The sequence below is a fragment of the Leiobunum rupestre genome, chromosome 4, assembly GCF_980474605.1.
Source record: "Leiobunum rupestre chromosome 4, qqLeiRupe1.1.hap1, whole genome shotgun sequence".
Classification (NCBI taxonomy): Eukaryota; Metazoa; Arthropoda; class Arachnida; order Opiliones; family Sclerosomatidae; genus Leiobunum; species Leiobunum rupestre.
In genome coordinates this window covers 55835547-55906878 of record NC_143387.1, presented here as the reverse complement: position 1 = coordinate 55906878, position 71332 = coordinate 55835547, and the positions used below count along the sequence as shown (strand labels likewise).

At 36.7% G+C, this 71332-nt stretch overlaps 6 protein-coding genes across 6 annotated transcripts; 3 read left to right on the top strand and 3 right to left on the bottom strand.

Annotated features, from left to right (window-relative positions):
* Nucleotides 1–13669: 13669 nt before the first annotated feature.
* On the top strand, nt 13670–34825 carry LOC149948377 (uncharacterized). Its single transcript, XM_090173341.1, has 7 exons — nt 13670–13925; nt 27032–27269; nt 31649–31837; nt 32679–32948; nt 33282–33624; nt 33691–34049; nt 34108–34825. The coding sequence occupies exons 1-7, from the start codon at nt 13865–13867 to the stop codon at nt 34499–34501; spliced, it is 1854 nt and encodes a 617-aa protein (XP_090029467.1). The 5' UTR covers nt 13670–13864; the 3' UTR covers nt 34502–34825.
* Nucleotides 34826–35476: 651 nt separating this feature from the next.
* LOC149948376 (leukotriene A-4 hydrolase-like) lies at nt 35477–41012 on the top strand (the record flags this gene model as incomplete). Its single annotated transcript, XM_090171067.1, is given in 11 exon segments — nt 35477–35703; nt 35770–35842; nt 38602–38742; nt 38803–39012; nt 39702–39849; nt 39914–40017; nt 40119–40189; nt 40247–40402; nt 40477–40536; nt 40636–40740; nt 40816–41012. Coding segments are annotated over 11 exon segments (1413 nt in total), but the record flags the coding sequence as incomplete, so codon positions are not given.
* Nucleotides 41013–41154: 142 nt separating this feature from the next.
* LOC149948375 (astacin-like metalloprotease toxin 5) lies at nt 41155–42251 on the bottom strand. The gene is made up of 5 exons (XM_090173340.1): nt 42169–42251; nt 42045–42106; nt 41909–41984; nt 41586–41848; nt 41155–41467 (listed from the first exon to the last, which is right to left on the bottom strand). The coding sequence occupies exons 1-5, from the start codon at nt 42218–42220 to the stop codon at nt 41219–41221; spliced, it is 702 nt and encodes a 233-aa protein (XP_090029466.1). The 5' UTR covers nt 42221–42251; the 3' UTR covers nt 41155–41218.
* Nucleotides 42252–45935: 3684 nt separating this feature from the next.
* Pdzd8 (PDZ domain containing 8) lies at nt 45936–51493 on the bottom strand. The gene is made up of 17 exons (XM_090173339.1): nt 50957–51493; nt 50683–50880; nt 50525–50617; nt 50282–50458; nt 50115–50195; nt 49660–50043; nt 49516–49602; nt 49266–49348; nt 49030–49204; nt 48791–48964; nt 48336–48442; nt 47899–48237; nt 47771–47834; nt 47477–47695; nt 47173–47412; nt 46862–47116; nt 45936–46798 (listed from the first exon to the last, which is right to left on the bottom strand). The coding sequence occupies exons 1-17, from the start codon at nt 51140–51142 to the stop codon at nt 46229–46231; spliced, it is 3432 nt and encodes a 1143-aa protein (XP_090029465.1). The 5' UTR covers nt 51143–51493; the 3' UTR covers nt 45936–46228.
* Nucleotides 51494–53728: 2235 nt separating this feature from the next.
* Nucleotides 53729–60968, bottom strand: LOC149948373 (uncharacterized). Its single transcript, XM_090171862.1, has 7 exons — nt 60727–60968; nt 57876–58311; nt 57350–57690; nt 56965–57126; nt 56459–56885; nt 56098–56384; nt 53729–54044 (listed from the first exon to the last, which is right to left on the bottom strand). Exons 1-7 carry the CDS (start codon nt 60920–60922, stop codon nt 53827–53829), a joined length of 2067 nt encoding a protein of 688 aa, XP_090027988.1. The 5' UTR covers nt 60923–60968; the 3' UTR covers nt 53729–53826.
* A 3839-nt stretch (nt 60969–64807) lies between these two features.
* On the top strand, nt 64808–69626 carry TrpRS (Tryptophanyl-tRNA synthetase). Its single transcript, XM_090173337.1, has 7 exons — nt 64808–65232; nt 65289–65517; nt 65585–65767; nt 65831–66044; nt 66104–66277; nt 66342–66482; nt 69373–69626. Exons 1-7 carry the CDS (start codon nt 65106–65108, stop codon nt 69532–69534), a joined length of 1230 nt encoding a protein of 409 aa, XP_090029463.1. The 5' UTR covers nt 64808–65105; the 3' UTR covers nt 69535–69626.
* Nucleotides 69627–71332: the final 1706 nt, after the last annotated feature.

Below are 71332 nucleotides of genomic sequence, written 5' to 3'. Positions count from 1 at the left end.
GCACTGAACCCATTGGTTTCACGTACAGTGTAGCCGATGCCGCCGTGTCGAACGTAACTCTTTAGCAGTCAGGGTTATACATTTCAACGATTTCTAGTTCGACGATTCGTTTACCGGCCTCGGTATCCCAACATATTTTTTTTTAAATCTGAGCCCAAGAAGAAGAAGCGATTTTCGACTTTAAACCTACATACTTTTTAAATTAAAACCGGCTTGGTTGAAAATTAAAATTTTAGTTAGTACTGATCATTTCTGAACTACGATTTCGGTTCATTAAAATTTTAATTTTAAGTTAGATTTCTGGACCTCATAACCCGCGTACGCACTATGGTGATACTTGAATTTCGTACCAATTGATACAAGCGCCATCTAACTCCAAAAAACATGGCTACCTTATTTCCAAAACCAAGTAACTCGAAAAATTTGGTTTATCTAAAAATTAATTTAAAAGAACATTTTTGCGTTTCGTTACCTTATTTCTAAAACCAGGTAACTCGAAAATTAATTTGCGATAAAATTCCTCTCAAGTGGGTTTATTAAGTTGATGTACATGTACAAGATGATTGACTTTTATTCAAATTTAAATTTAAATAATGTAATATAGTTATTACATCGGGGGCATCTTGTTTCCTTCCTTTGACTTCCACAAATTTTCCCTCTGGAAAGTCAGAACGGTCTCGTTCGTCGTCCGCCAGGTGGGACATGATCCGCTCTTCCGTCGCCCCTGGAAACTCTGGACTTTCCGGGGGGGGGGAGGCACCAATAGAGATGAGGGAGAAACTAACAGTGGCCAAAAAGAACAAAAAACTTGCTCCCATAACCAGGATTTTCACCGATTTTGTTTAAATTCGGGGGAATATTAGACCTCTATGTAGCTTGAAATTTCCCAAAAGGAAAAGTTTCGACGGACTTTAGTTTTGACATGGCAACCAAAAATGTTTTTGATTACTTAAAATCTACTTTTCCCTATGGAAATTAACATGTCGGCCATCAACAAACTCTGCTTCCCAGACGCTAAATTGGGATTACAGGAGTACGCCACTACTCCAGGCCGCAACTGTTAGTTCCTAGATTTTCTTTAACAATTTAAACTTCCGTCAAAGCAAGGTCAAAGGCTAATTTCGTATAAAGGTTAACCAAAAAATAATATTAACAAAAAAATAGACCTAAGTTCTACTAAAAATTTATAAATTTTGTTATCATTATTCTTTTTACATTAATCGAACGAAAAGTGGCGACAGTAGTTGTTAAAAACAAGATTGCCAATCTGCATCTTAAGAAGATTGTGAACCCTGACTCTATAATTGGACAATGAGCTAACGAGTTTTCTTGGTAATTAACATACTAATTTTTATATCACAAGCTTGAGTGAACAGTGTATAAATTTTAAACAAAATAAAATTTTACCAAAAATGAGTACGAACTAAAAAAATTAAGTTTCTTAACAATAAGATGAAGTTCAATAGGCGAAACTATAGAGTCCAGGGGGCTGAAAAGATGGTAGTCACGTGACTTTGTGGAGAACTGCAGCGCCATCTATCCTAAGAAATACGAACTATTATTAATTTTATTTTTCTTATGGTGGTTTAAATTTTGATCGATTAACTATTATTAAAACACTTTGTAAAAGAAAAGTCGAAGTTAATTAGCTGTCTGCAGTATTTGAAAGGAATAATTTTTCATTAACGTTGCACGGCCAACTATGAACACAAGTTCCCGAATCCAAGTTGGCTGTGAAAAGGTAGTCACGTGATTTTGTTTTCCCATTTTAACAAATTGATTAAGACCAAATTTACTTTATAGTTTCGCCTATTCTAGCGACTCCAATTGCGGTGAATAGTTTATGGTTGGATAATCGCCGGGCACGTTGAACGCCTTTCCCCCGTCTCGCGCTGGGGAAAGACAAAACGTCACCGGCGTTTGATTTCCATCGCGTTAGGTGACGTAAATTTTAAGCAGCCAATGAAATACCGGGACTATTCGTTTTATTTTAAGCGGAGGAGCGTACTGGGGGGACCAACGGGTGGATTGAGAGAAAGGCTAAGAACCGTCTCGACATAGACATTCTCCCTAGGTATAAATAAATACATTCTTGGTTAGACCATAAGTAACATAATACACTTTAAAACCGCATTAAGGTCTCATATCCGAAAACGAAGCGAGTGTTAACATAAGTAACATAATAACAATAAAGGTGTCAATTAGGAAATATGTTAAGAGAGGAAATAAAACACTATGTTTTTTATTTACAAAATATCTTTGAATATGGTCTTTATCAATGACTAATACATTTGACCTATTGTTTATCATGATTGTTATCTTATCAGAAATGACCTTTAGTCACATATCCATGACCACCTTTATAATCACTATATAAACAGAGTATCAGCCATGGTATAATCAGTCTTCCCTTAAGTCTGGACGCAGGGTCGGCGTTAGGGCAAGGCGACCGCCTAAGGCCCCGCACATCACAGTGCTTTCCGGGGGCCCCGCTTTCAGTGTCAACATTTTTTGGGCTCCTATCTCATCTCTTGCTGCCTAGGGCCCCGCACACCGTAACACCGGGACTGTATATAACCTAGTTTTAACGAGTTTTGATAAATAGTTATTTTCATTCGAAATGTTTATGGTAATTGATCCTCAGCCCTAACAAAATATTATCACCGAACTGATTTTCAGAGCTATTGCTCAATCGAGGTTTATTTCTAAACACAGAGCCCAGTGGTGTTGAAATATGCCTAAAGCAAAGTACCAAGTACACGCTACTCAGGTCGATTGCAAATCCCAGTCGAAAATGTTTCGGCCACGAAATCAGCATTAAAAAATAAGTGTCACACTTATAATTTTTATTGTTTTACTTGTGGTGTTAATTTAACCAATTTTATGTTCCGTTTCCATAATTTATCAATTTTGTCAAATTAAACATTAATTTTACTTTTAAAAAGAGTTTTCACTAAGCCTTGGTTAAAAAGGCTGTCGCCAGTGACTTATAATAATAATAATTATCAGCTAGGCTAATACCCATGGCACCACCTAAGGCCCAAGTTATCTAGCAACTCCACCTTATAGTTCCAAAGTCTACAGGGTATTTCAAAAGGCAAAAATTTTAAGGAGTTGTAGGGGTGAGTTGAGAAGTATGTCTGTTTTTCCCCATTTTCCTGCGATGAGTTTAAAGAGCGCCAGAGAGCTTCAAAGTGTGGCCTACTAGCCCCTCGAAGTACAAGCGCCAAACCAAGCAGCAGGGACTTTAAATACTGTTTTAGTTTACTTTTTACGCTGGTTACCTCAATTCTTTACAAACTCCTTTTTTACCTATCACACGAACCCAAACCTTAATGTTCGCGTTTCCCTGCTGCTGGGTTTTGCGCTCGTTGCAGCCTACTTCCAGGGGCTAGTAGGCCACACTTTGAAGCTCTCTGGCGCTCTTTTCACTCATCGTAGGAAAATGGAGAAAAAAACAGGCATATTTCTCAACTCACCCCTACAACTGCTTAAACCTTTTACATAACCTTTTGAAACACCCTGTATTTGTAGAAACGACTAGCTGAGAGTTGTCAGGGGCGTATTAACCATTAGGCAGAGTAGGCACGTGCCTATGGCGCCATTTTTCAAGGGGCGCCGAAACTCTGATAAAGCCCCACGGTCCAAGTACTTGGCTTGCCCGTACTTAACTGACCAGCCCGTTAGACAATGCCAATAGGCATCGTTTTGCACTGGTTAAATTTTGGTCATAAGTATCACCAAATACTTTTATGCCTAGAGGCGCCGAAAGGGTTAATCCGCCCCTGCCTGAATCACGTTATCATTTAAGCGAAATAGACCTAATTATTTGTAACCGCCTCGAAGGCATGTTCTGCCGAAGTACTGAGTTTCTTTCTTATTAAATTTAACGGTCCTATTACCATTGTTTTGCTTTCAACACGCGTGAAAAAAATAGCATTTTATGACGATGGCTAGTGGAGTAATGGCATCCGTCACAGCGCGAGTCATTTCTCATCACTAATTACTTTTTGCTTTCAATAATTTGAGAGCCTAATTTGCATTTTTCGTCCGCCAAACTTTTATTTATTTTCCACTTTTTAATGTCCTAGATCCGGCTGGAAAAATTCAATAAAAAAGAAATGACCTAATTTAGGCCTTCGCCGTAAAGCGTCGCCATCTAGTAGAGGTTAACAAAAAGTATCCGCAAACATTATGTAAGCTATTTTTTAATCTTTAGTTTTGTAAAAAAAATGTAATTAAACGCAAAAGAACATTTTCTTAAAGCCATAATGTTTTGTTTAATTTATGAAAAATTAAAAAGTATGGTTTTTAAATCCCTGAATTATTTGTATTAGTTATTTAGTGTACAGTGCTGCCACCTAAAGCGTACCAAAAGCAAATCAATTTTTAAAGGTGCCTCTTGTAAATATTTAATTTATTTCAAGGCTGTCTGTAAGTAATCGAAATTTGCTTGGGTATTAGCCTAGCTGATTATTATTTATGTATTTTATTTATTTAATATTAAACAACCTTTAATATGCTCAGACTTTCACATTCCGTTTAAGGCTCTTTCCGAATTTTATTTGCGTAGACGTTTTATTTTAATTATTCTAGTCGACTCTTTTAAAAGCTTTGCTTAAGTGATGATCCTCGCTTTGTAGATTTAGTTTCTTTAAATTCGACACGGGCAAATTTTTGGTTTTAAGTGTTATTTTAAATAAAAAAATATTCCTTCCATTTTCCCCCTCGAAGGATCCGTGAGGCGTGGATGAAGATAAGAAATCGAAAGCTTTTCGAAATTACGCCTCAGGGATTCCAGCCTTTTTTATGTATTCCAGCTTGATTTGAATTTGTATTATCCGTCCTTTTTGTCGCAATTTTTATCTTTTGCAGTCTTGGAACATTAAAAACGACTTTATGGAAGGAAATATCATTTGAATAGTGTGAAACTTTAGTTGGAAGTTTTAAATTTAACCTATTTAACCAAGAACTTATTTATCTCTACTTAGGAAGAATGGCTATGTTGAGAGGATTTTCAGCGTTGCTCCTAATGCTATAAAAAATAAATTCAGCCCAGAATATTATTGGTTCCATAAAGTGACGTCTTATGACGCGATTGAAGCACGTACCGGTGACGTTTTTCCTTCCCCTTTTTGGGCCGAGGGTAACTTCGACCAAAGATAATTTAAACTCGTACCCTAGATTCGAAATCACTCTATCTTGCGTTGCCGATAGCGTTTACCCACTTCCCGCCGGAACTCAGAAAAAATTCGCTACATGGTTTGCGCCTTACCGCAACCACGGCCAACTTCGATCACGCGCTATATAGCGCGGCAGCGCGTGATCGAAGTTGGCCGTGCCACAACCGATGGAGCCCGATTTTTCTGAGGTCACGTGCCGGAAAAGGGTAAACGCTTCGTAACAAAACCGTCAATGTGAAAGCTCTCAGTATTCGAATCTAGGGTACGAGTTTAAATTATCTTTGCTTCGACTATGACTCCCGCCGAAACAACATTACCGGAAGTCGATATGCCCAGTATCAGGGCTAGATTAAGACCATTACACTCCTTAAGCGCTAATAATATGCTTAAATCCGCTAAATGGTATAATCCTGCTCTGTCTTTAGGTCTATTAACACTTAACAGCCGGTAATGTTATGTCTTAGCCTACGTCTATTGTAATATATTTATCAGGGCCGGATTAAGGGGGGGGGCAAAGGGGAAAATTTCCCACGGGCCACGGGTGCCATCCAAATAGGGGCGCTGTTGTAATCTGCTATATTACCGCTTAAGAATTCTAAGAAGAGCTCGAAAAGCGCTCGTTTTAGAATTCTTAAGCGGTATATTCAAGAGATTTCAGGAAGTCACGTTTTGAACCCCTCCCCCCCCGACCCCCTTGTGTTCTGAGCTCACTTGGGGGCGCTCAGCTAGATCTTGGCGCGGCCGAAACTTTACTTAATCCGGCCCTAATATATATATATATATATATATATATATGTGTGTGTGTGTGTGTGTGTGTGTGTGTGTGTATACAGGGTGTTAACTAAAAAATGGACCAGGGCGAATATCTCAAAATGTGTTTTAGCTACGATTTTTAAATTTTAGGTTGTTATAGAGCGCTCAGGGGGTCAACTAACTATGAAAATTTCAATGACCTTGAACCATGTCTTCAAGGTCGTTCGAAAATTAACTTGAGAACCGTAAGAGTTACGAAATTGGTTCCAATTAGAAAAGTGTTCCCCGTCTCATTTTATGGCTAAATAGCTTTGAAATAGGAAGTCGATAAATGTTAGGCCAAAAACAAGAAGGTCGTTAAGTTGATAACGTGTGGAAGACCAGTTTTGGGAGCTGAAATTTTCAAACTAAAGTCCCTCAACCACGATGAGGTTGTCTAACAAATTTCAGTACTCTAACAAGAGTACTTTTAAAGTTATCAGTTGAACATCGTCTTTAACACGTTATCAACTTAACGACCGTGACACCATCCTCCTACGCATTGTAACCTGGCCACCATTAACAATACCTTATAAGTCACTAGATGACTTAGGCCTGTGTGGTAGCTTAGCTTGTTATTACTAAGCACTTTAAACCCGGTGGTCGGTGGAGGGTGGCAGCTAGGAGCAACAAACACAGCACTGCCCACACAAGGAGAACGCAACCCGTCAAAAGTCGTGGATTTTCTTGCATACAGTTTTCATTGGTTAGACGCTTTAGCGCCTGCTGCCGTCGGAAGGGGAAAATTCGGAAATTGTCTTCCCCCTTTCCGTAAAACGTGCAGCGTAAAGGCTCGTCCAATGAAATGTGTACACAACACTGCGTTAGCGTGTTTAAGGGCTAGCTGCGTTCTTCTAGCGTTTGTTGCTCCTAGGTGGCAGGCCCCAGGAGATAAAAAAAAGAAAATTGAAACCAAAAATCTAAACATTTGCATTTGTAAATTTTGTAGATGAATTTAAATTGATAATTAATATTAATTGATATTAAGATTTTAATAAGTTTCAAGTGTATTTTTATACAAAACCAATATTTCTTAAGAAAATTAAGGGCCGTAGTTTAATATTGACTCGATGAAGCCGTTTCTACCTTTCAGAAATGTTAATTTTCAACGGACCATAAAGTTGGGGGGGGGGATACATTAGTTGCCTCCCACACCCAAAAATTGTTTGGAAAGAGCATTGTTTCAATTTTGTTTGTTTTTAATGACCAATTATTTCAGTGACTAAATGTCCGATTTCCACCATACCAATTCCATTATAGGTTTTCGAGTATGCTCTACAACTTGCTTCTTGAAACTTTCGTCTACCACGCGTTCCAAAACGAACACTTCTAAAACCGTGAAAAATTTCACGATTTTTCTTAAATTTACAAATAACAACGATCTCCCCCGAGAGAGTACATACTGAAAATTTCACATTTGTGTATTGAACGGACTTAGTACGCGACGAAGCTAGGTTGAGAAATACTGGGGATGAAAAAATTATGATTTTTACTACAAAATCGGTACCTTAAATTTCTAGTATCAGAAGTATATAGTACAATATATCCCTTACGAGCAGCCTCCCGTCGATTTTTCAAAAAAAGTTTCGAAAGAAAAATTAGTACATCATCATAACTATTAAATCGAGAAAATTAATTTATAAAAAAAAGTTAATATCGCTACGCAATGCTATGATTTATATTGTCTTGGGCAAAACAGACTATCATTAATAAAATTATAATTTGTAGAATAGTGCCATACCTATTTGTATAATGTTACTTATGATAATTGTTCAATTCTCAAACCCTACTCTTAAATGAAATCGGGAAGTCTTGAGAATGGTATTGAGAGTATTCTTAATATAAATTTCATATATTAAACCTGAAAAAATTTGCATATCACCTAGATTTCCATGTTATATATACAAACTTAGATAGATGTAGATGGTTATGAAAACTGTAAACACTTGGAAATTTTTTATTCAATACATAAAATTAAAAAAAATATTTGTAAAATACACATGCTGTTCAATACACACTGTTATACAATGTAAAATGTACAAATACGTATACTGCTACCAAATATGTTACGTATACTGCTACCAAATATGTTACGTATTTTGCTACCAAATATGTTACGTATATTGCTAACAAATATGTTACGTATACTGCTAACATATGTTACGTATACTGCTACCAAAAATGTTACGTATTTTGCTACCAAATATGTTACGTATATTGCTAACAAATATGTTACGTATACTGCTAACATATGTTACGTATACTGCTACCAAATATGTTACGTATTTTGCTACCAAATATGTTACGTATATTGCTAACAAATATGTTACGTATACTGCTAACATATGTTACGTATACTGCTACCAAATATGTTACGTACACTGCTAACAAATATGTTACGTATACTGCTAACAAATATGTTACGTACACTGCTGCAAAATATTTTACATATACTTCTGCAAAATGTATTACGTATACTGAAAAATTTAGTTACCTTCGTATGGTGTTGTATTATATTATATATCTAAATTTACTACATTTTCATTAGATACTGTAAAAACGTACAGTTACATTTTACAACAGCGTACGTATGTATCTCAATACTAAATTTCAGATTTCCATTAGATACTGTAGAAACATACAGTTACATACGTACGGTGTTGTACAATGTATTTCAATACTAAATTTCAGATTTCAATTCGATACTTAGAAACGTACAGTTACATCGGTAAGCTGTTGTACAATTTATCTCAATAGTAAATTTCAGATTTCCATTAGATACTGTACAAACGTGCAGTTACATAAATATGCTGTTGTACAATGTATGACAAAACTAAGTTTTAGATTTAAATTAGATGCATTTCATCTACATACGCTCCAGTTCATTTAATACAAAGCCATTATTAAGCACCACCATAAGCCTATGATTAGGTAGGCTTATGGCACCACCTACTACAATTAGATATTTTAATATTTAAAAATTAGTTTTGAGGGTTTGCAGATCTAGTAAAAAACCTGTAAAAAAATTATTAATTTATTATTTATTATTATTATTGAAATATACATACATGTACCACAGAGCAAGGACGAAACCGGAACGCGGTTTTCGAGACGAAAGGAATGTGCTTACTTCTCTTCATAACCTCGTAGACACTCACAGATAGCTAACGGCCGCGTAGTAGCTCTGGCAATGGTTTCAGGTAACACACTTTGTCCCCGAGGAATGTGCTGGCTTCTCTTAATAACCCTGGAGATATTCACGGATAGTTAAGGGCCACTTAGTAGCTTTGACAATGGTTTCAGGTAATACTTTTTTCTCCCGTTTTTACTATCAAAACGTAAGTCCGGCATCGCCCATAGACGCCGCGCCGTACTAAAAAGAGGTTTTATCGAAGCTGTATCATATTTAGTTTTTACAAATTAAATTATTAATAATTAATGTAATGTAATGTAATGTAATGTAATGTAATGTAATCTGCAATCTGAAATATATAATATGTAATGTAATATGTAATGTAATGTAATCTGCAATCTGCAATATATAATATGTAATGTAATATGTAATGTAATATATGTAATATGTAATGTAATATATGTAATGTAATATATGTAATATAATATATGTATGGTGATATATGTAATGTAATATATGTAATGTAATATATGTAATGTAATATATGTAATGTAATATATGTAATGTAATATATGTAATGTAATATATGTAATGTAATATGTAATTTCATGCAATATGTAATTTCATGTAATATGTAATTTCATGTAATATGTAATTTAATGTAATGCAATGTACGGCTCGTATAGGAGGTGCATAAAACTTTAAAATGTTTTTTCACCTGAGAAGATCTTCGGTGTCGTTGATTTGGCGCTTCACTGGCTGCCTCACGAGGCCCCCTCCATAAACTAGTTTCCGTCTGTGATGTCACCCCCTAATTGCCCAAATTAACAGAGGCCATCTGAGGCCCACCTTTTCCGCCTGGACAATGTACCCGCCTGTTCCAGACAACAAAAAACACTTTGAAGATTTAATTAAATACAGTCTAAACTACTATCATTATTTTCTTTGTAATTCAGCAGACGTGCTAATTATATAACTACCAGAAGTAAATAATATAACACTTACGAGAAAAGTGTCCATCTACCTATAATGTTAGTTGCTTTAAAACCTATAACTTCACAGCCTCAAGATGATTTTCCAAAATGCTATTTCGTAAGAAAAAAATTAAATTACTATTAAAAAAATTTAATAATTACTATTATAGACGGAAAATATGGTTGCGTTATCTGATATCTGATAACAGATTATCCGAAATTACGCTCATATTTTATCAGATACGTTAATCGCGGGTCAAAATGCAACCCAAATAGTATAAACCCGAAACTAATCGAAACTCATCGTAAATCGATTAAATTTCTTCGAAAAATTATAATTTGTTTATAAGCTAGGCTAATAGCCAAGGCACTTTCTAATACCCTTTACAGACTAGGCTCATACGACCGGGTTTAACCTCCGTTTATGGAACCAAAGTTAATTTTTTTGTGCTGAAATGTTTTATAAAAGTTATACTTCGGTTTACATAACCCAGGTTGTTAAGCCTGATCTGAAAAGCGTATTAGGCCTAATTCATCAAGCGACTTTTAAAGCCATCAATTCAGGTGGCCGGGTTACAACGCGTAGGAGGGTGGTGGCAAGCCCTTCATGCCACGTGAGCCAGCAACTCCCTACACTCACTACTACCGTTAACCTCGGCAAGTTAAATTAAGTGAAATTAAGTTTAAATTAAGATCACAGAGGTATATCACGTCCATAAAAGTATCTGTACGTTGTAAGTAGTACTGCTTATAGTATCACCAAGGAACCGTATTCATCTTCCTATACTAATTATGATATTTTCTTGGGTACTTCTCTCTCAAGAAAAAGATTTATTTCTGATATCATCAATATTTTGACATATTTTTACTTCTGATATCATAAATATTTTGACATATTTTTACTTCTGATATCATCAATATTTTTACATATTTTTACTTCTGATATCATCAATATTTTGACATATTTTTACTTCTGATATCATCAATATTTTGACATATTTTTACTTCTGATATCATCAATATATTGACATATTTTTACTTCTGATGTCATCAATATTTTGATATATTTTTACTTCTGATATCATCAATATATTGACATATTTTTACTTCTGATATCATCAATATTTTGACATATTTTTACTTCTGATATCATCAATATTTTGACATATTTTTACTTCTGATATCATCAATATTTTGACATATTTTTACTTCTGATATCATCAATATTTTGACATATTTTTACTTCTGATATCATCAATATTTTGACATATTTTTACTTCTGATATCATCAATATTTTGACATATTTTTACTTCTGATATCATCAATATTTTGACATTCGCTTAATTTTTTTATTTATATCGTACCCATTTTGACATGTTATATACACTCTAATAATAACTCGTAAAAATATAAATCAAATAATAGCGAAGATGAAATCGTACAACAAATTATATTATCCGACAATTGTATAAGATGATAAAGTATCTTACGAAACTGTATCCATGTTGCGAATAAATCGAAAATAAGACAATCAAACTCCCTTTCGTGTATTAGCGTAATCCAGATTTCTTAAAGTAATATTTTTCCCTTCGAACTAAAATAAGATTTCCAACACCGCCTCCGCCCTAATATCGGAGACAAAAGCCATTTCTCATTCGTCTCACCGCAAGAAGGTATTGGGGTGAACAGAGAATATGTGGACAGCTCCCTCGTTCGTCTCGTGATCCCCGTGATTAAAACCACGCCCTTCCACCTTTCTTCGCGTACTCTTTCACCCTTTCGGCCGGTAAGAGGGAAGGACCCTCCGCTAGGATCTCTTTCTCTTGGCGTGTAGGCGGATACTATATCTCGGGTATCAAGAAAACAGAGGCTACAGTTGGGGGCTACCTATTCTCCATTAACCCGTATATATTCTTGGAATGATTTCGGACACATCGAGAGCCAGTTTAAAAATAAACGTTCTTCTGGGTGAGGCTCTCCGAATAAGAGAATAATATCGCTCATTAAAAAGACGGATTAAAACCTTTAGTCCGAACTCTTCCACCGAGATATCTAATTTATTTTTTCCTTGGTTCTAATCTTGCCGCGTTGATTCGGAATGACGATTAATTTTTTGTCCCATTCGACGACGGTCGGACGGAGGATACTCCTTTTTCGGCTTTTACATTGACCCCATTTCGAAGGTGTATAAGCGCTCGTGTCCCATTGTTTTTCCTAATGAATTGAGTGAACTTGAAAGTCTAGTGAGAAATAATTAACTTAGGTTGTCTCTATAGCTTTATTATACGCCGACTGTAATTATAATTGGACTCGCGGCTCAATTGACATTAAAGACTACAATGTTGTCGAAATTATTTAAAAGTATTTATTTGGTTTTTGTATTATCTTTCGCGAGGATAAGGGTTTTTTATTAGTCCTAATTATCATTACCGTTGCTTTTATAGTCGGGTAATTTTTCATCATGATGTAGCTGATATAAATGGATTTTGTCGTACTATGACGATTAAAATCATATAATTTAAAGGGTTGAAACGTTTTGGAAATGGTTTGACCTTTATCGGTAATTGCGTTTAGTTCTTAGCAAACTGGTAGAACCAATGTTAAAATATTATATTTGAAAACCAGAAAGTGTCATCTTATACAATGACGGACTAGAAATTTCACGAAATGACTTAATAACATTGAATAGAATCACGAAGACATTAGAAAACGATTTTGGAAAAAGTATAATGTATATATTTAAAAATACTACTTGAAAATGGTTTTGGAACTCCGACTCTGAATAATTTTGGTCAGTTGGAAAAATGAATATTTTGCGCATCTTTTTTTTTAGCAACCAATATTTTTTTTAAATATTTGAAAAACAATTGTAAGTGACTCGGAAACTTTATACGGTTTTCTTAACAATGATCGATTGAATGTGTGTTATAACCAAAAAACTAAAGTTTGTATTAGTATTTTGATTTGTTGGGATTAAATTTATAACGAAACAAATTAATTTTGTATTAAAATTTTTATTCAACAACCCAATAAAATTTTAATAAAATCAAGAAATTTCTAAATACGCCTGCTGTTATCAGATGTGGTTCCAACTCGAACCACGCTGTCTTTCACCTTATCCTCTCCAAGTTCAATCAACGGTAACCTTTTATAGAATCCACCATACAATTTATAACTTATAACTAGTCCATTGGCGCAGTATCAAGATGGGTGTACTTAGAAAAATGATAAATCGTAAATATGAAGTACGCTTAAGAAAGAGTAGAAAATGAGGGTCAATTTTTTGGCATTCCAAAAATTCTCAACTAACGCCTATCATTTACCAAAAGCAGATTCGTGTCACTCGAGAGAAATGTAGGCCTAGGTGGTTACCGCGAAATAAAACTATATTCGGTGACGTAACGGTGAGCTCTAAAGGGTACACCAGGGTTAAAAATGTTGGGAGTCAACTCGTATTAGGTCCTATATTTCCAGACTTCGTTGCAAAGGGGAGGGGGAGGGGAGCTAGAGAGAGCTGTACCCGGCATAGACAAGATAAAGTTGTGACCTCCTTATAGACGGTTCCAAGCCAGGGCCGGTTTCGGCTAAAGGTATCTTTCTACCGAATCTGTTTATTCTCTCTCGCAGGCAGCTTGTAGACGGGTTGTACGCGGATTTGCGTTTTCTTTTGGTTCGCGAGCGAGTTCAATATTTCACGTTTTCTCAAATCGAGGAAGCCAACTCGCGTTTGCTTCAATTAGACTCTCTCTCTCTCTCTCTCTCTCTCTCGCACACAATAACAATGGATAAAGCTACTTGGTTAGCTTTGCTCGTTCTTTGCAACACGGCCACCCTTTTCGCAAGTAAGATTTCATTTTATTGCTTTTTATTTGGAATATAATTATTAGCTTCTATCTCGGAGAAACGGAAAAATTAAACGCCCAAATTTCAATTAAATCATAAAAAATTCGATTAACTGTTTATTTATGGATATTATAAACGACTATTATACGATTTAATACGCAACAAATAAGTTTTGTTTCGGGTAATTTTTGGATATGGATATAAAATAAATTAATCACGACACTGCTGCGGTATCTAATTGTCCACGTTGGTAATTAGTGGGTGATTTATATTGAACTGCAAGTAGAAAGGTATTGATCAACGGATGTTATCACCACAGTGCTGTTTTTGATTAGTATTATCAGAAATATATAATAGAGAGAATTCATATTACTATACTACTATTTCACACAAAAATAGTACTGGAAATTCGTTATTACAGTTTTTTATTTAAATTATTTCTTCGACTTTTGACTTTGACTTAATTTATAAGGAAATATCCCTACTTAATTTAATTTGTACATTTCAAATAGTTAGGTGGAGTAATATACGCGATCGTGATGGGATTTATGTAAAATAGCTCCCATTGAAAACTGCCTCGAGGTGCATGCTCAATTTTTACATCCTAGATCGATACTTTTCACGTAAGGAAATATTATATACTTTTGAAATAACGGGTTTTTTATAATTTGAATTAATTAACCGCAACATTTTAATTACGTTCTCTTTATATTTAAATTCGGATAATATTTAATAAGTAAAATTATCGCGACGAATAAGGGTCTAATAGTTTTTATCAGTATGAACCTTTTTTCAACCCTGCCCTAAAAATTGCCTAATAGCTTTGAGGCGTTTTTTTGCAATTGTTGGAAGAATATTCTCATTTCAAACTTTAGTGCCACTAAACCGATGACGCGAGAATAAGTTTAAAGCTAAGTAAACTAAACTACACTCAAGTGCCAACTTAGAAAAGGAAAATTTGGTATCAGAGAAATAACTTTTAAATAACATTTAGTTAGCTTTATTTACCCGAATTGAGATACCACAAGCGGGTACACTGATAAATGTGGATTGTACTAGTATTTTACCCTTTCTAAAACTGCGACTAAACATACTCGTTTAACCACAAGAATATTTTATCTTCAAATTCGTGGTATACTTAGTTATCTCTTTGCAACTTAATTCGACACTATTGGCCCATTTATTGGTAAAACGTACGATACATAATTTTTTTAATTTTACTCTTTCAAATTATTTTGCAACCTCGAGAGTCGTTATATCACTGAAAAAAACAAACGTAACCGAAATTTTACCTTACTCGAATTTGCCCAAGTCTAACCTTGAAGAGAAAGTTAAAGAACATTTTTAAAAGAACAAACTGATAAAACAAATATATTAAGAACGGGTTTTATTCAAATTTAACGTATGAAGGGGTGTGGAAAAACAACATTAAATTCTACCCTGGCTAACTCTCAAATACGCGTGACATTTTTCGAAGGTTAAAAGGACCAATAAAATAAATTAACAAAAATTAATTTACTCTTCCAAAAAATCAGAAGGATACGAAAACGAGGTTATTCAAATATAGGTAAATAATTTTGGGAAATACGGTAAAGCGCGCGAATTTGTTTAAAGACGCGGATGTCATGGGGGTTGTCGTAAGCTAAATCACCGTTTCAATTGTAATTAAGTAATCTAATAACCCAATTCAACCCGCGTACGATCTTTCGCAAACCACGGGAGGAAGTCCAGGAGGCTTATTTTGGCGAAATTTTAAAGTCTTCGAATTAATTTACTTTCGATCTCGCTGTTTGGCGCTGGCGGGCCAGTCGCTTTCAAAATCTGGTTTCCGAACTAAAGTATTCTGAAGTTGTTTCGCCCGAAGCCGATCCCGACAGATTGACTCCTTTCAAAACTAAGTGGGGGAAAAACATACATACGTATATATAAAAATTCGGAGAAAGTCTCTATATGTCCCACAAAATGGAAAACCTTTTTCGGCGTGTGTGTGTATGAGATATATCGTGCCATTTACATTTTTTTCCCGCTTTGAAATCTTTGTATCGAAACAACAACGTTTATTCTAAAAAAGGGTCGTTATTTTAATATTTGAACTTGTTCAACTTTCAAATCTTGGATGCAGCCGTTGAATGGCTTTTGGGAATCCTGTTTTTCGCGTACGCAGAACTTTCTTTTTGAGAGTTTATTTTCGTACATTATTCTTATTTAGTTTTTGCTGATAAAACTAAATGCCGGTTTTTTTTATAGTTTCATTTTATTCCTCGTTTAATTGTGGTGGGTTTTTGTTTATAATAAATAAGAATAAATAATTATCTATTTACTATTTTTACCTCTCCGAGGGGACTTTGTACCCTAGGAGGGGTTATACAACCACCGTGTCTGTCTGTCTGTCTGTGGGTGGGTCTGTCTGTCAGGCCTGCGTTCGCATTTTCGGGGCAAAGGGTAATCACTGCGTACCCAGTTTCTTAGAATCAGGGAAAAAGTTTTTCCAAAAGCACCCTCTTTTTGTCATTGGGTGTAGTATAATTTTTTAATCCGCCGGGATTCGAACCCGAGCCCTCTTGCACGACAGGTGAGCGTTCTACCGCAGAACCACGGATACAGTTACACTTCACTGAAAATTAAAAACTCTTCCGAGGAGAGGTATATTTTGGCTTGCCAACTTGTTTTTATTCTATTATCGTAATTTAATAATTAATACAACTCGGCAGAAATAATATGAATTATGAGTAATTAACTTATTTTTAAATTACCTTTTTTTGTTGGGTTGATAATCGTTATTTTTACTATAATGCAATTAGGTACCGATTTCAATTGGCTTAATTGACGATCCTAATTAATAACTTAAATGGTTTAAAAGGCACGATAGTATAGAAAATGCATAATATATATTTTATTACAATTCTAAATGTGTTTTACTTTCATGATAATTACGTTATTAATGAAATTCTGAATTTATTCTTTGGTAATTAGTTATTTTCACATAATTATATATATTATATTAAAATATATTAATAGTTACATTCAATTTCATTTAAATAAAAATAGATTAATTAAACCCTCGCGATTCGTGATAATTATTAATATTAATAAATACTCGTTGTTATTATATTATTAACAACATTTTAAATTTATTCTTTAATAACTAGTTAAAATGGTATTAAATTTCATTCAGTTACAAATGCATTAATTAACGCTTAGAAAACATTTAACTTCATAATAATTACGTTATAAAGAAATATTCGTTTTATAATTATTAAATTAATGAAATTCTAAAATTTATTCTATAGTAACTAGTTTAATCATGGCTATTAAATTTCATTCAGTTACAAATATATTAATTAAGCCTCGAAATTTCCATTTTAAAAATCCTTTCAAATAATTGGCATTCTTTATAATTACAGCCCACGAGCTGACAATGTTCAAATACCTTTTCCGAATTAAGATTACCGCTTCTAAGGTCATAGCGTACCCTCTACCACTACCATCGAGTCGTTTTCCTTCAGATTCAATTTAAATTTTCTAGATTTAAAAATATGGAATAAATACAGGGTTAAATAACAGTCTGAAATGATAACTGGGTCAGGTATCATTTCGTCACTCTTCATTTCTCCGCAAAAATAAGACCAAATTCCAAAACTCTAATGAAGCTAAGTATACGAATTTTAAAGTAAAAGTTTGAAACCACGTTTAGAATATACGAGCATCTTTAAGTCATTCGGGGCTTCAAATCGTTTTTAAGGTCATTCACTAGGCGTTGGTGTTCGTTGACGTGCAAACAAAGTGACAAGAAGCATCTGATACATCCACGCGAACCATTATACACCTATCCGTTTCACCCTAGATCCAAATTCGATGTTCAAGTATTATTTAAATGAGTGTCGTAAAAAGTTTGTTCGTAAAAACCCCACGTTACCAATTTTTATTTTGGTGGGGGATTTATTTATTGGAAAAAGTTTATATATTTGAGGGCACTGCGGGGAATATGTAAATGACTTCAATTTATTTTCTGGGAAGTACGTATCTGAGAGGGTGTCGATTTGGTATTTTTACGGTCATTAAGGTAACTGGGGCTCGGTTGCCGATATATTAATGTGATATTTAAAATATTTTATGACAATTATTAATAATGGTGACTATTTTTGGCCGTGACGTTTGGTGGCAAATAAATAATTTTTATTTTTTATTTCGGATTATTTTAAGATTGTGTTATGGTACCACTTTTAAGTGTTTAATCGCAAGTTATCTCTAAAAGATATCTCTGTGATCTTAATTTAAACTTAATTTAACTTGCCGAGGTTAACGGTAATAGTAAGTGTAGGGAGCTGTTGGCTCGCGTGGCATGAAGGGCTTGCCACCACCCTCCTACGGATTGTAACCCAGCCACCGGTAATTGGCTTTACAAGTCGCTAGTATTATTACTTCTTAACACGTATTTTTCATTTTAAAAATATGGGAAAATATTTATTAAAAATTAAACTTAATTATATACTTAAAATATTATACGATTTAACCCAATTATATCTAATTAAAATTATGATTTTAATAATACTTTATACATTTATATATATAGTTAAGCTTAACATTTAAAATAATTAACTTTTTATCGAGTGTAAAATGTTAAAAAAATCGAATAAATCGATCGATCTTTGACAAGTCGTCGGGCAACACTTCCAAATTATGTTCCAACGTATTTACACTCTCATTGCGGTTTGCTAATAACTAAGAAGGTCACCCGTATAAATCGATTGCCGGTAATTAAAAAACTAATACACTTTCGTAAAAGCCCACGCGTTCGGAATTCCTAACGAAGGACAAAATTTTCAACAAAAATAAGTAAACATATTTATATATTTTTTTTGGGTTACCGAATATTTAAATCTTCAAAACTGGCAATTCTATAACACCTGTTCCAATGTATCAGGATCTATTATTAAATCTGACGTTGGCCAAAATTACCAGTTGTCAACGCGCCAGATTTGAGAGAACAGTTTTGTCCCATAAAATATATTAGCTTTATTTCGTAGCAGGGCGGTGCCCCAAATATTTAAAAAGAAAATTTGGTTTCAATCTGAATTTTTTTGGTCGCCTCCTCCCCTTTGCCGATATTATGTCCCGGTCTCGGAAGTGGAATATTAAATAAAAAAATCCAGTCGTTAAGACCTTGAAATCGATTCCAAACAAGATTTAATGGTTAGAAAAAAAATATCGCGTTTAAGAATCTTAAACCAGTGTCTTTTCTAGAAGTCATATCGCAGTTCGCTCACATTCAGGAAATGATTATGAGTTTAGAGGAAAACTTACTGACTGATGTTTTTGGGCGGTCGGGGCACGTGATGCGGTTAAGAGCCTCGCCGGTTTAATCATTCTGCTGTCTTTGAGAGAAAAATGCGGATTTTTACACCATGGGGTAAATTATATGGCGATTTGGAAGGATGCCTTTTTTATGGAAATTTGTTTTTCCGTTCGATTTACGTAGCCTATTTGCTAATTAAGTTAAAATATGTTTGGTTTTAATTACGTGTGGTTTGGTTTTTAAAAAGATTTATTTTAAAAGCCAATAGAAAAAGTTTCTAAAAACATTTTTCCTTAATTATCTTTTCAATTAAATTTTATTAGCGTTAAAATATAAAATTATAGAATATTTTGCTTTAATTCAAAAGAATCGAAATTCAACCTGTTTTAGAGAAAAATCATAATAATTGAGCATTTCCACCCGGATACTTTGAATATTTTGTTTACAATTATTTTTTACGTAGTATATTTGCCAATTAAGTGAAAAGATGTTTTTTTTTCCTTTAATTACGTATGGTTTAAAACCAATTTGTTTAAAAATAAAGCCGGTAATAGTTAGTGTAAGGAGCGGTTGGCTCGCAGGGCTTGCCACCACCCTCCTACGCAATTGTAACCCAGCCACCTGAATTAAAGGCTTTAAAAGTCACCCGATGATTTAGGCCTAAGGTGGTGCCTTGGGTATTAGCCTAGCTGATTATAATTATTATTATCTTTTGAATTATATTTTATTAGCCTGATAATATCAAATCATGATACATAACGGACAGCCCAGAAAATGTTTGATATTACTTAAGTTTTTAGGTTTAATTTTAAAAGCCAATAAGAAAAGGTTTTAAAAGAAATATAGATTATTGATTTATATATCTATTGAATTAAATTTGATAAGCGTAATTATATCAGATTTTGAGAAATTATTTAATTGCTTAAGAATGTAATTTCAACCTGTTGTGGGAAAATAATTTTGCATTGCTCATTTTTACCCAGATAATTATTTTTCATTTTCATCTCAATTTTAAATTGCGCAGTTATTTGTCTAGTATTTATTTCCTTCCAATAATAGTAATAAAAAATTAAGATAAACACCGTATTTATCGTGTCGTGAAATGGTATTTAAATTATACCGTTATAGCGTGAATTTTCTGTTTGCGAATTTTAACACGTGAAAAAATTGAAGTCGTTCTTCCAAGCGTGAATTTTCTATTGTACGATAAAGTATTTTAGCCCGGTATACATTCCAGTAACCACTACCGTGTGCGGTTTCAAAAAAAAAATGTAATTGCGATTCCATCTCGGGTTTCGGCGAAATCTTTAAACCCAAAAGAGTCTCGAAGATTTCCTGATTTCTTTTGGTATTTTCGTCGTGTAGTTGTCCGTTTCGTCTCTAATTTCTTTTCATTCTTTTATTGTACACACGAAAAAAGATCCTAAAAATCAATTATAGAAACGCCGTAACTGTGCGTTTGGAATTTAATTATACAGGGTGTTGCAAAAATTTTAAGGAGTTGTAGGGGTGAGTTGAGAAGTATGCCTGTTTTTTTTCCCATTTTCCTACGATGAGTTAAAAGAGAGCCAGAGAGATTTAAAGTGTTGCCTAGTAGCCCCTGGAAGGAAGTTGCAACAAGCGCAAAACCAAGCAGCAGGGAAACGCGAACATTAAGGTTTGGGTTCGTGTGATAGGTAAATAACGACTTTGTAAACAAATAGAGGTAACCAGCGTAAAAAAGTAAACTTAAACTGTATTTAAAGTCCCTGCTGCTTGGTTTTGCGTTTGTCGCAGCCTACTTCAGGGGTTAGTAGGCCACACTTTGAAGCTCTCTGGGCGCTCTTTTCACTCATCGTAGGAAAATGGGAAAAAACAGGCATACTTCTAAACTCACTCCCTACAACTCCTTAAAATTTTTGCATACACTTTTGAAACACCCTGTGTATCGGTGTAAGATTACCCTTACGACGATAAGATTTTTTCTGGAATTTGGGCATTTTTTCCCTGATGTTACGTTTGAGGAAACATACCTTGAACTTGAACAATAAAAATAAGTATAGTAATTAATTGGTAATTTTTAAAATGAGCAGGAAATATTAGAAAATGAACGTGCATTATCTCAAAACCACATTCCGGTATCCTTTTGACTCATTTTCCCCAAAATACATAAAGGTATATTTGGATGGCGTACCGTTATCAGTTTAATTTACTCATGATATATCATTATGATTAGGGTGGGTCCCTAAATGAAGAAAGATTCCATCCCCCTCCCCTTGTTATTCCAAACTATATTATAGTCACATGAGAAAATTGACCTTGAAATTTTTATCCGATTTTATTTTTCAACGATAATCGGTTCTTGGGTAGCATTTGCTTTTTTATTGCTGAACTTAGAAAACCATTAAGCACCCAAAAATTGTTTGGTTTGATTTTCCCCTTATTATACAGTACAGCGTATTCAATGTTCTAAGCTAATTACTTCACAAACAACCCAAACCCTATCAATTATATTACATTATATTATGATGATAAACCTAAAAATTATTAATTTTAATTCAAAATTAATATTAATTTTAAATATTTAATATTAATTTTAAATATTTAATATTAATGATATATTATTTTAAACTCCACAAAGTAATCATACTATTTTAAATGTGAAAAACAATTACAAAATTTCAATTGTAAATTAAAATAATTTATAATTTTGATTTCGGTAATAAACGATGATATATTACGCATCCTGTAAAATTTAGTAACGCTAGTACGAACTTTCTCAAAATTATTTCGTATTTTAATTGATGGCTATTGTAGAGCTGTTTATATTTCATAATACCGTCATTGTAGCCACCGTGGTGGCTTCATTTCGCGAGTCCATCTTTTCCCGAAAAATATCGCAATTGTTTAGTAAAAAGAAAGTTTTGAATTTGTCTTTTCAACGTGAACAATTTTGCAGATGGTAAAATAAGTTGTTTTTCCATCGCAACAATACCATCTTCTCCTTCTGTCCTTGAAAATCAGCACGATCATTTATCATATTCCGTATTCATAGCGAACAACCCTCGTTTAAACTTACGAATATGAATAGTTAACCTTGGTAAAGCTGAAGCTTAGACGTAAATTAGGATTCACAATATGGTCGTCTCGGAAAAAGCGCTCGAAATCAGCCGATGACTCAAAAAGAACCTTCGTAATTTCCCTTTTTGACTTTTTATCGGGAAGATGAAGTTGGAAAAAAATGACTATCACTAAAGACGTCTCTCTAACCGGATAAAGAACCAGTTCTTCGTTTGGATTTATATATATGGCTCATTATTGGCACGTCTGCCAAGAACCCTTTGACCTTTAAGGAAGAGGAACTAGGGTCATAAAGCGATAGCCCCCACTCTCTCTCAAAAGACGGATCTCGAAATTTATGTCTTTTAAATATTATCACTTTCGCTTTTTGGCCAAATGCGTCGGTCCTTCGATTCCTTTTAAGTCGGACTATAAAATTAAAGGGTGCCTCTTGGCGGGGGTTTTACGGCAGATAAAAAATGTTCCAACGAATTTTATAGTGGGAGTGTTCCTTTTCAAATTGGTAGTCTCTTATCAAGGTGAAGACCAGGTATTTTCGTCCTCCGCCCGTTGGAACATCGATTTGCTCAATTTTACGAGGGTTCTTATAAGGTGTGCCCGACCCTTTAAGACGAAATAAATTGGATTTCCTACCAAAAAGCGTTAAAAATGTATAAAGATAATAGCAAAATAAGACTTTTAGGGTTTTCCGTTAATTTTAGTAATATATTTTCGGAGGTACCTGAGCCACGTTTACATTTCTTACGGTTGGTCAATCATTAAACCTATTTTATTATTTTAAAAATACAAATAAAAACAAGTGTTTTGGAATAAGTACCCCTGATACTTCTCTGCTAAATCATTACCACCGAGTGAGAAGATTGAGTAATACTTGTTAGAACAGGGAGATGGTAATGTTCTTGACTACTCATCAAAGAAAACCCCCGAATTTCTTCATTAAAAAACATTGATGAGACCTCGCATTAGGTAGTACGTTTTTGCGTAAGACCGTGAGAGCCAAATGACCGGCGAAAATCGAGGGAAAGTCCGCAATGGCAAATTCTTAAAAACTGGACAATCGAGTTTATTGTTTTGCAAGAAGATCTCGGACACGGGCAGTTACGAAAACTCGATAGAGCACCCTCAATCTCCTGAGAAAGTAGAGAACGGTAATTATCAATTGTTTGACCTTGCTAGCTCGTAACAATAACGGTGAAAAGCGTCTCCCCCTGCGCCCCCATAATGCCATCCCATTGTGTTTCAGGCGAAGAACAAGCCTCCGGTTGAATCACCGGTCTTCAGTTTCCCCTTGACACCAATTCGATAAATAAAAACGCGCGGGTACCCCGAAAGGATTTCCTCCTTGCCGATAGAAACATTCTAATCATTTCCTTTCTTCGCCAGTCGCTTCATCTAGCTAATAATTGTTCCGTGGCAGTTGCCTCTATGGTCAAAGGCGCGTAATCGAATACAGTTTGCGTCCCGTAACCCGTGGCGAGACTGTCTGTTATGGCTTCGTTGGGATCACGATTGCGAGCCAAATATCTAGATGCGAATTTAACGCGTACCGTTAGAGTCCGGTTTGGAAACGTTTAAATACACGGGTTTTTTTTCTTGGATTGACCAAATATTTTTAACCCTTAATACGTGGCTTTCATGATAATTTCCTCGTTCAATAATACACCCATTTTTAAGCGATGAATATTGTTCTGACGCCATGTTCGCGTTTGTAAATTAAATATTATAGTATATAATATATAATTTGTTATATGTATTATATATTATATATTATATATATATATATATATATATATATATTATCTTTGGTATTTTATTTTAGTATTAATTAATTAATATATTACAACACAAGAAACTGCACTCAAAATTCGACATTTATATACTGACATAAATTTTTTTATTTTTTGAACAAAAATATATTGTCTATTTCAATCCACATTGACCAGTAAATTCTTTATTTTCCACGATGGTCTTTGAACATTATTTTTTTTTTCAGTTTTTGCCACCTGGATATCTTGGAAACACTGACGAGGAGACTACCCGAGGTGATAATCACCGTTTTTGTTGAAACTAGGTGGGTATGTAGACCTTATGGTAATATGAAATTTCACCAAGGGAAAAATTGCAATGGGCATTAGTTTTGCCATGGCAACCGAAAATGTTTTTGACAACACAGTATGTATATTTTATCATTGAAAATAACATGGGACTCTGAGCACTTCTAAGGGTCGACCTTGTGAAAAATTTAAAAAAAATTTCAAATTTCAAAACCAAAAAAATAGATCAAAATTGACAAATGAAATGAATTTTATGATATTTTGATTAATTTTGGTCAATTTGATCAAAATATGTAAAAATTTATCAATTGTTATTTTCAATGGGACAATATACAGACTGTGTTGTCAAAAACATTTTCGGTTGCCATGGCAAAACTAATGCCCATTGCAACTTTTCCCTTGGTGAAATTTCATATTACCATAAGGTCTACATACCCACCTAGTTTCAACAAAATCGGTGATTATCACCTCGGGTAGTCTCCTTGTGAGTGTGACGTTACTAATAGTTAAAAAAAATCTCTAAATATGGCGGCCATGGTACTCAATCAATCTAAATATGTGGTATACTCTATAGCCAATGACCCTCAAATTGAACAAAAGTTTATAAATCGTTTTAGAGAGTGGAATTTATATTTCCTTGGCAATCTTGTTTTGATTTTAATTCCAAAATGAAAAAAATGAGCTGATGTGTCCCAGACAACGTAACCCAGTTTTTCCCAGCTACTTCTGGTCGTGAGTCGAGAGAGTATTCCTATGATTTATGAGCCATCACCTTCACTCGTTTATGTCTGTCGGAGTGGTTCGTAGGCCTTTCCATAAAATATTTCCACGAGCTTTCACTGTTTTTTCTACGTCACACACCACCAATTTCGCTAAAACTAAACAATAAGTTGGCTTTACTTTTTGCATTTACCGGTAAGAGTTCCCCAAACATTTTACACGGAACTCGGGTTAGGCTTAGTGACATCAGTGTTCAAACTGATTTTAATTTATTTTCGATGCTAATTAAATGAATTATCAACTCTGTGAAAGTATTGTTAATTCTGAAATATTTATTAGCTAGTATTTTATGATAAACAACGATCTTTACCTTATACACTACTGTGACTGTCAATGAAATATTAAGCCTTAGTCCACAAGGCTATAAACTATTAAACTGTTAAACATCATCGAAACCGTACTAAATTTTTCGTTATTTTAAATATTTAAATCCTCTTCTCTTATGACTAGTTAAGTAAACGAAATACGTTTATACTTTAAACATTTGATATAACAAATTTAACAATGTCACTTGGATTAATTTTAATCCGCCGTGTTTTGTAAATACTTCCACCCGGTAGCAGACGACATACCGAGCACAAGAGTCGAGCGAGGGTAAAAACAAGGAGTAATATATATAGCGTTGATCGAAATCATCCTTGCAAAAACCAGTTTTCCTTCCCCCTCTTACCGTAACGAACATTTTATGGAAAGGTCTAATAGACCTTTTTATTTTGTTTTTCTAATGGCATTAATGATTTGCGACATCGTGCGGCTTCCTCAAATTATATCTTCCTTTTGACTGTCAAAAAGAGATTTACAAATACTGACTTACTTTTTCAACTGATTTGACATAGAAGCTAATAGACAGATACACATTTATGCCATTAGAGGACGATATTTAAATACCCGAAGTCTTACTCGATGTCGCCAATAATAGGGAACGTAGAATTTTTTTGTCTTAAACTGGTCAAAATATTAATCTTTTCGTGTTTCTTTCCAATTTTTCGCATAAAATAGTGTTATAATAAACAGTCATCTATTATAAATAAAATCATTAAAATCGAATGTCTCAGGGCTTTCATCTAAATGTTTGTTTCCCTGTACGATATTTGTGATAAACTATAATTGTTGAACCTAATTAAGTTAGGACTCGAAATTAAGATAAGTATAGTTAAGCCAAGAAACGGAATGAGCCTTTGAAGTAGACACTGCTTGGAGCTTAGAGGCATACAGGCCTTCAAAGCCCAATTATCTCGCTACCCCTTGGGATTGGCCAACTTTTGGAGACAGACTTTAACTTAGATTATTGTGGAATAGGCGAAGAACGGAGCGAAACGTCAAACGAACTAACATAACGATACTAAACCAAAGATTATTTTTGAATGTTATATATTTATAAGGAGCTTTGGTCTCCTCGTTTTCAGATTGTATTATAATCGAATATACGCAACTGTTCGCGAAAATTATCTAAATTTACATAAATTTACATAAATCATGTATATTTGAGCCCTTATAAATATTATACTAATCAGATACAATGTAATTCTGATTATATCCCTTCTATCCGCTTATCGATATTAATCAAAAGAGCTTATAAACGAGATCCGGAATCCGTAACATCCGCTAATCGATACCATTTCCGGGAGGACATGGGAACCCCAAACGCTACTGGAAGGCCGGGGTATGACCTCCAACTATAGCGCGTTTTTTATTGAGTCAGAGAAGGTTAGCCAAAACCGAGAATTTTCGTTTATAGACAACCTTAAACTAAATATTTATCAATTAATGTATCGTATCTATATAAATCTTTAATCGTTAAAGTGGACCTATTTGGAGGCTACGGATAAAATTAAAACTGTCATGGTCTTAACGCTTAAGGTAATCTTTGTAAGAACGAAGAGAACTTGGAAAATTAATTGGGTAACTCTTTCAGATGGTCAACTCGCGGGTCAACCTACGAACCCGCAGCCGTCAGTCCTAGTGGCCAATATTAATTCCCAAGGTCTTCAGGGAACGGTGGAGTTCACGGCGGACGCTTCGGCTAACGGAGTGGCCATTAGGACTAATTTGAGAGGCGGACGATACGGCGAACAATTTCGTTGGAGAATCCACGAATTTCCAGCCGATTACGGAGTGGCCAATCCCTGCAAGGACGAACATATCGGTAGACTGTAAGTCATTATCGTTATTATCTCTTTCGTTAAGCTTATCTCAATTTAGAGGTGGTAAGTTCGAGGGCCGTCGCGATTACGTTCCCGGTATAATAAATGATTTAAAATGCGGCGCGTATCGCGCGTGGCGTAATAAAATCGTATCGGCGACATTATCGTAGTAATTATCGCCTTATTCTGCCAAACAGCTCGTTTGTTGGCTTATCCAAAGGATTTTTAAAGTAAATTGTTTCCTGGTCGTTTAAGAAATGCTAAAATGGCCTTAGGATCGGCCGTCTTGACACGTGTTCTCCGAGAAATGTATCGAACCAGCCCGCCGTAATTGAGCCATATAATATTTCCGATAATTTCAATTTCGCTTTGATTTCCGATTTCCGGATTCTCGAAATCTGACCTATTTCCACCCTTTTGCCACCTGGCGTTTCACATTTTGGTCTATATTGTTTAAATCGAGCTTATTTTTTAGCAAGCTCCGCGACTTTTAACGATGCGAATATAAATTTTATTCAGAAATATTATTTAATAAAAACAAACAAAAAATTACTAAATACATTTTAAATGTTTTAATAAAATGTAGTGGTTTGGAGGTTTTACTAGCTGGGTTGGCGGTTTGGGGGACGATTATACAATATTTCGGAGAATAAAAATTCGGGGAATTGGACTAAAACGTCTGATTTGAACATGGAATCTGACTTTCGTACAAATCCCGTTCACTCTAGAGAAAAATAATTTTTGAAATCTTGAAATCAACTTGAAAATCATGAAACCTGGACGAAATTTCCGCTTCCATTAAAACTTGTAGAGGTTAACAGTAATAGTGAGTGTAGGGAGCTGTTGGCTCACGTGGCATGAAGGGCTTGCCAACACCCTCCTACGCATTGTAACCCGGCCACCTGAATTAATGGCTTTAAAAGTCGCTTGATGACTTAGGCCTAAGGTGGTGCCTTCGGTATTAGCCTAGCCGAATTCAATTACAAAATCCCAAAACCAGTTTCTGATATCACTTTGAGATTCAAAATCCCCCGCGCCAAATTAGCAATGTCGGACCGAGTGTGGTCATGCCCCTTGAACCAGCCAGTGACTCCTCGCAACACGAGATTGAATTGCCAGTTTCGTCTAAAACCCAATGTCCTACGATCGAAGGGGAAGATTCTCCACGAGGTTGATTAAATATGGACGCGTTCGAATGGGAATACTTACTATACATCCGCGTAATTCGGTTAAGCACCGCTTGGTTCAAGGGGAAACTCGGCATTGGTTAATTATAACAGTTTGATATTATACGCCGCGGTGCATTTTGAATATTATATTCAATAATCTATCATTAATTATTCTACTTGGTATATTAACTAATAGAGCTCTTTTATCTTGGTCGTGATATTTGACATTTAATTTACCATTTGCTTATTCCGAGTAGTTTTCTTGTAATTTTCATTATTTTAAGATCCTCACATAATATTTGCATAAAATACTTTTCTATAAGTAAAATAAAAGTATGACTATCGTCTTAATGATAATTTTCTTAACAAATCTTTTTTCAAAACTGACACTGAGTAGTTTATTATCGTACTTGGTAGAAGCGTATTTCTCCTTGGCCATATTCAGACACTAGGAGGTCATGTTTTTTTTTTGGGGGGCATGCGTTAAAGATAATATTCCATCAATTTCCATCTGTGGGAAAAAGCGTTCGCCATGGATTACCGGTGATATTGTCCACGACAGTCACGTTAAGAATTCCCTTTTTAATAAGGCCAAAAAATCACGGAGAGCATTGGACTGGACAAAATACAGAAATTTTAGCAACGTCCTCCGAAGAAGAACTCGAGACGCCTACGATCGGTTTGTTTGTCAATTGCACGATACTATCGCTGCGTATCCCAAATGGTTCTGGAGTTTCGTCCGCTCTAAGTCCCAGCTTCCACCGCCGTCGTCATTTAAAGTCCAGACTCGTCAATTGTCATGTCCTTTGGCCATAGCCGCTGCATTTGGAGATTTCTTCTACCGCAGTTTTAGTATGCCGGACACAGATTTGACTCTACCCTCGATTAGACCTCCGGATAGATGTTTCTCTCTCTCTTCTGTTGACGCATTGGATGTAGCTTTGGCCTTAAAGCGTTTAAAGAACGGCTCTGCCTGCGGTCCGGATGGTATTACTCCTAGACTTCTCAAGATGATGGCTCCAGCTATTATTGATCCGCTAGTGAAGCTTTTTAACTTGTCGCTCTCAACGTCTTCTCTTCCTTCGAGTTGGAAGCTTGCTAATGTCGTTCCAGTCTTTAAAGGGTCTGGGAAGCGTAATGATCTTGCAAACTACCGCCCTATATCTCTGACGTCTGTCGTTGGCAAGTTACTCGAATCGATAGTTTCCGAGAAACTGACTAAGTTCTTAGATGACAATTCCGTAATACCAACGTCACAGTATGGATTCCGCCAAGGTCGCTCTTGTACCCACCAACTTTTACAGTCTTTCCACGAGTGGTCATCCGTTTTAGACGAACGTAATCCGCCTGACATTCACGTGTTTGCGTTTGATTGGTCAAAGGCTTTTGAATCGGTTGGCCACAAGCGGTTGATTTTCAAACTTGAGAAAGTTGGTGTCAGTCGAGAACTTTTGAGATGGTTAAAGAACTTTCTATCTAATCCTTTCCAACGTGTTATATATCGTGGTGAATTCCGCAGTTACCGACCAGTGCTCTCTGGGGTTCCTCAGGGGTCGATATTAGGACCACTACTGTTCAACATCTTCGTCTCGGATTTACCGTCTGCGCTGACACCCGACTGTTCTATTTCTCAGTACGCTGATGACAGTTACATATCGCTCCCGATTCGATCTGTTTCGGACCATTTGATTCTGCAAAATAACGTCAATAGGATGTTCCATTGGGGTGTTACCAATAACATTTCTCTCAACATCAAGAAGTGCAGTTTTTTGGTGATTTCTCGGAGAAAACCTCTCGATGACGTCACCTACAAGATAAACAACGTCCCACTAGCTCGCGTACACAATTTGAAAATTCTCGGAGTCGTTGTTTCCAGAGATCTGAAATGGTCGTCCCATATTTGTTACATTGGAAATCGAGCCCGTCGACTATGTGGCCTTATTCGAAGAACAACTGGTTTTACGCGCGCTTCTACCACTCTATTTCGTTCGATGTGCCTGCCGGTCCTTGATTACGCGTCTCCTGTTTGGAATCCTTACTTCAAGAAAGATATTACATCGTTGGAAGGTATACAGCGTAACTTCACTCGATTCGTCCTGAAAACTCCACGATCTAATTCACCTGGCCATATTCCTTATGAACAGCGCCTCGTAACTCTCCATCTTTTACCTCTATCTGTTCGAAGGGATGTTTCAGATTTGATTATGCTCTTCAAATTCGTCAAGTCTACGACTCTCGATCTCGTTGAACATCTGACATTGATTTCCAGGCGGACTCTCCCTACTTAATATATAAAGTTTGCTAGATGCCTGGCGTTAGAAAATTCGTTTTTCTTCAGAACTGTTCGAACCTGGAACAGTTTGCCTGATGACATCCGGGAAAATTCCACTGGCCTATCTGTTTCCCAGTTTCGTTCCCTGGTTTCGGAATTTCTATTTGCGCTTTGGATCAGTCAAAATTCTTAATTTAATTTTAATTTTAATTTAATTTAGTTAATTTTTTAGGTGTTTTGATTTGTATTTATATTACTATGTGTTGTGTATCGTCCTGGTAACCACCCTGTAAAGGCTTTGCCTCCGTGTTTGCCTGCATTGGTTTTTCTTTGCGAAATAAATATTATTATTATTATTATTAAACCATCGATTGCGCAATTGCTTTGAAAATGCGTTCGGTGATAATTTTTGAAAATTGTCATACTTATTGGTATTATATTATTTATGGTCTTTCGAAAAACGTTTTTTTTTTCCCGCGATTTCCAACAACAAAAACAAGTCGTGACCCATCTAATAATGTTTTAAAAGACGTGGGAAAAAGGTGTCTTCAGTCGTTGAGCTGTGGCGAAACCTTGGTAATTTTTTACAATGATGGTACTTTCACTGCACCCACCCTTCTATATAAAGGCGATAACAAAGGAGAGAAGTGCCAAATTATTAAGACCCTCTCTCTATCTGCCCACGTTTATTTTTTTTTGCTATTTTTTTCTTGACTTTATTATTCTAGAATAATAAAAACGGTTATAAGTCGGTCGTTCCCTCTGAGGCGCGTAATGAAAAAAAATCAAATATTAAGAATGAAAAGAGTAGAAAAAGTATATTAGAAAGAAGGCGAATTCAATGACCTGTTTTGGATGTAGCGTATAACACCCCTCTGGGGGGAGGGACCCACCAAAAAAACAAAGGAAGTAACGTCGCAATTTGGTTCACCGTTTTATTCGTCAAGGTTCATCGATTTCACCGACTCTCACGGACTTTTGGCCTCCGGAAAGGACACGATTATGACCAACGACATCACGTTGACCGGACAGAATTCGGTCTTGGGACGTACTCTGGTTCTTCGAGGAGTCGAAACGGGCCGTTTGGCCTGCTCAACCATTCAACCAACCAGTCGGGTGCGGACCTACAGAGCTAGGTAACTGCGCTCACATGTTGGAACTAGAACCGCGATCTGTCAATTTTGACGTATTTACTCTATAGGGGACTGTTAGTTTTCGCATTTGCTATCATTTGTCCGAGTTTCAAATAACAAAAATGGTGTTTCAATATTTGAATTTCCTAAAAAAAATTACTTTTTGCAATAATGTTTAAGTTTTTAAAGCATCGCTATGTAAATCTTGCAAATGGTCACAAGCAATAGTAATTAATCATTAGCAAGATTTACAAAAACATGTTGCGAATAATAGAAAAGCTTAATTACATTGAAACCAAGTGAAACGAAACCTAACCCAGCCTAAGCCAAAGTAACGTAACACAATCTAATCCAATCTAACCTAACCTCGCCTAATCTAACTAACTTAACGTGACCTAACCTTTCCCTTTATAAAAATATCTTTTATGGGAAAATGATGAAAATTTAACCTTTAATTGACTAAGAACAAAATTGAACTCGTGGATCTAATGGGTCATTAAATTTGGACAGATGAAACCCTTTTCTTTTTAAAATTCCTAAAAATTAATTTCGGACATTGGCAATACCATTCGGACAAATACGACAACCGCCTTTTCTAACTTACAAAATCAAATTCTAAAATAAACTGATCTCTGCAAATAACATAGCTGTTTTTAGTGGTTCAGCAACGAATTTAGAAATGGAGGGAGTGGTATTACAAAATTTCGTCCGTTATGATAATAATTTTCTATTGGTGCGATCCGTCTAGTGGAAGTTCTGACAGGTGTTTAGTTCTAGTTCCAAAGGAAAATTACGCCTAGTTGGTTTCGAAATAATCAAATGATTGATTTAATTGGGCCATCAGAGTATATAGCCCCATTATCGGAGAAGTGGTCATCCGACAAGGATCATTCGGAACTAGCGTGTATTCCAAGTTGAACTACGCCAACGGAACTCGTCGGGATTCCACGCACAAGTGGGCCATTTTGCAGACCACGGACCCTGAAACGCTCAACGCTATCTACATCAACGAGGTGACCAGATGTAGCGGTCTTCAAGGTGCTCCCTTCGTCCCGTTGACCGAGATGGGTGGATACGTTTTCATCGGACGTGAGCCAGATACTTTCACCAGCAGGTTAGTCTCGTTAGTTTAATATAGGAGCAACAAACTTAACACCCCACACAAGGAGAACGCAACCCGTCAAAAGTCGTGGATTTTCTTGTGTACATTTTTCATTGGCTAGACGCTTTAGCCCCTGCTGTCGTCGGAAGGGGAAAATTCGGAAATTGTCTCCCCCCCCCCCGCCCGTAAAACGTTCAGCGTAAAGGCTCGTGACGCTCGTCCAATGAAATTCGTACACAACCCTTCGTTAGCGTGTTTAAACTTGACTAGCTGCGTTCTCCTTGTGTTTGTTGCTCCTAGGTTTAGTGATATATATTTAAAAATGACTCATTTGGATCGGTTTAGGTCGTATTACGTCATGTCCAACGTTCCCCCGATGGAAACTGTTCAAGGAGGATTGTACGTTGTCGTCTATTCGGACCATAATCAGGGAGAGATTTTGGCCTGTGGGCGTGTTTACACCGTGGAACCGAAACAAGCGACGGCTAGGTTTACTAAAAACATCACCGGAGAGATATCGTTCCGTCAGGAATCCCCTTACGATCCGACCTTGGTCACCCTGGACTTTCAAAACTTGGAACAAAAAGCGTATAGCTTTGGCGTCGACGAACTGCCACTTATTGATAGAGGTGATCCGGCTAATGACGTCTGTCCTAACGCTAAGGGCGTCATTTTCAACCCACTGAAAGTAAGACTACCATGACGCGCCCCCCTTCGAAATGAAAATTTCTGTTAAGCCGTAACGTTCCTTTAGATAATACCTGAGACTGTCCCATCCCCTGGTAAGGGCAGTGCCGATCAATACGCGGTCGGAGATCTCAGTGGAAAGTACGGCTCCCTCCATGGTAAACAGAAGATGTTCCAACAAGTCTACGACCCAACGTTGTCTTTGTTTGGCGTCAATAGCGTCGTCGGACGCGCACTAGTCATTTTCAAGCCCAACGGGTCGCCCATGTCCTGCGCCAACATCGAAGTCAGCGGCCGAAGGATGAACACCGCCTTCTCGACCTTCGATTCCCCAATTCAAGGTCAAATTATTCTTAGACAGGAACGAGACAATTTCAACTCCGATACGTCAGTCTATATCGAGTTATCGTACCCTTCCCAGACCCAGTAAGTTACCCTAATACTTACTACCTCAAATACCACGAAACTAATAAACGCTTCATAGGCCCAAGAAAACTTTCAACCATCCGTGGAGGATCTACACGAACGCCGTTCTGACTGGCCAAGGATTCAGTACTCCTACTTGCGGTCAAGCTGGAATCCGTTTCAACCCTTACAACGTTAGTAGGAATGACGTTTACGGTTGTCACTGCTCCGCGAGCGCTCCCTCGCGATGCGAACTCGGCGATTCTTCGGGCAAAATGGGAAATATCAACATACCACCGTTCAGGATAACCGAAGACCAACAACAAGATATCGCTCGTTACTTCTTCACGGACCCTATCTTACCCCTTTCCGGTCCCACCAGCGTGGTTGGTAGATCAATCGTGATTCACGACAAAGATTTCAGCGATGATAGGATGGTGTGTTCCAATATCGTTCAGCACGTGGCGAAATAGTACGTTGACAAATGTACCTCCGGGAAGGCGACTCGCGTTCCCGTGTAAATTAAGACATTCTTTTACCCATCATCGCACGAAGCAAAAGCCAACATTTTATGGCTGGCTGATTTCTAGTTTCCGCTGTTAATATCCGTCATTTTCAGTGGGTAATTTGAGGAAATTATGTTATTTTCTATCATCAATTATTTACAATATATCGGGTACGCGTGAAATATAAACCGGTGTGATTGCATTGTGCCAATGAGAAGTTCTTGAAATCATTTCGAAATAAAAATTGCCCAAGCCGATAGTGACCTCTCGCGTTTTATTGAGATTTGTACACGAAACAGTAATTAAATATTTTGATTTTGTTTCTTTACAATTCCGTTAATTTTGTTTCACCAAATTTCATTCGTAGCTTAAGTGACTGGTTTATCTTAAGTTAGCTTCATTTTACAAAGACAGATGGCGCCATCGCTTTCGTGGCGAAAAACCATAGAAAATATAGAGGAGGAATAGCAACTCTAGCTTAGAGCCTAGCGCCGCCGATCCAACGCCACCGTCGCCGATATTTTCTCTGGCGCCGAGCCGCCGCCGCCATGTAATTTATTTTTCAACGCGCCGCCGATAAATTTTGATCCCGCCGCCAATTCGTTTTTTTTTTAGATTTTGTACGTAACTTCATTTTTTTTTGTCCTTCAAAACTTTTGCCACCTCTGCTTTTATTTGGACTAGATGGCGCCAATTTAAACGTTTTAGCGGGAAGGAAATAACTACTTACCAATTTATGGAAAACTAGGATCAAAACTTCAACTCGGGAAAAAAGAAACACAAAAGACATTATATTTCTGGGGGTTTTTATATTTCTATATTTCAGACTGTTGGGGCCATCTGGTAAGACTTCAGGCACTTAAAAATTGATCTCTAATGGCGTTTCTCCTGAAAAAGTTTTCTTCACAATTATAACGGTCTTTTAACAACATTCTATGATGGCAGGCAATTCACGCCCGATCTATGCTACCATGCCAAGACACTCCTTCAGTAAAAACGACATACACGGCGAGTATAAGCGCTGATAAAGATTTGGTTGTTCTTATGAGCGCTATTACCCAAGGGCATGATGCCGCTTCAGTTCCAAATAAAAAAACGTACAATTTCAATCAAAAAGTGCCAATTCCTAGCTACTTAATTGCTATTGCCGTAGGAGCCTTAGAGTCCAGGTACTTTTCAACAATAGGTCTGTTGAATTTCATTGTAGGATAATTAAATAATATTGTATTTCACAGAAAAATTGGTCCGAGAAGTCACGTGTGGTCTGAAAAAGAGTTTGTGGACAAATCCGCGTATGAATTTGCAGAAGTAATATATTTTATCAAGTTCTTACGCAAACCTTAGCCCTGGCAATGTCAATGAATATCTTTGTTTAATTGTCGATAAGCTTACGTTACATTAATATTAGAGTAGATTAAAGGAAAAAATGTAAGTCATGCTGTAAAGCAATTTTAAGGCGTCACCTTGAATTGGAGCTGAAACAAAAAGGTCGAAACGGGGTCTCTATCACCTGTGACATCACCTAAGAGCAGGGCCGGACTTAAGAGATCCTGGGCCCATAGGTAGATATGGAGTCTGGGGCCCCTTTTCACGCGCTGCATTTACTCTGATCCCTGAAACTAGGCTGTGCCTGAATTTCCCTGATTCAGCGTAGAAGTCTGAGCTCTACGGTTATATTACTAAATAAAAGCTCTTAACAATCGTCGACTAAATACGCGATAATTATGCAACATTGAGATTTAAGACTGCGTCCGTAAACTGCCAGGGATAAATTTGGGTAATTTTAAAACAAAATCTTCTACTTAGGAATTTCTCCAATATAAAATACGATTGATATTATAGATTTATGCCTTCGAATACAGTAATTACGGTCACTGGAGGGCTCCTTCCAAGGATGGGTCCCTAAACCATGGCCTAGGTTGGCCTAGGCGGAAATACGGCACTGCCTAAAAGGGAGCAACAACCGTGGAATTAGTTGAGCCCTTTGACATCATAACATCTTTTTCCCACGCGAAAAAAGAAAACGCGTCAACTTGTATTTAGATTTACATCGAAATATATTTAGAGTGCAACTATTGTTTGGCCAGAAAGTGTCGACGTCTTCGTTGTGGTCCTTGTCATAATTTGTGAAATTGCCCAAAGAAAAAGTAAATAGACTAGGATCGTTTTTGGGCTTTGCCATATAGCCCAAAACAGCTAGAGCCTGTTTTTCTATGAAAATGAAATCACTGTACCAATTTGACCCCTTCGAAGAAATTAGGTAATTAACATCTCTGAGATCCTTAAAGGTCTAAAGCTTGTTTTCCACTGGCGCGCGCAACGACGCGTTTCTCAGCTTTGAATCGTTCAAACGTTTTTACGCGCGTAAAGAAAATAACATTATGACGCGCGCTAGTGGGAAACAAGCTTAACATTGTACTGCCGTGCAAAGCGCAAAAGCATTAACTACCAAATTTTCGTTTAACAGATTTTATACGTTAAATTCAATTTTGAACTAATTTTCGAATTTAAAATTTTTGTTCTTAGAGAAATGACTTGTTGCAAAAAGCATTATTTTAGGTTTTTGCATTATTTTCAAACCAAAAACGCATTAATGTGTTTATTTTCTTTAAAAGTCAAATCAAGACTAATTTTTTTCGCGTTTTAAGACATAAATAGTCGCGCGCGCTTAATTAAGCCTACTTCCAGAATGTGAAGTTACAGTCCTGTTTACAGTCACATAAATTATTTACTTGATTTAATCCAGGAAATGGAGCCACTTCCACCTTTTTCAAATCCTTCGTAAGTTTTTCCACAAACATTTAAATAGGAAATATTGGTGGAAACTCTCCAACATATACGTGCTAAAAAGCATTTTTTTTAATGATATTTCTGAAATATCGTTTGGCCTGTAAATTGTTTAGTACCAGAATATAATTTGAATTGAAAAATCCAAGTCTACTATATAAACTTGAAAGAAGTAAGTTGGGGTATCTTAAGGCAAAGAAAAATTGAATTTCGCGGGGTTTTCTCCATATTTTGGTTTTGGTCGTTAATGCTTTTGTGCTTTGCACGGCAGTGTAAATGTTACATCAGCCTGCTTTAAAGTTTCACCGGGTTAGCAAAGAGTAAGAACTAATAGTGAAACACCGCTGTTAAAGGTAAATTACGACTGGGCATAACTTTGACAAGTTTAAAAATTGTAACCACACGAAAAGTTCAAGCGTGGGCTCGCGCTGCTCAAAACAGTTTTCGAAGCGCGTGAATTTTTCATTCATTTTCAAAACTTTACGTTTGCGCGCTACTCACAGCGAAATATTATTGTGGGCGCGTGCGGAGAGCCATCAATGAAACTATTTATTTACGTTAATTATTTTATTAAAACTAGCGTTAAAATTAGGGGTCATCCATACATCAAGTGTTTCGAAACTTCAAACCGGCGGCCCAAATCGAAAAAATGTCATAGAACATTTTCGTCTTAAAATAATCTGTAGAACCCGTAGGTCTTCGCTCATACCACCCTTTTTGAAACACCCTGTATAATAGAATAGTACATATTTATTTTTTGCCGCAGGGTTCATTATCCCCTAAGCGACCACTTCCCAAAAATCTGTACACCAATTACAGTAATACGAAACCGAGTCCTTCATTTGTTAATGCTAAATCTGTAATCAGTTACGTAATCATTACGGGAAGTGATCATCCCCTGAGATCAATAATAACAGCGCCAAGGCTTAAGTTCCCATTACAAAAACCATAATTAGGTTTATTTAACTTTTAGAAGGTAGTCTTACGTCGCTATAGCGGCGATAGAACGCGTGTCCCACAATACCTTCGACTTCCTTCAATAAAATGTATTTATTTCTATAACGTAGAAAATTCAATAAATATTTATTTTAAATTTTGACTATCTTAACTAAATGTAAATAACCTAGATGGCGCTCCGCGCAATAACAATAAAAGATGATAAATTTGAGGAAAGCAAGTCGGATTTATGGGTGCCATCCGAACGCTTCCGTAGGCCAGCCTCCTAATGCTGAATAACCCTGCCCAAATCTTAGCCAATCCTAAAATATTCACTATATTAGGCAGAAGCTATGATTCAAGCTGCTGAAAGCTTAGTTGGACCGTATGTTTGGGGTATCTATGATTTACTATTGCTTCCGCCATCGTTTCCATTGGGTGGGATGGAAAATCCATGCCTCACGTTCATAACACCAACAGTTTTGGTAAATACGTACAGCACTACAATTATATATTTTTTGAATGTATAACGTAAAACATTGCAGGCAGAGGACAGATCATTAGCAAATGTCGTTGCTCATGAGATTGCGCATAGTTGGACCGGTAATTTAGTAACAAATCGCAACTTTGACCATTTTTGGCTTAACGAAGGCTTTACCGTATTTTTGGAACGTAAAATTATTGGTCAAATTATTAATGATGAGAGACACCGTGATTTCTACGCCTTGGGTGGATGGAAAGAACTTAAATACGAAGTTAGATGAATCAACTCTCAGTAGCGTCACTAGAGGGTGTCACATAACATGGATTATTGGATTTATATACCCCCGTACCGTAAAAATACATACCGGGGGTGTGTGTGTCACATAACAAATGTTCCGCTATGGTCTGGTCTGTATGGCTCAGGGGAACACCACATGTCAAGTTACCACACAGGGTGACTACGCCATTAGTGACGCCACTGCGAATTCGACGTATTTTATGTTAAGTTTGAAGAAACCACCTATGGACTGTGAGAAGGATGATAAAATACGTGAAAAGGTAGATTCGTCCATAATTAAAAGGGATAATACAGCTAAATCCTAAACAAATTTGAAGAAATTAAAAAACTTACTAATAACGTGGATCAAATAGATCTTCGAGCAAAAAACGCGAAACTCGGATCAAATAGATCTTCGAGTAATAAAAATAGCCAGAAATTCCAACGGTAGACCGGTTTCGTTCTATTTGGAACTCATCAGTACCGTGCGGGAAATCTGGCTGGCGACTGTCAAATCTTTAGATCCGAGTTTCGCGTTTTTTGCTCGAAGATCTATTTGATCCGAGTTATTAGTAAGCTTTTTAATTTCTTCAAATTTGTTTAGGATTTAGCTGTATTATCCCTTTTAATTATGGACGAATTTACCTTTTATGTTACTATACTAACCTCTTGATTCCTGACAAGATTGATACTCGGGGAAAGGACAATCCTCTAACCCAATTAGTGGTCGATTTGAAAGGAATAGACCCCGATGATGCCTTGTCCCGAGTGCCCTACGAAAAAGGTCACACCTAATTGTTGTACTATTTAGAACAGAAATTGGGGGGAAAAGGTACAGTATTTTTTGGTAGTTAGATAATTCTATAAATATCAAAGAAGTAATGCTTGAATTACAGAAAGTTTCGATGGCTCTTTAAGAGCCTACGTTGAGGAATTCAAGTACAAATCAATTGACACTACGATGTTTAAGGAGTTTATCTTTCATTACTTCAAAGATAAAGTAATTGATTTTAAACATTTAATCGCAGGGGTGATTTTAGTGCGTTGATAACATTCAAATGATAAATCGTAAACTGAAAAGTTAAATTATTAATATTCAAGATATCAATCTTGAAAACCGTTGACTGGGATGGCTGGTTTTATACACCTGGAATGCCTTTTATAAAACCGAAGTAAAAATATCTTTGTAAAAATTCATAATTCTGAGGTTTAAAGTAAATACTGCGTAGATTTGATGCCTCATTAGCAATGCAATGCGTTGCCTTAAGACAAAAATGGATTCAATTGGGTGTAGAGGAGTTAAAATCAACCATTAGTGAATTTAAACAACTGAGTTCGCGACAAGTTTTAGAATTTGTTAGCTTGCTTTCAACCATTCAACTGAAGTAAATATCCTAAAGCGTGGAGCTAAAATTTCAAGCAAAGGTGGCTGCTCCTTAATATAGTTATTACATTCTAGAATGCTCCATTATCACTGGATAAAATTAAGCTATAATCATAATTCGGATATCAGATTATGGTAACTTAATTATACTTACTATACACTTCAGTCACTTCTTACACCTTTAACCTCGCTACAAAGAACGGAATAATTTATTTTTATTTTTTTAATTTTAAGTTGGATAAGGTTGGTATTGCTAAGTAAATGGAAAGATATTGTTCCGTATGCGTTGTCTTTCGTAACAGAGCAGGGACGAATGAAATTTATTCAGCCTATTTATAGGTAAAGTTTTACTAATTTTTGTATTAGTTTATTGCAGTATGGAGATTTTGTTTATGTTTCTGATTTTAATGGCAGGGATTTGTACGCTTGGAAAGAAGTTCGAAATTTGGCTATTGAAACTTTTAAGAAAAACCGCTCAGAGATGATGTACATGAGTGCTCAGTCGGTTGCCAAAATACTTCATCTTGATTGAGTATTGTAAACGGTTGAAGTTTTTTTTCTTATTTTAATTACTGTACCAGTATTTTTTCATTTTTACATAATACCATAATTCCTAGTGAAAGTTGTTAGTTATTTTTAAATAGGAAAATTAAATAAAAAAATTTCCATTATTTTAGAAGGTTTTCTATAAATATATTTTTCAGTTTATAGTCTATGCTATAATATTTCATTTGATCGATTATTTTTAAGAACTTACATAAACAATAAACCTTTATTCGTTCATGATGGAAGCAACATATGTTTCGATTTTAAAATTTTAACATCTGTATAACTTCTTGATCCTGAGCACGTCACTTTGGGAAAGACCTGGTTTGTCGTAAACTTCTCTCAGTCTTCCGCCTTGTTTGGTACTCATGACCTTGGAGTAGCCATCTTTGGAGAAAGATAAATCTCCGTAAAGCATGATGGAGTTGTAGTCAAATACGTCCAAAAGACGGTTCTGGTTGGGGGCAAGCTTGGCAAATTGAGAGGACATTCCACTTTGAATGTTGTTCCAGAAGATGTTCTGCAATTTAGACAACGTTTATTAATGGCCAGTACAGCTTGGCCGCGAGATTCTTTAAAGGATAAGAATAAATGCAAATTTTAGAGCACCCGCGTTTGTTCAATGACATAATACTTACGATGTAACTGTCTCTATCAGATCGGTTCTGCTCGTGGTAAAATCCAATAGCGTGTCCCAATTCGTGGACAATGATTCCGTGACTTTCACATCCTTGACCGAGGGAAAGTTGTTGTCCGCCTCCAGTCATACCGACCATGGAGTAGCACCCTTGTCCTCTGAAGATTTGGATGAAATTTCGTTCGGATGTCCTTTCCTTGAACCTGATACAAGTATATTGGTGGTAGTGGTTCATAGCGGCGATGATACGGCTACGAATGTTAGCTAAATAAATATATTTTTCAATTTCCGGAAGATTTTGTTATTAGTTAATATTTCGCGTACCCAAACTGCTGTGAATTGTGAAAGGAACTACTCCATTTGGCCATCTTTGAGAGTCGTAGGGTATGGCATTACGTTCCTAATTATTAAAAATTTAAGTTGTTTTCGCAAATAGTTTAAAAAAATTACGTTATCTTACGTCAACGTGTACACCCAACATATCACCACCAAATAAGTTGGGATTTTCCATCGGCTTGTACTCTAAATATTAAGAGATATTAGTCCCGCTTTGTTTAGAAACAATGAATTTATAAATATCGTACCCGCCACGGCGGAGGCCACAAAAGCTGCTAGTAATACCAAAACGACTGCCATGTTGTTCTAAAATTGCCGAAGTGTCTCAACTTTCGAGTTGTTTATATATATATGGTGGGATTTCTTTATCAATTTTATAGTGAGAACTTTAACATCTGGCTCTAGTGGGAACTGCAACATCTTTCTACGTTTCCCAAAATATTTTGATGATTTGTTATTAAGTTATTGAACATCATTGGCCCAATTAAAAACAACCTAGAGCTAGTTATCTACTGTATCCGCATTTTAAACTTATCTTTAAAATACGAAGGTTTTCATCGAAAGGTCAGTTACCATTGTGGGAAAAACTTCAGTCCTTTAACGCTGTGGCTAGCTGGTTTTTTCAACCACATATTACAAATCTGAATGTACGATACAACTATCGTGGCTCATGGTGAAAGGTGTTTAACAGCTGAAGGGAAATGATACTACACTTTGATCTTAGCCTAGCTTATATTTAAATTGAAAAAGAAATGCTTTTACGCGAAGTCGCCTATTTTGCTAAAAACAAGCTATTTTAGAGGTAATTCCAAATAAAAAATGTATTTACATTTTTCTCGATAAATATGTTACAAAATTATACCAAAATCTACACAGCAAAGAACAGTATATGGATGTACTGCTAAAAATTTTACTTTCTTGAGAAATCTAGCGTTAATTATCGCATCAGTACAAAACATGCAAAACACGACTCTCCTTTTAGCACATGGAAAATATCCACTCAAAAATGCATATGAAGAAAAGTTAGTGAAGCGGATTTTGAAAACACTTAAAATGGGCGTTTCTATAAAATAACGTGGCCTTCTTGATTACTGTTTTGTTTTCTTTCACGTCCACAGGCTTGACTGCGTTATGAATTATCATAAGAACCAGTTGGACAGTGCTAGCGAATTTATGGAATGGCCTATTCGTCACTTGTTTATAGCTTTGACAATTTATAGTTTAGCTCGTGCCATAGTAACATTTTCAATAGTATATGGATTTACGAATTTTCCAGTTTTCGGTCCACTTACTGTATGTTTTGTGTACTTGTTAAACAAGTTTTCATTGAAAAACATTTTTCGGGAAATGTAATACACTAATACCCAGGCATACTTTTGAGTGATTATGTTACATTTGCTTATAGTCATCGATTGCTCGCCAAATTATTAATTAATAAATGATTTATGAAATTAGGCTAGACCAGAAGCTCCAAAATCGAGTAAGGAAGGAGCTCCAAGAAATTGCCGTGAGATAAAAGAACGATAACCACATTACATCCGCGTTGCAATAACCAAGCGCAATGTTTTTGAGAAACGCACGTGTGTGGTATCGCTGGCCAGCCAGTAAACCAGTTTATACTGACGTATAACAATAGTTGATTTTATAAAATAAAAAGTGGTCTTGCCCAACTTGTTAAAATGTTGCTCTTACGTCACAAGACCCAGCTTTATTAGTGTATTCCTCGCACGCGCTCTAGAAAAAGCTATATTCCTCGCGACTGTAGCGCGCGCTCGTAGGCTTGTCAAAGTAAGAGACTGTGACGTAAGAGCAACATTTCAACAAGAAGGCCACGTTACTTTATAAAAAGAACTATTGAGATGTAGACCGATTTTGACTTTCAAACTATGGAGAAAAAATAAGGAGTAGATTTAAACGCTTCACAGTCACACCGAACCGTTTTTCGCGCGTAAAGATATCAAAATGCGCTGTTTACCCACCTTTGACAACCCCAGGGCTCACACCGAGGCTAGCAGCACAGTGACCCGGTATAATTGTTCTATAGAACCACGGCCGACCTTTTAAACCTAATTATAAGGAATATAACCTCTAGTATGTTGGTCGACACCACCCTCCTATACGCGTTGTAACCCGGCCACCTGAATTAATGGCTTCAAAAGACGCTTGATGACTTAGGCCTAAGGGGGTGTCTTGGGTTAAAATTATTTTTCGGAAATGAAAATTCGCGGAGATATTAATTGTTGAAAATTAACCAAAATTAACGTTTTCTAGCGCTACTTTTCCGTTTGTGGTATAGTAGGATACACGAAATTTTCGATTTTCTGTTTTATGCAATTTTGAGCGGGGACTAAGTATTTTCTATATTTTCCGTTTGTGGAATATTGGGTGGGAACGAATATGTCCTCTAGGTCGCGGGAGCAGGTGCCAACACTTGGTTTATGATTATAGCTTTTCCGTTAACCATTCCATGCACTTCAGAGATCCTGAAACCGGGGTCCACAAGAATCGCATAGGATGATAGGAGGACTTTGGGCTCACGCTAAATGGGCCCTTCCTTCTTCCGGTTGAAGGAATCGTTTAATCCATGGATATTTGGCTGCTGTCATGTTCCGCAGTCGCGCGAAATGTCAAGAGTAAAATTGGTTTTTGGCATTTTTAAAGGCAGCAGCTACCTTGCACTCCCCTGCTCCTTGACTAATGTAAAAAGTTTAACTAACATTTAATTTACGCAAGTTTAACCATTTCCCCAAATACAAAATGGACAATTTTTTAATTTTATTGCAAATTTATTTAAGCCCATTGCGTATCCTACTTCACCTACAATTACAATGAATCGGGCCGAATTTTGGCGAAAGGTAACTAGGGCTGTGCGACTAGTGGTTTTAGGCAATCCAGTCGGGTATCGACTCTCGATTACCAATTTTTATTCCATCGAGTATTCGAGTCGAGTAATATTGAAGTCGGGTATCGACTCTCGATTACCAATTTTTATTCCAACGAGTATTCGAGTCGAGTAATATTGAAGTCGGGTATCGATTCTCGATTACCAATTTTTTTTCATCCAGTATTCGAGTTGAGTAATATTGAAGTCGAGTCGAGTAATCGAGTACTTGATTAAGGGAAAGTTTCTCTAATTCGAGTCGAGTAATTAAGAAAAAACCTCGAGTATTATTTTAAACGATTCGGGTGATCGATTAGGAAATTAAATTTAGTATTTAAACTAACTTTTAATGCTGAAAAAACCAGTTTTCACAACTTAAGTAACATTATAGTGACTAGTGGGATATAAAAGATTACTATACTAGGATACTAGCCTAATTATAGTAATTAATAGTAAAATAACAATACAATATATTTGTTTTTAAACTATTAGGATTCAGGAAGTTAAGACTCCTGAGTCCTAACGCCGGCCGACATCCGAACTCGAGACGACGAGAAGCGTCACCATATCAAAACCAAATCTTAATAATATTGTTTGAAGAAAAACCGTGGAGACGCAGCAAGTATTAAACACCGTGATCCATCCCCAGGGTCATTCGGATCGTTTGTTGTTTGTACGTCTTGTATAGGTGCCGTTTATTGCCACCCCAAAAAGTTGCAAAAACCCCACTTTGAACTAACGAGGATAAAAAAAAATACTCGACGAGTTTAGAGAGCAGCTTATTCGAGTAATCGGGTACCCGATTATGTAATTTTTTGGTACTCTATAATCGACGAGTATTTTCCAATTACTTATTCGAGATCGAGTTCGAGTACTCGACCTCAAAAAATTCCGAGTAATCGATGATGTTCGAGTACTCGCACAGCCCTAAAGGTCACTCTAATAAACGTAAATTTTACCAAATTAATATCTCCGCGAATTTTTATTTCCGCAAAATAATTTTGACGTAAAAATGTTCAGTATCGTCTAAAGTATAAAAAAAATATTAACAAAATCGGACATGCGTTGGTGTGTTGATATTTTGCCTAATATTCTAATAAGTTATTAAAAAAAATTGTGAAATAATCTTTATTTGGACTGACTACTATACATTTTGTTAAATTACAATATTATCTACAGTGTTATAGAATTTTAAAATAAGCGATTGAAAATAATTTATTGTAATCCTATGTATTGAGTTACATACTATTTATAGAAATAATATAGTGACACAGGGAAAAAAGCACCATAATTGTTATTGGGTTAGGCAGCATTTTACAGTACATTTATTAGATAATTATAAACAGTGATAAGCTTTTAAATGAAATATTTCTACAAAGAATATTGATACGCGTACTTAAAAATGTTATCTTCCCTTTTCCAAACTTTTAACGTTTCAAACTAGGATTATCATTTGGTTCGATTAAGGCTGGTTCTTCCGCATTTGAGACCAAAACTCCGAGTTGAATGGAATCGGGGACCCGAACCACATATGAATTTTCATCATCTAGTTGTAAATTATCTTCCTTGAACGTACTACCCGCAGTGGGAAAATTATTTAACTCATTAATGGGGCTGGGAGCGGTGATAGAGATGTAATGAGACACATTGGGTTTCAGGTCTAAAGAATGACTTTCCCTACTGACAACGGCGGTACTGTCACTAACTAAGCTAATGTTTTCGGTAGCCGAATCGCTTTCGTTTGTAATATCAGATCTCTCATCAGCTTCAGAAACCGCTTCTGCATTTGCCTCATTATTTTCATTGTTATGGCAGTGTTGCATTGCCGATAAGTAAAGCAGCATCAAAGTAGCCAGAGCTTGATTTCGTTGGTCACATTTCGCTAGTAGAAAAGCCAGTTTGGTTTTTTCAGCCAGGTTCTGAGTTTTCATTTCTTCTTTAGCTAATCTATTTCTAGTAGACGTTTCGCGATCTACCGCTTGTTGAAGTTTCGTTATCTAAATGGAATTTTTTTATTATTTGCAGAAGCCATTAGAATTTTCATACAATCACAACTTTACCATGCGTTCGAGCTTCTTGTGTCGTCTTTTATATGTCATACGACCATAGAGGTCTTTTCCCTTTTCCTTAGCTAATGCTAAGAGAGTGTCATCATGAGGAAACTTCATCATTAGCTCCAGTGTTCCATCAATGTCTTCATCGTCTAATTCTTCAACTTCACTTTCATCATCAGTCTTATTATCTTCATGCGATAGCAGTACTTCCAACCAAGATGATAATTGAGGGTTCTCATCATTGGCTCCTTGTAAGGAAGACTGGAAAAAGCCGACTTTTTAGCTACTCTCACTTTTTAAAACTACCTTCGTTTTACCTTTCTACTTTGAGATGGTGAATGATAAGGTGATGGTGGCAAACTTTTTGATGCTGGGAAAACGCTTGTATTGGGAAGTGATAAGTTGCATGACGAACCAGACCGGGAAAGACTTGAACTAACTGACGGAGAACCAATTTTAGGACTTGAATTTGTTTCCGAGCTAGGGGGCTGACTCTGATGGCGCTGGGCAGATTGTGCAATGTTTGATAATAATGCATTCAAGTTTTTGCGACATGACTGGCAAAATAAGAGTTTAATAAGTCAAATTTTTAGTATTACAAAGACGGATTTTTTGCCTTACAATAGGAGAGATGCTATCAAAAGATTTTCTGGCTTTTCCAGACATCCCAGTGGCATCTACTTCCTTAGCGCTTTCAGTGATTCCCAGCGAGCTTTTGGTCATGTTAAGCACGCTTTTGCGTACTTTATCGCATGATGTTTCTAATTTGCACCTATTGACGCATTTTTTGTGACAGATCATGGAACAAAGACGACATTGATACGCAGTCTTTAGCCATATCTGAGATAAAAAATATTTTTTTACAATTAATTTCTGAAGAATCCGTCCCATTTATAAGGAAATATATATAGTTACCTTTTTCTGACAAAAATCACAAGTCGCAGTAGAATGAAAATGAGCACTGATAAAGTCGTGCGAACTGTAAATTTTTCATAAGGTTGAATTTTAAACTAATTGGATCATAAATTTACGAGTTTACCTACCTTTCTTTGGAACTGTTTGATGAGTTTTGCGATATATCATCTTCAGAGTCAGTAGCTGAGCGAGACACTGTATTGGTCTCAGGTTTAAGTAAATGAACTGGTGAGCTGGAAGATAAGGATAGCCTTCTAATGGGTGGAGTTTTATCCTTCTCTTTTAGGGATTTGTCTTCGGTTTTTAGAAACTTAGCGTTTGCCTTTTGTAAAGCTTCGTTCATTCTGCCTCTTATCTTAGGATTTGGAGGTTTAGCTTGATTGTTAAAGTATCGAAAATAGAGGGTGATATCTCCACAGCAAAGTCTCCAATCAAAGCCGCGATGAAGTGATAGTTTTTGCCATTTTCTAAAAGATAATATTTCAAAATTTGCGTTGGTATGACAATTTAATAGTAAAACACTCAGTTTTGAATGGTTTTTATTTTATAGATTAAGAGAAAGCACCTGTCGAGTTGCCAAGAGTTGGGTGGGATAAGCCTGAAAACTTCCAAGTGAGAACCTTGGGTAGTTGAAGAACATTCTTTAACAAGGCTCAGGATGGGTACACTTGCCTTTTGAATCACAAAAAGCGTCAAAGGATTAAAGAGGGGTTATGAATGATAGTCATGTATAGAAAATGTTAATGTGGAAAGACACCAATTGTGTGAAAGTGCAAGAATAACATAAACATTACGTTTGAGCAGTACCAGGTTTAGAAATAATAAACTTTATTCAACCATTATCATAAAATATATAACTCTATAACTGAAACTGACTCTTAGCAGAATCATTTAATTTTTAAACAAAAAAAGCAAATAAGGTCTACAGGTCAAAGTTACTTCATGCAACTTATTGGGTATACGTTTGAACACAAAATGTTTACGAATAAGAAGCAAAGTAAAATGCAAAGAGATTCTTACGTGTCCAATCAATACGTCGCAAACAGTGGATAAGTCATCCTGAGAGCTTGACACGCTAGCTTTGTCGGATAAATTAGTCTGGGATTTATGCGATGTTTGACACCAAACACCAATATTAAGGCATAAACATTCACTGGTTAAATCAAAAAGAAATCTTTCGTTCCACGATGAATTCTGCATGGTTGAAAGATACGAAATTAGTTAGCTACTTTTTCAAATATTACAATACGTAAACTGACTTCTAAGGCATTTATTGAGGTAGTTTTCCTCAAGTTTTCCGAACTGAAATTAATACTGGTAGCACTTTCAATATTTTGCAAATCAACTCCACTTTCTTCTAAAATTTCTTTTGATTTATCTTCATTTGGGTTATCGGAGTTTATTTCAATTTTCCGTTCAACGGAAATGTAAAATCTAAATGATTATTTGAAATTAGAAGGCAATGCGGTTAATTCTAAATAATATTCTACCATACTGATTATCAGCCATTTTCAGGGTTTTGACTAATTGTTTTGTATTCGAGATAGTTATTCCTTCAGCAGCAACGACTACATCATTCTGCGTAATGTATAAACATTTTATAATCTTGCCCATGCACTTATAGGCCTTAGCTTGATGACAATAGTCCAACCAATCTATAAAACTAAATTTATTAAGTAATAATGAGCTAGACAGTTGTGATTGGTTTTCTATATAACCAAGCCAAGGTTTAAATGTTCTAATACTTTTAGAAAGCCAGCTTTAGAAGCTGGTGAATTTGGCAGCACGGAGTCAATTATGACACAATTTTGGCATCGTTCTTCCACATATTGCTGAGATAAAATTATTTAGTTAATGTGTACCCTTAAAGAAAAATTCAAACAATTTACTTGTTTAAAAGTCAACCCCAATGGCCGTTTTTTAACCCTTTCTATTTCTAAACGATGATAAGAATAAGAATCCCGCGATGATGTCCCACCGACCCAAGAGTTAGCATCAAGTGATAAGCTGCAGAATACTTTATTGGCACCTTGAATTAGTTGCAAACGACTGCAATTTAGCACAGTAGCTTCTAGCGTTCCTCCATTCAGGGAGTTTTCAGTGATTTCGTTGTTTTCTAATAGGTTAGCTAAGTTTATATCTCCTTCTGCTAAGCTAGTAGAGGTGGCTTGGTCTCGGACTAAATGGGCGGGAAATGTGGGAAAAGGCAAAAATGGACGGAAACGGATTTTGTAATTAGGCAGGGTATGCTTCTTTCGGAGAGCACGACGAATCTGAAATATCAATGAACTTTTATTTTTAAAGGGTTAACTTCAATGGTCATTTTAATAGGAATTTTTCTTGCTTGATTAATTATTAATGATTTTATTTGGGGCAACTGCCTTCCTTGAAATTGCGACTCAATTAGGAACTCCACCATAGGCTCCTAAAAGTTAACAAAGTATATGTCAATATTATTTTATGTAGAATTTATATAATATAATAATAATAAATTAATAATAATATAATAACCTCGTAGAATGCGAATGACCAATGACTAAAAGGTTTACGAGTAAGTTCTAGGCGCCCTTTGCCTTGTAATTTAATGACTGACACAGACAAAGACGCAGACTTCCCCAAGACTAGATCAACATCAACAGCTAATTGGAAACTACCCTGGTACGCTAGCTCCAAACATAAATCTAAAGTCTAAAAAATAATTTAATTAACATATTTCCCTCAAAATTAAAATATTATATTATCAATTTTTAATACTTCTATAGTTTCTTTAGCTTCATTTAGGGCTAAATTTTTTATTTCTACACATTTTATAATAGGTAATATAGACCCAAGTTGAAGGTCACGTACCTATAATTATAAATAGTTACTTTTATATTTATTTCCGTTCATACTTAAGTGTGATTGGCAATTACAGTTATTTTATCTAATAGTCTCCCAGTAGCAGTTCGCTGCATTTCAAGAAATTCTGCACTGAGCTTTCTCATTACCCAACGTCTCATTTCTATAGTGTCTTTCCACTCTCGGAATAAAAACTGGAACAGCAAATTCAAGGCTAAGCAAGATTCACTTTGACCTTTCCATTCTGCAGTATCTATAATTTTTAAGAGACTCTGGAAAGATTTTCATGATTAATATTAGTTTTTATTCCAAATAATTCAATTATTAAGGAAGAATTAAATTACATACATTAGGCAATTTGCAGAAAACAAACTTCGAAGAATCATTTTCTGCTGATTTGTCAGATTCCGATACAGGAGAGTTTGACTCTTCACCTGGCTCATTTTTCCAGAACAGATTATAAACAAAGTATGCTTGACCTACTAACGTAATAATTCCACCAAGAAGAGTGAAGAAAATTGCCAAAAGTAACATGTTTTTCTTATCTCAAACGCTTTTTTTTTCAATTGTTCATATTAAGTTAAGCCCTTGTTACTTAGTAACTTAGCTAATTCCAAACACGTATTTGACAGTTCGTAAGCCTTGGTTCATATATTTCAATTGCGTCATGGTCATGCTTTGGGCTATCGTATTTGTAGGATAAGAGTCATAAGACGGGAGGGATGATCTAATGTTTTAAATCAGAAATTAAACGAAATATCCTAAAATTTGGTATATTTTACTTTCTATGAAATAAGGCGAATCACTGATGCAGGCTTCATTAGCAAAGAGAACGTGGTAATTTCCAAGCCCGTAAATTTTCTCATTCAAGGTCTTTTATATAGCTCTTGGTGTCAGACAGAGAGACCTTAGGCACCAAAACAAACCAAAAACAGAAGTAGAGTTTAAAGGCAAGAAGGATTAGTTGTTAAAGGTAACAAATTAAAACCAGAACCATAGAAATCTCATAGGTTCTGGTTTTAATTTGTTACCTTTAACAACTAATTCTTCTTGCCTTTAAACTCTACTTCTGTTTTTGGTTCTATGGGATTTCTAAGACCAGAACCAAAGTAGTCAAACAGTAAAAAATATAAAACAACAAAAGAACCAAAACCAGCAAAAATCTGAGTAGAGCCCCTCGAAAGCAGAAAGAGACGCACGTGCACCAAGAGTGTGATTCCTACATGAAAAGAGATGAAAGCCAGTATAGAGCGCCCAAAGTAGAACCAAAATCTGGAAGCATACCAAGATCCCACAGGAACCTCTAGCGTAGCCAAGATTTGGTTTCGGGGAGGGCACACAATGAAAAAAATAAAAAATTGTACATACAACCCAAGGGGGTCTCGATCAAGAAAATGTTTGAAAAAATATCTGTAAGAGTTAAATTTGATCAAGGTTCCTAGAAAAAAGCTACGCTTACAATTAGGTTGGTGCATAAAGCCCCTTTTCAAACGAGAAAATATAAAAACTCGCGAAGGAGAGAAAAGGGGAAAGACATCGACTTATTCCCCGAAAGAAACGTCACTGGATGTCAGACAACAAGTCGTCCCTGTTCCTTTTTTTACAAGAATTTGAATCTTTGACTGGGCACGTGCGAGTCAGCCACACTCAAAGTTCCTAGAAAAAAGCTACGCTTACAATTGAGCCACAATGAGGCTAAAACCTGTTGGCAGGTGGGATTCCTTTACAATGGTGTTCTTGATACTTCTAGCACTGGTCACTTGACAGCGGTATTTAAGAAATGTAAAAGTTCTTTGTCACTGATTTCAATAGATATACATCTGCCTCTATTTTTATCCCCAAGAACGTTTTTCGAAAAAGGAACAGTTTCAGTCTTCGTTTCTTCTTCCTATATTTAATAATTAATATTGTTTTTAAAAATAATTACAATTAATTATGTATATCAAGTCAATATTGCTTAAGAAGTCAAGTTATTTTGAAACTAATAATATAACTATTGCAAAGCGTTGCTAAAACCTGGTGCTGATCAGATGTGTTTATTTTACTTTACTATCGTAGCATTTGTAATGCTCGGTATCTAACGTACACATGGTGTTGCCATCATAAAATGTTTTATTTTTAATTTAAATGGTCCAAACTAATTAAAATAGGTCTCAGAATTTTTAAGACAAAGCTAAATATTTTATGTATGCTATGTTTATTCTATTCTAATTAAAAAATTAAACTTTGAAAATTTTCCCAAATAACGATCTAATATTTACGACTGCTACGTGACTACGGAGGTGACAGACAAATGCCGGTAAACCGAAAAGGTCCCCCTAAATAGAAAACCAGTGACATCACTCGCGTCTGCGCAAGAGAAGGAAGGAAAGAACGAGCGTTTTCACCAGAGGAGCAACTTCTTTTTTCGAATGCGCCCCCGTTGAAATTTGATGACGTCACCCAGATGAGCCTCCGTTTATTTTCAATACAATCTCATCTGGGTGACGTCACGATTTTACATAGCAACGGAAAATCTGTCATATTTTGATAAAAAAAACCATGCTATTTTTACGAACCCCGCATACAACCTTGGATTAACTGTTTAGTTAATCCAAGATACAACCATACGTTATCTTCATAAAATATCTCCATAAAATATCTTCAAGGAAATTGCCAAGAAGTAATATTTCGAAGAGCCTGGAACTACGCATTTTACGTTAAAACTCTGACTTCCGAATGGTTGCTGCGATTTTTAGAAGGACCACAAAATCTTTTATAAATTTAATAATAATAACAATAATAATAATAGTCGGCTGGACTAATATCCAAGGCAGCACCTGAGTGAATTTTAATGTCATAATTCAGGTGGCCAGGCAGTAATTTTCAGGTTTATTTTGAAGAAAATTAAGGACCGTACTTTAATATTTGCTTTACGAAGCCGTTCCTACCATTATTTAATAAATTTTAGATAAATGTTTGGGAGGGGCATTGACCCCTGCACCCCGGTTCATACGCCCCTGTAGCCGGGTTAAACTGCGACCATGTCATAAGCTGTTCATTTTCTGGCCATATTTCCAAAGACTAGCTCAAGATTCCGTTGCCTTTAAAAATATATACTGTCTATGATGAAACGTTTATTTTAATTTTAAAGTACAGTTTCGTAACAAATGATAAAACAGCCAAAGGTGGACGTTTGAATTTTAAAGTAACACGAATTAAATATAAAATATATAAATTTAAAAGAATGTGAAGTAGGTTAAAATGACGGTGATACTAGATATGAATTGAAATATTGGAGAACAAGCCTCGTATTCGGCCGAGCTCGTCTTTCCGGGGCAGTAGTTCTCTGGCATATACTCGTCGATATTAATGTTTGGAACACCCGTGATCCCCCATCCCAAACATTCGCAGGTGTTGAAATCTGGAGTCTGACTCGCCGCTGGGCAAACCAAGTCTGCAAAAAAAAACGAGAAATGACTCAAATGAGCAATCGTTTCGAGATTGACCTTTGAAACTACTGGACAAGGATAATTTAGACCGTTTTAATTTGAAATAACGTGGTACCTCGGCACATTTGCCTTCGAGCCGAAGAAGAAACTAAAATAAAATAAATTCCAGAAGCGCGTGCGAGAACGCGTTAAAGGGCAACGCAAGTGAGCTGGCATTTGTGTGACTATGTATGCAAAGTGCGAAATTTACGCTAAACTCTGCGTGGTCTCGCCAGTACCGAGTGGGGGTGTAGGGAGTTAAAAAGCACGGTGCTTTTTCTTTCTTTTTTTTTTTTGCCACAGAGCTTGCGTTGCCCTTTAAACCGCGCGAAAAAGAAAATGGGTGACAAGACGGAGGAAAACGCGTTCAATATAAAATTATAAATAGGGAAAGGAAATAGGGGTGCTATAAAAACGCGTACTAAAGGGCTTAATATGGAATTAAACTAGAATTTTGATTAATCAAACATTATTAATAAAATTATAGAATTAATATTACAGAATTAAAGGGAATATAACCTGCAAAGCAATCTTTATGGAAGACCCCTTCAATTTTTCAAATTATCCTGTATAGTGGCGCCAAAATTTTCTAAAGCCAAAGGCAAGAGCGACCAGAGCTGCAAACGTTGGTGTTCCACACCAAATACCTGAAGTTATATTCTCTTTAAGCTATAATTTTGATTAATAAGCCCATTACGGGACGAGGGAAACACTATAAATCACCGAAAGGTAAGTGTTTCGTTTAGACCGCCGGAGTATTCTGTTCCGAATTTGAATATTAGTCGATTTTCTTCGATAAATCTATGATTTCGATAGCCGTTTAGAATCTTCAAAACACGGATCGACGATGCCTGGATAATATGCACGTAGTTGAAATGTCGAGTGTGGCTCTTACGTCAGAGTCTCTTACTTTTACAAGTCTACGATTGCGCGCCAGTAGCGTAGATAGAAATCCTACAAGGGAGGGGTTCAAACTATGTAAAATACCTGAGATGGGTTGCGAAGGGTGTGAAATTTTAGTACAGCCAAAGTTACATCAAAGGGGGGGGGGGGGGTTTGGGCACGGAAACCTATGGAAAGGTGAAAACGAATAACTTTGGGAAACCTCCCTTAAAGGAGCTCCAAAGTGCGGTGGCAAAATGTGTGTAAAGTCAGTAAAGTGCGAAATTTATGTGTGACTCTGCCCACCTCTGCCAAAGCCGAGTGAGGGGTTGGGGGGAAGGAAAAGCATGCTCAATTTTCTTTTTTTTTGCCACCGAACTTTGGAGCCTCTTTAAATAGTAGGAGTGAGGGGGGGGGGTGAACTTGCACATTCAGCGAGTTGTTCCGGGTTTTCGTCCAGTGACTTAAGCTGAGATCGAACCCGGCTCTTATAGGTGCGAGGCGAAAGGGCTAATGATTCCACGTAGTTCAATTGATTTGGGTTTTTTTAAAGGCCTATTCACCCTACATGTACATCAGATAAATAATCTTCAAATGTTCACCATCAATGGCGACTCTAGGTGTTTTATAATTTTTTGCTCAAGGGTGTACTATAGATTGCTAAATAGCTTGGTTGTCCTATGACAATCGCTAGTAAACGACATTTTTTTAATTAGTAATAATAAAGTTTTTCTATTTAAATGAACATTACTTTTCATGGTGATGTAAATGGTACTAACTAGTATACCTCATCGGTGATTTTACTACATACTTAAATTTACTACTCACTCGAAAGATTTGAAATAGGCATTTACTACTTGAGACAGCGGAACTGTGAGAGAAATATTTCGGGTGAAGTTTTAAAAAGTAACGGGTAACTCGAATGTGGAACGTAATAAGATAAAAAGGTGGTGGTAAAAAACCCGTTTAAGAAGGAATTACTTTAGCATTGAATGAGTTGTAAACTACATGTTTCAGCCCTTTAAGCACATAGAGAATATTAATTCGATGGCTGAAAGTGTTTCGGAAACTACGTAAATCTTAACACAGATGGCCAAGTGGTATTCACCCGCACCAAATACAACAGTACGTCTATACCTGGACAACATTTCTTCGTGAGTTGATCTGCCGGGTTGAATGGTTTCGCATCTTGGCACGTTTCGCAACGTTTCCGACATTGCTGATCTCTATATTTGACCATTGAGCAATTCCCATGCTGTGCCCTAATTGCGCACATAGGATCCGCGTCTTTGCACGGCTCGGAACAGTCAATGTGATTATATCCGTACAAACAAAGGCAAGCGCAAGTACCACCGTTTAAAGTCCCGCAATTCTTGCATTTCGTCTCGCACGTGCAATTTAAGTTGTTAGTATCGCAATCCTTCCTTCAGTTAATAAAAATACACAATTTCAATTATCTGACTTTGATTCCGATGATGAACCCCCGCCGAAAACTTACTTGGTGGTGCACAAGTTGTTGTGGCAAAAAAATGAGCCGGGCAGAAAACATCTTGAGCACGGTGGTCCTGACAGGTAAATGGGTTTCAGGTACGTATTTCTGTATCGGACGGCGCAAACGGTGATTTCGGTGAAAGTCTCGTTATTGCACTTGCTGTTTCTGGTGCAAAAGACCCACAAAGTGGACGCCGAAATCAAAGTTTTGAAAAAGTCGCAGTTTGTGGCGCTGGTGTCGCAAGTTTCAGCGGAGTAGTTGAATTTCGTGAAGAATTGCTTCAAAGGTTTCGGGTCGTAATCGGTCCGCTTGGTCGTCCAGCTGAAGAACCACGTTTCGTTGTCCGTGTTTGGCTCTTCTCGTTTTGGTATTTGGCAATTGTCCGTAAAACCTTTGGCTTCTTCGAATTCTGTTTTTCCAACTCTGTTTTCGCCTAAATTATAAGGTTTCCCGTGACAATTCTTCTTTGGTTCATCGTCTGAAAAAATTTGGTAGCGATATAAGTGACTTACCAATCTTGTGCAAGTTAGCGGCGGTCGGAATGACCGCTGACCTCCACTGATTAATTTCATAGTAAAGGTTTCGTCGCTGTTCGTCGTCGAAGCCGTCGTCTCCCACTGGAGTGCAACTGCAATTTCTGATGTCGAGTCTTTGTTTCTCTCCGCACGTTTTATCTGATGCGAAAAATACGACCGATTGACAAATTAAAACGCTTTATGCATATACAGTTAAGGGTCCACAGACTCGTTTAAAAAATTCAGGCCAAATTTCAGGTAACTCTTCCGTCACTTGGCTCGGGTATACTTTCCCTTTTACCAAAATTTGTGATTCGGTAGCCGACACCCTCAAAGTCCAAACGTTTATGTGGCCTTTAATAATAACTGTCCAATAGGAAACCTTCGCAACACGGAAAAGTTTGCGGATCGTGTTCGTCGTACGGCTTAGGGTCTTGACATTTCCCGCAAAGTTTCCGGCAGTCTATTCCCCAAAACCTCAAATTCGTTTGACAAGCTTCTTTTCCCCTCATTGCCCTCGTTTTTACGCTCCCGTTGACGAATTCGTATTTGAATCCTGTGTGAGCGCTGCAGTTGCCATTGAGGTCAGTGCATCTCTTCGCGCAGTCAGGGCCATCGTATCCGTACTTGCATTTGCACCTGCACTTTCCTATATCCAATTCGCCACAGTTCTTGCACTTTAAGTGGCAGGTGCAGTTCAGATTCTCACCACGGCACTTTTTTCTACGGGTTCAAATATATCGCGTCAGCACGTGTTCAAATTATTTTAGCGAAATTCGCGAAAGTAATCGTTTCAGAATCGGTGGAGATCTCGTTCGAAAAATGTTGGTTTACGTTTCCGCAAGTATTACCGTTAAATCTCGAACCTGTTTTGAAACGCAATTGGATGGTTCCGGCGTACTACTTACTCGCTAACGCACAAGTTCTGGTAGCACCAGCTGCCACGCTCGGCGATACATCGCGTACACGGTGTTCCCCTCGTGTGATACGGAAATTGACGTCCGAAGCCCACGCCACAAACGGTGATTTGTTTGAAACTCTTACCGACACACGCGCTGTTTCTGCTGCAGCCCAATTGGAAAACGAAGTTGCTAACCATGCTCCCGAAAAAAGCGCAGTTCTCGCTTGGTTCGAGACAATGTTCCATGCTTTCGGGATAACTTGATTTAAACGTTGTCAAGATGTTTGGGGATAGCTCAGATATGTTTCTTTCCCAGCTGTAGAAATAGGTATACCCGAATTTGGAGGCGTCATTATATCCTCCGTCGTATGAACCGTTTTTTGGCACTGGTTCACATTTCTTCGAGATAGTTTGAGACTGCATGGCTTCCTCGAGACCGTATTCTAGTAGATTCATTTTTATTTATTTGTACCCATAATAGAGAGAAAGTCATAGAGTATAAAAAAAGGTTTTTTTGAACCCGTATCATATTTAGTTTTTACAAATTAAATTATTAATACAATAATTATGTAATCTGCATCTGAAATGTAATGTAATATGTAATTTACCGTAATGAAATGTACGGCAATGTAATGAAATGCACTAATATGTAATGTACCGTACCGTAATGTAATGTAATAATCAAATGTTTATTAGCGAATGAAAACTATCTCTACGCCCCCTTTCGTTCGCCATTGAAGCTAGATAGGTAGCGGCTAAAACAGACGCTATTAGTTTTTCGTCATCGTTATTCGTAAATTTGACTTTATACTTGCATTTTAGTATAATTTTTGCATCGTTTGCTTATATTTTAGTAAGTTTATTTAAGAAAAAACGTTCTTATGACTTAAATTTTTCTGTATCAGACGCTAGATCATAGGCGCTATCCGATTCGTGATTATTTTGAGTAAATTCAATTTAATCACGATTAAGTTGATTAAATCACGTTTAATCATGATTAAATTATTAAATCTGATTAAAATGATTAAATCCCGATTAAAAAAATTATATCGTGATTAGTATGATTAAATCCCGATTAAAAAAATTATATCGTGATTAGTATGATTAAATCCCGATTAAAAAAATTATATCGTGATTAGTATGATTAAATCGTACTTTAGTTTTGATTTTAATGATAAATTCTCTATTCGACCGATTATATTGATTAAATCGTGATTAAAATGATTAAATCGTGATTAAAATGATTAAATCGTGATTAAAATGATTAGATCATGATTAGAATGATTAAATCTCGTTTAATTGATTAAATCCTGATTAAAAAGATTAGATCATGATTAAAATGATTAAATCTCGTTTAAATCGTGATTAGATTTTTTAATCTTGATTACCCTGATTTAATCACGATTACCCTGTTTTAATCATTTTACTATGATTAAGACGCACACAAAATAGAAGTGACCTGCCCCTCGGCGCTACCTCACCTAGACTCGTTTCGGTCGCGAATAAGAAAATAAATGATTTTATTAGGAAATATTTGATGCGCATCCTGACTCCTGACTTAACTTAAATTATCTGAAAACTTTTCGCGTCCAAATCAATAAGGCCTCCTCTCTCTATCTCCCGCGTAATAGCTCTTTCTCTAAATAATATATACGCATACATGTATAAAAAGTGTCATTTTTTGGAGCGCGCGCTTCCTAATATTTCCGTGTAGAGGGTCTCGTGAGGTTTCGCGCGAGCTCAACAAAAGCAAAAATATGCGCGCGCTCTCTAACCAGGGCTGCGTTCAACAACTCTAAAAAAGCTCAGCGCTGAGCTCAACGGTCAGCGGTTTTTTACTGAACGGGTTTTTTGACTTCCGGTTTTGACGTCACGTTGATCATCGGAGACTCAGCGGAAACATCGGCTGAGCGAGATGGTTTTTCCGTTGCTCATCGGTGTCGTGACGTCATTCTACAAAGTTAAAGGAGGGGTAGCAGACGATATTTTGTTCGTTAAGTCAGCGATGAGCAACGGAAAAACCTGCTCCTCCGACCGCTGACTTCGTTGAGCAGCATGACGTAGAAACCGGAAGTTAAAAAAAGCGTACAGTAAGCTCAACGCTCAGCGCTGAGTCCGCTGAGTCCCGCTGAACGTAGCCTTTAACTGCACGATGAATCTAACGTAATCACGTGACCTCTCGTATTTTATATAAAGAGCTATTATTTCGGAGCGGAATCGCGTTTTGTGAATGGCCCGTTTTCAGTCGTAGCAACTTTCGTTTTTTTTTTCCTGAACGCGACGAAATATATTTTCAAATATCGCGCCGATGGCACGTAAGCCTAACGCGGGAATGAAGGTCTGAAAATTGGTATCTTCAACAAACGAACTCGACTTAAACCACCTATTTGACTTCAACTATTCCGATCTTGCTTCTCAACTATTCTAATTCGAGGACATCATGCCTAGCCCAACCGAACACGGAAGCAAATCTTCCCATTTTAACACGAATGTTCTGTATTCACTTAAAATTAGAAAAGTCCATAATTAAAAGGGGGCAAAAAGCTAAACTCTCACAAATTTAAAGTAATCATTACTTTAAATATGTTAGGGTCGATCTTTTTTGCCCCATTTTTATTATGGACTTTTCTACTTTTTCGAGTAATTTTACTGCATTATAGTCCATAGTTGGTGTTTATTAAGGTATTCACTAAACCTCGTATACTGTTTATTCCGCAAACGTATTCTGCGTGTTCATTTTATTCCAAAATCTGACTTCAATAAAACCTTTTTATACTTTATCTTTCTCTGACGTTTGACTGTATGGATTAATATTCATCCTTAATATCAATCGTTCCAGGTTTGAGAAAAATACTTACCGACCCAATGCAAGTTACTGGATACTTCTTCCGACCTCCACTGGTTGACGTCCTTGAGCATCAGGTTCACTTGTTCGTCGGTTAACCCATCACCCTCGTAGAAAGTGGAACAAAACGCGAAATTTTTTAAATTATTCCAGATATTATCCCCAGCAATTACTAGTAAAGCTGACATCATTAACTGTGTGACACCCATTTTGTATCTTTTCCCTTTTACGTTTTAAGAAATTGAAATTTTATTAATACGCGCGCGATTTTATGTAATATCGAATTTAGTCTCACGCGTCGCCAGACTTTACAGGCTTATTTATTTTACGCGTGAAACTAAAAGCATTTACGAACAAATTCGTAGCTTACGCCTTGCTAGACTGGTACTTGTATTAGCATCATAGATTGGCATTACCTTGAATATGTATGACAGTCATTTCTATAGACATGAACAAGTTCGCCAAGAAGGGCGATAATATTATTTCGTGCCCGTATTCCATTTAAGCAGGGAGCATAAAATCATGAATTAGTAATAAACCTTAAATTTGAGTGAAATATTACTTCTGGCCATACACGACTTCGATAAGTAAGTGCCACCTAGAAGCAACAAACACAGCACCCCACACAAGGAGAACGCAACCCGTCAAAAGTCGTGCATTTTCCGATTTTCTTGTGCACTATTTTCATTTTTTAGACGCTTTAACCAAAGAATATAAAGCCCCAGGAATGGAAGGATTGATATTATTGGCCACGTGTTTTCGTTGCGATTGAAACTTCCGGCAGATCAAATCAGAGTAACCGGAAAAGGTTAACTTATTCTGAATTGTAACAAACGCTTCAAAAGCGTTCTGATTAACGAAAGTAATTCAGCGTTGCCAGGCCACAAAAATGAATATATATTATAATACATAAGTACGGGAAACTTTGATTACTCACTATTGTGTGGTAGCATTTGACCATAATTGGCCGTTACTCGCATTTATTTTGGCGTAAAATTTTTAATTTATATATTGGCCTATTATACCCCCTTTTCAGGAATTTGGGGCAATACATTATTCCCTCCCCTCATTTTTCAAACCACGTGTTATACGTATTGTGAAATAGTGGTTTTTGAAGACTTATCCCGCTAAACGTATCCCCGCTTTGGTAGTGCTTTAATTTCTCATATCTACTAGAACGCCTTTCGTGAACCTAAAACCGCATACACATTAAGAAATTAAATAAATATCCAAACTATAATGAAAATAATTAATTTATAACTCGGATTTTGTTGTACATATGTTAATTAAGGGCGCATTTAAAAAATAAACACTAAATATGAAACAATAAAGGTTTCAAGTGAGAAAACCTTGGGTGTTCCTACTATCGTTCTAGCAAGGATCCTATATGTTAGAAGGATATGAGGCGAGGGACGAAAAATGGCAGCGCCGTCGGTGGGTCATGCGCGATAGAGAATCCGTCTTTAGATTCCGTCAAGGACAAAACATGGAGGAAGCACCGTCAAAATTTGTCCTTGAGGGAATAGAAACAAGACGTCCCACGTTTAGAGGCTCTCTTAATATCGACGGTGCTGCCGGCGTTTTGAAAACACAGGCTGGCCGGTGGGCTACCTATCCTTCTAACCAGGAATTCATACCTCTAACTTGGAATGGTTATCTCGCCCGATTTCCGTCTCTATCTAGGGGACCGTTTTTTTCCCATCATTTTGACGTCAGAGCATACGTGTTTTCTCATACGATTTTCAATGGTATTAAATCCTAGTTTCAGATAATTTCATCCCCCAGTGTCGAAAAAGGGTTCAAACATCTTTTTGCTTTTCCCTTCGCTATCCCCGTATTGATAGCGACGGTCACCTCGTAATTCGGACTTCGCGGTTCTCAAGGGCATTGTCACTGCTGACAATTTTGACAGCGCTAACAATGCCGGACTTAATCCTTCCACATGGAGAGGTCGGGAGAGCGAGCTGACCCGTCGCTATCAATGGTGGGGTTTCAAACCCTAAATTTCGAAATGGCCGGGGAGTCGAAACAACAAAAAAACTACAGTCGTAAAAACGGGAGGTTGCGCGGGGTAAAAACTCCTAAAGAGGGGAGACGCGGGGCGAGGGGGCGTTTTTTTTTTCTCATACACGTCACTGAAAACGGTCCCCGAGATCTTACCATAGGGAATACGGCCGGATAACCATTCCAAGTTAGAGGTATGAATTCCTGTTCTAACATATAGGATCCTTGGTTCTAGACTAGCGCCATGAGCGAGAACAGAGAGAAGCTATGGCGCACCCTACCAAACAAGGAGGGTTCTACTCCCTTTAACCACGGACTGTAAATTTTAGAGGACGAGTAAAGCGTAGCCTTCCCCTGTAGAATTTTGGTTTCCCCGCGCATCAATCACTTCGAAATAGAGAGAGAGAGTCCGTCAAGGTCATTTGTACCACGCATAGAGATAGTCCCCCCTCCCCCCACCGCATGCTATCTGGAAATCTGGCCGACTGAAAGACACGGTCGCGCCATTTCGTTTACTTTATTTTTTTTTATGACCTTGAGCGACTTCCGTCAGCCTGATCGGTGAACGGGGCGTAAAATACCTCGGGAATACCGGTCCTCTAAAATTTACAGTCCGTGCTTTAACGTTCTATAACTTGGTTTTTAAATAAAATCCACTATTGCACAGTTTGAAAACTTTATTTACGCGCTACGCACGTTTCGACTCGTAGCGCGTGAAAAAAAGTTTTTAAAAGGTGACTAGCACTCAGTCTGTGGAAAGCGGTAGGATTCTATTTGCCAACGACGTTATGTGCTTGAACATAGAAATCTCATAGGTAACTAGAATGCTGCCGCCTACGGCCGAACTTGACGCCAGTTCGCCTTGAACCTTCAGCCAATGAGAGGCCGTAGAGTGGTTCCGCCAAGGAGGATAATCTCTGATAATAATCCTCCTTGGATCCGCTACTACAGCGGGAGATAGTTGACGTCATTCTCTCTGGTGACATTAAATTCTTGGCAGAACCACTCTTTGAGCTCTGATTGGCTGAGATCTGGCTATCGTCTGCCACGGCGTTTGGCCCATTTGCCAGTTACACGGCAGCATTCTAGTTACCTATGAGATTTCTATGTGCTTGAATCAAGCGTCGGATCGAATTTCAAAAATTACCAAATAATTTGACCAAATTCTATCAAATACCAAATTTTAGTTTGAAAAACGTTTTTAGTGTATTAAAGGATTTAAAGGGAGTAGTATTACCGTTGCGTATGATTTAGTAGGTTTTACCAAGCTTAGAAAATACGTCGCTTCTGCCTTTCGCTAATATCGCTAATGAGTAAAACGATTACAATAAAGCTTCAGAAAATAAGACACTTCTAGATTTTTCCCACAAACAACTTAAACAACCACACGCCAGTACCAGCTTACCTAGTACTCTAGTAGTAGCTGCCGTTTGCTCTTTCTTCCCAAAATAGAACATTTACCTCCATATATCCAGTAAAGAGAGAGGCTCACTCACCTCACTGATATATTTAACGATTTTTACACCTATATATTAAATTTAAAACACGTTTTCATAGTTGATAGAATCTCCATCAAATAAAACTTTATATTTGGTATAATAATTTTATAAAAATTTCTATTTGGTTAAAATTTGCCAACCTCGCGGTATTTGGTCGTTTTAAAGGGCAACGCAATTGAGCTGGCATTTGTGTGAATATGTATGCAAAGTGCGAAATTTACGGTAAGCTCTGCGTGGTCTCACCAGTACTGAGGGGGGGGGGGGTGTAGGGAGTTAAAAAGCACGTTACTTTTTCTTTATTTTGCCACAGAGCTTGCGTTGCCCTTTAAATATTCGATTTGAATGTTGGTTTTAAAAATCCAATGTATTTTATATTTGACAAATACCAAAAAAGTGTTATTCGCCCAGCACTAGTTGTGGCTCGAAAATTTGTTTCTTTAATTTAATGGTATTATCACAATTTCATTTAATTTTGGAATATCGAAATCAACGTGAATATAAAAATTCAAAATGTCCCGCTTTGGGACCTTTATCGCCATCTATTTCGTGAAGAGGAAACTAACGAGTAAATTAATATTAGGTTATGAAATCGTCTGCATGACACATCCACCCTGTTACACCGGTCCCGGTATGATCTTAAGAATATAATTAAACTTTAGGTACCTAATTAAAATTATTTTTGTTTGATAATTACGATCGACTTTCGAGTACTTGATGAGATAAATCTTTAGGATATTTTTCTCTATAAAATACAGTTTAAATTGGCCGGGCCTACATGCAATAAATCAATCGTTATTTATTGCTACATTTATCTAAAGACGTGTCTGCTGACGAGGACAATTCACAAACTCATTACGTTGCTATAAAAGTTTTATTTATAATTAAAAGTATGGAAAACGGAGAAGTTTTGTTAGAGAATATGAAACTTGAGGATATAGAAAAAACTGAGGACTGCGTTGATCCGTGGAATGTAGTTAGTTCATCGAACACTGGAATTGATTATGACAAGTTAATAGGTAATTTTACATTAGTCAACTAAATAAGGAAATATTGAAATTAAATCTTTTAATAGTGAGATTTGGAAGCTCAAAAATTGACGATATCTTAATCCAGAGATTTGAGTCTGTTACGGGAAAGCCAGCGCACCATTTCTTGCGGAGAGGCATTTTTTTTTCACATCGAGATATGTTTGAAATATTGAAAAGGCACGAAGAGAAAAAGCCCTTTTTCCTGTATACTGGCCGTGGACCATCATCACAAGCCTTACATATGGGGCATTTAATCCCGTTTATTTTCACCCAGTAAGTGTAAAATTAAATAATTAATCTTCCAAATTTGACTATGTATAATTAAAGAATCTATTTACAGAGCCTTACAAGAGATATTTGACGTTCCGCTAGTTATTCAGCTTACTGATGATGAAAAATATTTTTGGAAGGACTTAACAGTTGAGCAAGCTAAAAAAATGGCTTTTGAAAATGTTAAAGATATAATTGCTTGCGGGTTTGACATGAATAAGACGTTTATTTTCTGCGATTTTGATTTTATCGGGTACGTTTTTTTTAAATGAATATGGTAATTGAAACTATTAACTTTTGCATTTTAAAAATTTAGTCAGTGTCCAGAATTCTACCAAAATATAGTACGGGTTCAACGAAGTGTTACATTTAATCAAGTTAAAGGAATTTTTGGGTTTGGAGACAGCGATTGCATTGGCAAAATTGGATTTCCAGCTATACAAGCTGCTCCTTCATTCAGTTCTTCTTTCCCCTTTATTTTCAATGGGAAAAAAGATATTCCATGTCTAATTCCATGCGCAATTGATCAGGTATCTATTATCAAACTAAACTAAAACTTTGTTATGTAACTCAACCTAACTCAATTTAGGATCCTTATTTTCGTATGACAAGAGATGTTGCCCCTAAATTAGGCTATAAAAAACCAGCCTTAATTCATTCGGTTTTCTTCCCCGCTCTGCAAGGAGCCCAAACGAAAATGAGTGCCAGTGACCCTAACAGTTCTGTGTTTCTAACGGATACACCCAATCAAATTAAAAATAAAGTATTTCAATTGATATTTCTGGTTATTTGGTGGTGAAGTTAATCCAAAAACATTTAACTCTTAGATTAATAAATATGCCTTTTCTGGTGGAGGAGCGACGGTAGAAGAACATCGTGAAAAAGGGGGCAACTGTGATGTCGATATTTCATACCAATATCTCAGGTTTTTCATGGAGGATGACGAGAGGCTGGAGCAAATTAGAAAAGTATAACTTAAATTTTTTGAAATCACCATGTGCGAGGCGTCGATTGTGTATCGCAGTCGAGTATTCGACTCGAAACTCGGTAAAACTTATTTAAGAAACTCTAAAAATATCGAGTCTTCACTTGAGGCCTAGGCTTAACTTCTCGAGTCTTGTTAAATTCAAAAAAATCCTTTTCTTTTTTCGATAAAACGGGTGCGTTCAGTAAGAGTAATTGGACCTGCAGCGGTTCTGAACTGTTGCATATCGTTTGCAGCGTTACGTCAAGAGCTACTGAACGCTTTTCTGTACTCACGCAATCGGTTAAACGCGATTACTTTCCTTAACGTTGTGACGTCACGCTGCAAATGAACCGGCTCGCCCAGACGATTGAAATGGTTTCAATCGGTTGAGCAGCGTAACGTCATGCCGGAAGATTAAAAAATCGTACAGTAAAAAACCGGTTTCTAAATCTTGAACCATTGCATTTGTTGCAAGTTACTATGTCTCTCATTGAGTAAAGATAGGTTCTCCTGATTGGTTAGTTTATAATGAGATTACAGGTTCTCCTGATTGGTTAGTTTATAATGAAATTACAGGTTCTCCTGATTGGATAGTTTATAATGAAAGTACAGGTGCAAAATGAAACTAAAACCATAATTTAGCATGCTCTATTCGACGGTTTGTCCGTTCTTTTGTTTTTTTTTTATGCCTGTTTAACTTTAGCAGCTAGGCTTAGGTTAACATTGTTTTCGCTAGTTTTCGTTTTCATTATGACCTCAAACAGGAAGGAATCTTTCCACGAAGAAATTTCCGAGCCAAGTGTTTTGGAAGAACTAAGTTTGAATGAAGATGAATCAATTCCGCAAATTTAACCAAGAGTCATCTACCAGTTCAAGAAACTAACATTTCCTTGATAAATAATAAAAAAAGTAAAATCTGGAATTTTTCTGAAACCCTAGAGATAATGCAAACGGGAAATACTTCGAGCGTGAGAAACCACCTGCGTAGCAAACATCCAACTGAGTATAGCTTGCTAAAAACCGAAGAAACAAATATAGTGATGAAAAGCAAACAACCAACCTTGCAGGATATTCATGCAAAAGGAACGTTGTTTTTCAAGACTCTTTTAAGCTATAGCAATATGCCTATTTTAAAAGGTGGGTAAAAATGTCGACCCACCCAGCCATACTTTCCAGTTGGGAATAAAAGATGCAATTTCAGAACTTAAAATAAAGGAAAAGAAAGATAATAAAATTTGAGCAAGTGTAGGTCAATAGTTGGCCATTTCAAGCAGTGTGGTCTCTTCAAATTTGTTATCCCAGAAACAACATGAATTGAACCACCTCATCCAAGATGTAAAGACCCAATGGAATATCACCTGTTAATGTTGTAAAGGTTATTTGAGCAGAAGCAAGCATTATCAGCAGATCTCTTGGACATTAATAAGGTAGATAATTTTACAAGCTTCAAATGGAAAAATGTAAAGACATTGCTGGAAGTTTTGGAACCCTTTGAAACGGCAACTCAAGATCTATCCAACATAATCTATGGTTATTCCAGCGTTGCTTTGTTTAGAAACATAATAATCGAAGCAAAGCTCATTGGCTCAAGCTCACAGCTAAAATTTAGCTAAAAATTTCTAAAACATTTGAAATTGAGAAATTTGAGATTTCCAAATTATCGTAGAAATACATTGTTCATAAAGGAATGGTCTTATGACCCTAGGTTCAAAACTATACTGCTTAATGTAGAAGAAGAAAAACTTTCAGTTAATTGGATAAAGAGGGAAATTTCAAGCTCACTGGAAGTAGAGGAGCAGGAGGTTCCAGATAAATCTAAGAATTTGGAAAGTGCACCTACTTCTAAATCTATGAAAAGGAATAGTTTATGGCAACATATTAAAAAAAAATCGAACAATTAAAAAAAGACTAAAGTTCGCTTGAGCGAGTAAGTTAATTTGTATTTTGAAGAAGACGTAAGCCCAAGTGGTTCGAATGTAGCAGAATGAATATTGGCGAAGTAATCAGTTTAAATATTAGCAGCTAGCACCGCTAGAAAAGAAATATATAGCTATTCCAGAAACTTCCGTTTGTGGAGCTACAATGACCCACAAAAGGGAGTGTCTACTTCCAGAACATCTTGAATAACTAACGCTGTTACACATTTACTTGTAAAACAAATCTTATGGAAACTGAGATAGTTGTAAGCCAAATGTAACACCCAGCCACCTGTTTAAAGGCAAATGCAACTTATAATGTTATAAGTTGCTTTATGACTTGGGCCTAAGGTGGTGCCTTGGGTAATAGCCTAGCTCAGTGGCGTAGCTAATGGTCCGCAGGCCCCGCGGTGGGGGGGGGGGGGGCGAGCTTCAGGGGGCCCTGCTCACCATAAAAAAATTGAATAGGAGGGGCCTCTGAGTTCTCAGCTACGCCACTAGCCTAGCTGATTATTATTCTTATTAATCGTCGCAAACTGTGATGTATTTGGAAAATGTATGTACATTTTGTGACTTCAGATAAATCTCTGGGATCCCAGTTAATGTGAAAATTTCTGAGACCATTGGTAAAATTATCGCAAGCTGTGATATAGTTATGTTTATTCTAGAAAATTGTAGTAATGAAGTAGTTGAAAAAAAATTAGAAACTCAAAGAAAGCTAAGACAAAATACTCCAGTACTCCAAACCTCCTCCTTAAGCTAAGCCTAAATACACTAAACCCTGTTTTCTAAGCTAAGGCTAAATACTCGAAACCCTGTTTTTTAAGCTAAGGCTAAATACTCGGAAAACTTGATAAATTTTAAAACTACTCGATAAATTTCGGGCACTCTAGACTCGAATTTAAAACCAAAAATCAAGATTCGCACATGGATTCATTTTTTCCTGAAATATTTTGATTGATTATCTCGTCACAGGATTACACGAGTGGAGAGCTTCTAACTGGTCATCTAAAGAAGGAGCTTATTGCAATTCTTCAAAAAATAGTAACTGATCACCAGACACGAAGGAAGGAAGTCACAGATGAGATTGCAAAACAGTTCATGACACCGCGACCCTTAAAATTTGGTGGAAATTAAACCTTCAGGGTGTTTAAACCCGAAATCCCGTTGATTTTTAGGGCTTGTTGCCGATTTGGTCTTAATTTATTAAAGCTTTACAACACCAGAAATGTGTGGGTTTTATTTTGAATATTTGCTGTTTCATTATTATTTTATTAAAAGACAGATACAACATGGCATCATGGACTAAGAATCTAAGTGGACTCGCTGTTCAGGTTTTGAAAAGCACGCGTTAATACTGGGAATAGGAAAATCGCGGTTATTTTAGTTCAATGTTGAGAAACTTGGCGTCGCTGAAGTCGATTTCCGACGTAGTTTCGTAGAGAAGCTGCTGGAACCAGCGTGGGAAATACACTACTTTTCGCGACTTTATTTTACCCCTCTTACCAAGGACAGTAGATACAGGGACGAGAAAGTATTTTGGCGGCCTCTGTTGGAATATATCACCTAAAACGACCTAAACGCAAGGAGAGTTAGTTGTAAATTAAAAAAATGGCGGTCGCCTATTTTTAGCGGTTCTTGACGAGGCCTAAGTGTTCAAAAAAATGGGCATTTTTAATTTACGCTCGTAGTTTTATTTTTAATTTAACATCAAAATGGTAAAAACTAACTACAATAATACTGTCCATGGTGAACCACGTCTTAACAATGGCCGCGGTTTGTTTACATCTAACTCCCCGTGAATATGAAGACGTTTAAAATCAAATTTTTTCCCCCTGCTTTCTCGTCCCTGTCCTTGCTCTTACTCGCCTCCCGCTCGTCGGCCATTGCCTCTGCCCTCAGCGGGGAGTCTAGCATCCACTCTTTGGGTTCCCGTAATGGAGGATGGGGCTGAAAGAGGGAAAACCAAACATGGACGCGCCCAGGGAAATACCGCGAAAAGAGTGTATAAGGCGGGGGCAGTGGGCTAATGACCAGTTTAATAATTGCCCGGACCAGTTTATTAATTAAATCGGAGGGGGTTAGTGGATATAAAAAGACTAGTATACTAGGCTACTAGCCTAATTATAGTAATTAATAGTAAAATAACAATAGAATATACATTTTTTTAAATTATTATTATTATTATTATTATATTCCTTAGGAAGTTAAGACTCCTAAGTTCTAACTAGAGGTGTCAACGAGCCGAGCAAACTCGCGAGGGCTCGCAACTCGACACGCTCAAAGTGTATCGAACCGAGTCGAGCTAAGAATAAATGAGTCGAGTGTCGAAGCGAGCAAAAACGTATCGAGCCGAGTTCTAGAGCTCGCTCGTTAATCAGCAGAAAACGAACTGTGTCACGAACCGAGCCTATGTCATATCGAGCGAACTACGAGTCGAGCTAGTTTCTTGGCGAGCGAGCAACGAGTCGAGCTAGTTTCTTGGCGAGCGAGCAACGAGTCGAGCTAGTTTCTTGGCGAGCGAGCAACGAGTCGAGCTAGTTTCTTGGCGAGCGAGCAACGAGTCGAGCTAGTTTCTTGGCGAGCGAGCAACGAGTCGAGCTAGTTTCTTGGCGAGCGAGCAACGAGTCGAGCTAGTTTCTTGGCGAGCGAGCAACGAGTCGAGCGAGTTTCTTGGCGAACGCATCGAACTACGAGCTAAAACGTTGAGCCCTGAAACGAATCAAGTGCCCTCGCTTGAAAAAACCATTGGCTCGCTATTTAATAGCTCGAAAGCTTACTTTCTAAGGTTAAAGGAACGCATATCGTAACACTTTTCTAAAAATGGATATTAGGTTAATATTATTCTGTATTATATTTGAGGCATTCAAGGACGTTCTTTGGGGGTGGGAGCAACCAGGTGGTTGCTCAGCGATTATCATGGATGGTGATAAAT

Coding starts and splice junctions, on each gene's coding strand:
- LOC149948373 (XM_090171862.1), bottom strand. CDS start 60,922: ATGGGTGTCACACAGTTAATGATGTCAGCTTTACTAGTAATTGCTGGG. Junction 57,691..57,875: donor CAGAACTTGTGCGTTAGCGA/GTAAGTAGTACG, acceptor TTGAACCCGTAG/AAAAAAGTGCCGTGGTGAGA. Junction 56,886..56,964: donor CGCTAACTTGCACAAGATTG/GTAAGTCACTTA, acceptor CTTATAATTTAG/GCGAAAACAGAGTTGGAAAA.
- TrpRS (XM_090173337.1), top strand. CDS start 65,106: ATGGAAAACGGAGAAGTTTTGTTAGAGAATATGAAACTTGAGGATATA. Junction 65,768..65,830: donor TGCGATTTTGATTTTATCGG/GTACGTTTTTTT, acceptor TTAAAAATTTAG/TCAGTGTCCAGAATTCTACC. Junction 66,278..66,341: donor CCAATCAAATTAAAAATAAA/GTATTTCAATTG, acceptor TTTAACTCTTAG/ATTAATAAATATGCCTTTTC.
- LOC149948375 (XM_090173340.1), bottom strand. CDS start 42,220: ATGGCAGTCGTTTTGGTATTACTAGCAGCTTTTGTGGCCTCCGCCGTG. Junction 42,107..42,168: donor TGTGGCCTCCGCCGTGGCGG/GTACGATATTTA, acceptor CTTAATATTTAG/AGTACAAGCCGATGGAAAAT. Junction 41,468..41,585: donor CTGATAGAGACAGTTACATC/GTAAGTATTATG, acceptor TCTAAATTGCAG/AACATCTTCTGGAACAACAT.
- LOC149948377 (XM_090173341.1), top strand. CDS start 13,865: ATGGATAAAGCTACTTGGTTAGCTTTGCTCGTTCTTTGCAACACGGCC. Junction 27,270..31,648: donor GACGAACATATCGGTAGACT/GTAAGTCATTAT, acceptor TTATTCGTCAAG/GTTCATCGATTTCACCGACT. Junction 33,625..33,690: donor TCATTTTCAACCCACTGAAA/GTAAGACTACCA, acceptor ACGTTCCTTTAG/ATAATACCTGAGACTGTCCC.
- Pdzd8 (XM_090173339.1), bottom strand. CDS start 51,142: ATGTTACTTTTGGCAATTTTCTTCACTCTTCTTGGTGGAATTATTACG. Junction 50,459..50,524: donor AAGCTAAAGAAACTATAGAA/GTATTAAAAATT, acceptor ATTATTTTTTAG/ACTTTAGATTTATGTTTGGA. Junction 47,835..47,898: donor TCAAACAGTTCCAAAGAAAG/GTAGGTAAACTC, acceptor AAAAATTTACAG/TTCGCACGACTTTATCAGTG.